Consider the following 72,089-nt stretch of genomic DNA (forward strand, 5'->3'; position numbering starts at 1 on the left):
CTGCATGAATAGGAATTTGGAACTCTAATATCTGGCACATTGACTGAATGCATTCATCCATGTCAGTGGCATGATGATTACAAGAGGCAAATTCATAGCTGTTCTCTTACAGCAAAGGCAGTTGAGAGCTATGAGGTTAGGAAGTTGGGGGATAGTGAATGAGGGAGTACCTGTACAAATGCAATGCGTGGGCTGCTGGTACTTATTACTACAGCAAAGTGATTGTTGGGTATCGCAGTAATCACTGAGCAATTCTGAGAAAGGCAGATTAGCTGATAATAATGTCTTTCCTCACTGCTGATAATGTGTCTCTGAATCACTGATTTCCAAGATTGTATTAAATGGTTCTTTCTGCTGCAGCTTTACCATTCAAGAGTGTTTGTTTCGGAATCCGACCCTTAGTGTAATGTTATGCTAATAAGCATTATTCTGAGAAACTCAATGGGATGTTTCATAAAGTAGTATGCAGAGGAACTATACTAAGAGGTACTGTACTAATATAAAACCGTGCACTAACGTTTCTTTTCTTCTGCTGTTTGTGCAATACCACTTGGTACGACACACAGCTGAAAGGAAACATACTTTCCTGAATGGAGCTGTAATATTTTGTTTTTCATTTTATCATGATGAGGAAGTAACAAGCACTATTTTAATTGATTCATAAAAATAGTATTTGGCATTTTATTATCAAATTTAAAGCAGGCCTGCATAATCATTATCAAAATGAAAAACAACAGCAAGTTTGACTTCAGGTTCATAGTGTAAAACAGATTTATTTGTTGATTGTTTAAGCTATTCATTCTGATTATCTTTTTAATCCAAAACAGGATTTTAGGGGAGACAAAGCCTGTTCTGGCACTCAGTGGGCACAGGTCGTAGAAGCTTCACCTGAAATGAGCACCAACTCATCAGAGCTTATTTATTTATTTTATTTATTTATTTTTCATTTGTTGATGGGGCTAGTCTAGCTGGATACATGTCCATTTTCAGTAGAGGCCCAGGGAGAAAAGCTCCACTACCAAGTTATACAATTTAGCAAATATGCAAAGCTTATACATATAAAAACAAGTCAAACAAATTGAATAAATCTGGGGAACCCCTTTACATCAGATTTTGCTGCAATATGTGAGAGTGACACGCATAGTTAAGATACACAAAGGACAGTATTTGTTAACTCATTTGATATGCACCCAAGTAAAAGGATAATCACAGATTACACATTTTTTTTTGTTTTGTTTTTATTAAGACAAGCTATCTTTATCAGTTAAAAAGTATAACTAGAGGAGAAGAAATGTATAAAAGTAAAAGTTATACTCCTATAACAGTGGTAAGGCAAGAGGCAAAAAAGTGTCAGTCAGGATTAGTACATGGGCATAGCCATTGGGAATTAAGAAAGGTTTTTAGTTGCTTGTTGAAAAGGGGTGTTGATACCAGTGATGTAAGTTCACTTGAAAGCTTGTTCCAGTTAAAACCAACAGTGTTAGTATCAGGCAGTCACCAGATTTATTGTGAGATTTAAGGGAGGCAAGTAGTAGCTTGTTAGCTGAGCGAAGGGTTGTGAGGTTTTTATAAGGGCTAATAAGGTTACAGAGTATGGGAGCATTCATGGGGTGATACAAGATCTTGTGGGTGATTGTAAGTTGTTGAAGCAACAGCTGGTTTTGTAATTCTAGCCAACCTAGTTGTTTAAGATTTATGCAACGGTGGGTACAAAATGGAACTCCTGTGGCAAATCTAGCAATGTTATTGTATGAGGTTGCCAGTTTATTAAAATTGGATTTTGATAGATTGGTAAAACTAGGAGAGGAATAGTGAAGGGTAGAGATCAGGTGTGTTAGTGCTATTGTAGTCCTAGCTGAAGGTATAAGGAATGGTTTGAGCCTATAGAGAGAACCAAGTTTTCTATTTACTGATTTAATGGTTAAGTTAATGTGTGAATCGAAGTTAAGATTATGATCAATTGTGACACCTAGACGTTTGGTGGTAGAATCAGGAGATATTATTGTGCCATTGTTTGATACAATTGTGAAGTTGATAGGAGAGGACTTCTGTGTAGGAGTGAACAGTAATAATTTAGTTTTTTGGGGGTTAAGAAGGAGACAGTATTGATGGAACCAGTTTTCAGCTGATGCAAATAATTTTTGTGTACTAGACTGCAGCTCAGCAGAAGAAACCACAGCACAGATAAGTGTCAAGTCATCTGCATATTGAATGCAGGTGGTTTGTGGAAGGGAAGTTTTCAGATCATTGATAAAATAGAAAAGAGGAGGGGTCCCAAAATAGAGCCTTGTGGGACTCCAATGGTGATGTGTAGCTGAGAGGACAAGTGATTGTACCAAAGAACTGCTTGCTGTCTATTTTCTAGGTAGGAATTAAACCACTGGGCTGCCTGAGTGTCTAAGGAAAGAGATTTGAGAATGTTTAACATGAGTTGATGATTAACCATGTCAAAGGCTTTGGAGAGGTCTAAGAAGAGAGCTGATTAAAGTAAGTTATTATTATGATTTTTATTAATACCACCTGAGAAGGATAAGAGTGCAATTGTAGTACTATGAAATGTTCTAAAACCAGGCTGGCAGTCAGCTAGTAGGTTATTTTGGAGAAGATGATCAAATAATTGCCGATGAATGCATCTTTCCATGATTTTTGCTAAGGAGAAAGTAGGGCTATGGAACGGAAGTTTGAGAGTTTGTCTGAGTTACCCCCCTTATGTAAAGGGATGATATGAGAGACTTACCAGAGAGATGGGATAATGCCTTCAGTTATGGTTCTATTTATTAAAATGGAAACAGGGTAGGCAAGTACTCCAGCTGCAATTTGCAGATACTCAGCTGGTAGGTGGTCAGCTGATGGTGTACAAGGTTTAAGTTTCAGAACTAGGGTATGGATGAGAGATGTTGAGAGTGGTTGCAGCTTTAAAGTGGGGGGTGTATTGATTAGAGAATGAAGTTCCAGGTTACTAGCAGCTAGTGAACTGACTGTTTCAGAAAATAATTTGTTAAAAGTGTTAGTAATTTGGTTGGGAGAACTCTGAGTCAGATTAGAAGGAGTAGGTGTTTTAGAATACCTGACCAGAATTTTTGTGGATTTTGATGTGCTTGTTGGAATTTCAGGTAGTAGTTTTTTTTGTTTATGTCTAGGAGTATTAGTTTCTTTGTAGCATTTCTAAGCTGCCTAAAGTTTTGGTGATCAATTGGGTTTTTAGTATTTCTCCATTTGGACCATATTTTATTTCTCTGTAGCATTTTTTGCCTGGTCTCTTTGATGAGCCAAGGAGCAGGTTTGTTTCTAGCGCTGATAGTATGTGAGGGGGCATGGTGATCTAAAATTTGCAAGAATTTATTATTGAAGTATGAGACTGCCTCATCAAGAGATAGGTATTTTAGGGGAGACCAATTGTAAGCTTTGAGCTCTGTTTGGTAGCTAGCTAGGTTTAGATTATTCTTGTTCCGGGTAGTTCTGAAAATTATTTCTTCGTTAATATTACCAATAAATGCATTGAAATTGTACTGTGCTATCACTGTGTGACTGCACATTTCACTAGCACTAATCTATGTATACTTAAACTTTACATTATAATGTAGCACTCTGTCATTGCTTAGTAACACTATCAGTTTTATCAGTGTATTAAGATCTATTTCATGTTTTATACATCTGCATACTGAGTGCCACATAAACTCCACTGGAGCAACATCTTACTCTCACTAATGTGTACAAATCAACACAAAAAAGTGGCAGTGCTGGTAAAGGAATGATCACATAACCCTTCCACTTGACAGTGTGCTCTAAGGTTACTCCTGTGTTTACTCACCCTCTTCTGCTGTGTGATTTTCATTTGTCTTTACTGTCTGGGACTACTCTGCATTACCTTATTACTTGCTTTGTCCTTATTTTATTGATGCTGCAGTCCTTGTGATATTTGTGCTTGTCCATGCCTTATTGCTGGCTAAACTACACTGATGGTTATGCCCTTGTTGGCAATAATCATTTTCCCCAGTGTGGCACACTGGTCTGTTTCTAACCAAAATGAGTTTCTTGACCTTTAGATACATATCAACATAGTTTTTCTATAGTGTATGTTCCTTGTGTATAGTTTACTGTTCTGTCATACTGAAATGTACCTCAGCTCTTTAAGAACTGGCCAAAATTCTGTGTGTGTGTGTGTGTGTGTGTGTGTGTGTGTGTGTGTGTGTGTGTGTGTGTGTGTGTGTGTGTGTGTGTGTGTGTGTGTGTGTGTGTGTGAGACATTTATACAGAGTCCGCCCAGTGCAATGCATATACTAGCCTTTGTGGAAAACCTAGAGGAATTCCAGCTTCACTTGCACAAGCAAGTACTAGAATTAGTAGATTAAAAATAAGTTAGTTTTCCATAGTGCCCTTATAGTATGACAAAAATTATTAAAAGCTACAAGAAACCTCTGGAATGGATTTCTAAAATGTGTCCTGGCTTGTACTGAAAAAATGAAATGCAAAAGAATGAAATTTTTCTTCTGTGACTATTCTTTTTCGCAGTTGATAAAATTAGGTAACAGATGGTTAGGGGCCTTCCTCACCACCACAATGACCAGGCATGTAGTTAGGGAAGGAAAGGGTGATTCTTTAAGGTCCCAGTCTTTTGTGATCATGGTATGTAACCTTGAATCACACCTTATGTCAACTGCATTAAAATATGCTGTGATCTATTAGTAATTCACAATTTTCTGCTAAATACTTCAGCTTTTCCCCCTAAATACTATTAAAGTATTTACCAATATTCCTAGTACAATGAGCTTTATAAATGTCTTAGAATTTGTTTAGTGCTAAGGCACAAAATAACTTTCACACAACACAATTCAGCAGAAAATAGTAATCCAATTTAATGCAAAGAGCGCATGTACCTGGAAGACTTGGAATTCAAGGTCCTGTCTCCTTGAACAATGAAAAGCTTGAATCATTTATACCATTTCTGATCAAATGCAAAACATTATTGTAACAGCTAAAATATAGCAATTGATCAATTGGAAAGAACACTACAACATTAATTTTGCTAAGATCTCCTAATTCCCTCTATGTAAGAGAGTTTCCATATTACGTGCAAGTTTTGAATTCCAAAAAGTAACTTTCTATACTTGCCATGTTGGCACTTTCATGTTGGCAGGAAATAAATCATCAGAAGCAAACCAAAAACAGAATCAGAAATCTATCCTGAAATGAAAATATATTTAAAATACAAACGTTAACATTTTCCCTAATTTTACACTTTTCCCTTCACATTCCCCATCTGATGTTAAGAGGCATCACCCAAGTCATGTATTTCCTTATGACTGAGCAATGGCCACAGGTTTTCAAATTGGTAGACACCCTTTCACATGCTATCATTCTTCACATGCAGTTTCCTTCTGTCCCTAGTGTGCAAAATGCTTATACAGTCATTTAAAAATTACAGGGTAGCATACTTCTCAACTGTCCAGATTTTTGCAGAATGTCCAGATTTATGGCTCATATTTTTGGTCTGTTCCTCATAAAATCTATGGTTTCCCAGCAAATCACTGTGAATATGTTGCATCTGGGTCTGTTTATAGTGGCTGTTGTATTCTGAGCAAATTTTCTGTCATCTTTGACTGGAAGGGGCCCTTCTGCACCCCTGTGAGAGAAGTGTGCTGATTGGAACCTGTCTGGTGAAGGGTGATTGGTCTAGGGTTTGGAGTAAGCACCCTCATTGGTTCTTTTGAGTTTTTTTTAATTTTTTTTCAAGTTTTTAGCTTCTGTTTTTTAAGCCCTGTGTTTGAGCAGGTTTCTGCTTGTTTGAACTTAGGTGAACTGAGATGGGCTACCAGCCACAACTCTGAGCTGAGATACCAGACAACTAAAGGCTTCTGAGCTTCCCAAAAAACATAAGCTGCCTGTCTTTTTTATTATACTATTTACTGCACGTTTATTGTGTTCTCCTTATTTAATACTGTATTTTAATACTGTAAACTAAACTGCACTGTTTGTACTGCATTTGTCGGCCTTACTGTCCCTGTTAAATCGTATTTTGCTGCTGTTTTCACTGTTGCAAAACTTTGTTTTGCTATTTTCACTGTTTGCAAAGTAATTGTTGCTACTTTTCAATGGTTGCGATGCATCTGTTCTGTTTGTTCTGTTTTCTCACCAAGCAATTTTTTAAATAACTGATTTGTTTGCTGTTTAAAGCATTCTTTACTATCTACTTGCTGTTTTTCTGATGTTTAAATATTTTTTAGTCTCACTGCTGTTTTTCTGTGGTTTAGAACATTTTTTAGTGTTTCCCACGAAAACTAGTGTAACTAGTAGGTGTAGTATAACCCAGATATAGGTTTGCCGCATCTGAATCTGTTTGTAGTGGCATTTGTATTCTGACCACATTTTCTAAGCCATTTCTGATTGAAAGAGGCCCTTATGCAGAAGTGTACTGCATGTAACCTATCTGATGATTGGTCTAGGGCTGAGAGAAAGCACCCTCAGTGGTTCTTTTGACTTTTTTAAAAGTTTTTTAAACTTTTAACTTCTGGTATTTAAGTGCTGCATTTGAGCCAGTTTCTGCTTGTTTCCTCACACTGCAGCATAATTGTGTGCCATAGCTGAACAGATAATTTCAACAATTTCTCCCTTTGATACAGCTGTAGTACATTAGTGTAGTCATCATCTTTAGTACATCTCCGGTCTAAGAAGTATTGCTAGTGAGCTGTGTCCTATTAAACCACCAGCCAAAAAAACCCATCAGAAATACCCATCTACAGATCAACTCCTAGATCAGCCCTGAAAGCACCCCCATTGGGATAACAGGTCTTCAAACCTAGCATTATGGATAGTAGGACTACCCTTGTTTCTCCTGCCAGCCTTGTGGACTTGGGTCTCCTGAGGCAGTGTAGCAACTGCCTCATGTAAACCAAGAGCCCTCTACTAATAACTCACTCTACTACAGAGTGCAAGAGATATATCTTGTGATATAGGGAAATATTGCCAGCCCAGCTATTTGGAATTTTATAAATAATTCTATGTCATTTGTGAATATTGATATGATTTATAGAGATCTGTAGGTTATATACTGAGCTAAAATGTAACCACAGCATGCCCTACTGACTTAGAACAGAAATGCATATATACTATATACCTGTGCAAATGTATGTTTTAACAGTAGAAACTAGAACATACGGAGTTAACTTACAAAACTGCAAGAAAATAAGTTGAAATTGTTTCTTTACAATTGTGCTATAAACGTTCTCTCTCAGTTTCAGTGTAGTTGACACAATGTCTAGAGCTGGAAGTTTTTGTATTGTCTTGAAAGAGAAGGAATTACTAGGTTTAAAATGAAAAGTGTTTTATTGTTTTATGACTTCCAGGATCTGCAAACATCTGAGAGATATCCATTTCTAACACAGAGATGTTAAATTCTGTTAGTTTCTGTTTTAGCTTGGGAAATGAAGTCAGGTGACAAAAAGTGATGTCATCCAAGCTAACCCAGCAGTAATATGTGATATTAATTAAAGAACTCTCTCAGAGAGAAACTGTGCATTCTGTATTTTGTCTTTGACCTGGAAACATCCACTCATCATTGTCACCATCTGCACTTGCCTTCCTGTAAGATTTAGGGCATAGTATCTCTTTTAGATATAGATAGGAATATAGTAAAGATTATAGAGATACCATGAAAAAGCCAGTGGAATCTGATGAAAACAATTCTTTTGAATAAAACGATGTACAAATACAAGCAACACTGTCTGCACCTCGGCAGGAATGCCTTTACAGAGTATACCATTTTACATGTGTTACACTCCTTTTATACATTCGCTGATCAATCAATTATACAATTTACCAATTAAAAAATGGGGAACTTCTATAACATACATTTACCAATTACATTCCTTATTCATTCACCCAGGATATAAAGTCCCATACTTTAAAATAAAAATTGATTCCTTTTTCCACAATCTAAGTTTAACATTGTTAACACAAACATTATCACTCATAACTTGTTCTAAAACTGTGGCTTTTAGATCCTTAGGACAACTATTATGTACTTCTTTAAAATGTACTGCTACTGGATTAGTATCTCTTCAACAGCATCTCTTACATGCTCCCTTATTCTTACTATAAAACTTCTCTTAGTTTCACCAATGTAAAATTTCTTACAAGGGCAACATATAGCATATATTACTCTTTCACTATGGCATCCATAAATTCCATTGACCTGAAACTTTCTTCCATTAATATATTTAAAACTGTTTATTACATGTGCACATTTACAATTGCCACAAGGTATAGTGCCTTTTTATTGTATTTCCGAGTACATAAACATGTTTGGAAGCTGACATTGTCCATGCACTAAGAAATCCTGTATACTTCTACCTTTAGGCACCTTGTAGCTGACTAATATTATATATGTGTACATTTGACTATCATATCCCAAAATATCTAACTATACTTATGCGTTTATCTGAAAAAAGAGTATACCTGGCAACAAAAAATTTACTTTACAATTCTTCTATTAAGTTTTTCATTTGTCTACTGTTATTGGCTATTATACCCTTCTTAGTAACAGGTTTTGCTACCTTTGTCAATGCTTCTTCTATCCATTTTTCTTTATACCCTCTCTGTAAAAAAGTTTTCTTAGATTGATTAATTTCTTGTTCTGCTACTTCTCTGTTGTTACAAAGCCTTTTTATCTGACTGAATTCTCGATATGGAATAGCCTTAAGCATATGAGGGGGGGGGTGACAGCTTTCCCCATGAAGTATATCATTTTCATTCTGAAATTTTCTATATATCCTAGTTTGTATTTCCTCTAGCTTTTCCTCTCAAAATTATATCCAGGTTGTGAACTTCTTCTCCTACCTGGAGACCATCAAATTTAATATTAAACCTATTTTGATGCAAGTCAGAAAAGAATTGTTCTACCTGTTGTCTTTTCGCCTTACATACAAACAACAAATCATCTATATATCTAAAATATTGCACTACACACTTCTTAAAAAAATTATTAATGTATACATATAGTTATTCATATAACCACATAAAAATATTCGCATACATGGGGGCAAATGCTGCCCCCATCGCGGTTCCCTGTCACTGTCTATGCAGCCTTCCATTAAATTCAAAAATATGTTCTAAACAGAATTTTACTAATTCCATGATATAATGTGTACTAGGGTAATCCTTAAAAAAGTGTAATATAGCTTCCAAACCAAATTCCTGCTGTCAATTTGTATAAAGGTTAACAACATACACTACTATCCCAGTGTGTACATCCCCTAGCTGTTGCCAGTCGTGAGGACTGAGGCTCATTGATTATTGGGCCAGTGCAGGGGCATCACATATCTACACCAAGAATCTTGAATCCTTGTTGCTCACCCTCAAAACAATAACACTGAAGAGGTCTTCAATTCACCCACCACTACTCATGCACATAGTACCACTATTCATACACATAGTACACATCCAACACATAAATCAACATTTGCAGAAGTTCTCTCAAAAAAATATACCGAAACACCAGAGACCTCCAAAATAAAAAACTGCTACAACTAACACAATTCCCACAGCACCTAAAACACATAGCAACACCAGTGTCTCGCTTGCCAACCCCTTAAGCCATAATATTCAAAAAACACATTTTCTTGTCATTGGAGACTCCATAGTGAGACACACAAATGTCTCACTTCGGATAAGGAGAATGTTATGGTCAGCTGTCTGTCCAGTGCCAGTATTAATCAGATCATGTATGCACTCAAGTCTCTTGGCAACAAGTACCATTATGACTCTGTCACAGCTGATGTTGGAGTGGACGACCTAAGATGTACCTCACTGGACTATATGAAGAAATTCATTACAGAGCTCTCTGTGTATGTGTTTCAGGCAGGTACGTCCCTACCTTTGTGCAGCATATTACCCTCACCTAGAATAATGCCATATTATAAACAAAAAATGAGTGATTTCAATAACTGGCTTAGTTTTTGTTATCATTTAAAGGGGATCCAGTTTCTGTCAGCCTGGGATGATGTGGTTGAAAGAACTTGCTGCTTTGCCAGAGATGGTTTGCACCTAGCACCACTAGGCTTTTGGCTGCCTACAATGGCTCTTGCCTCCCCCATAATGCCTTTTTTAGGCAAGGTCTCAAAAACAAAATTGCCAAGGTGAAAATTGCCTGCCATAACAAAATAAAGGTTATGCTGCTAAACTCTAGGAACTTAATCCAAAAACTGCACACCCTGGAAGCACTTCTATCACTGAAGGTTGTAGATGTCTGTGCAGTCACAGAAGCCTGGTTCAAGACCTCAAAGAGTACCCCAGCCTTGATACAATGCCTTCCCCACCTTCAGAGCAAAAAATGAATGTGTGAGAACCAAAGGAGGCAGTATTTCTATTTATATTAAAGATAAATTCACCTTCTGACTAGTTAGACTACACAACTCCATAGAGTTACTCCAAGTTCAGATACTGCGAGTAAGATTCTCATTCAAGTTATAGCTAGTTATAGATCCCCCTCCATGGATCATGATGCACATGAGACCAAATTGGAGTGAATCCAAATATTCACAAAAGTGAGTAGCAGCACGTCCAGGAATGCAGAACACAAATTAAGGTTAAAAACGCTTCTTTATTCACAAATATAAGTGCCAGCTTGTAAAGGCTGCCCATATGGTCACCACTTTTGAAGCATTCATGAGTGAATGAGAATTACTGAAAGAGATGTTTTTGAAGTGGGGTTACCCATTTTGTCTTGTAAATTAGGCATTCATTGAGGTTCTGAATAAACATGAAAGAGGTCATTTTAAGGCCATTCTGAACCAGGATTCCAGTGAACCCCTATTAACCACTGAAGATAATGACCTCAGTATAGACCACATGAACACAGGTTTGAGTGATCTGTGCATTGATAAAAGGGCCGTAGGAGTAACATTTTCTAAGTCAGCATTTGTTACGTCCTATAATAGGTCCAGTAAAGACATTGTAGGCATTCTGTATAAAAACTGGGTGATCATTGCATCTTGTATAATGGGTGGGGGATAAACCCAATGTCATATACAGAAAGGGTTGAACCCTTAAAAATGTTTTTGAATCCTAGAAGAAGGGACCTATGATAGGACATATGAGGAAATGTGGGAACTGTCCGGTTTGTAAATGTATCCTCAAAGGTCCATCTTGTGTGATTAATGGTGTCACTATAAAATTGAGAAGGAAGTGTTCATGTATAACTGAAAGAGCCATATATCGTGCCCTATGTATGGTTTGTCCCGTATTTTATACTGGGAAAATCAAAAGAAAGTTAAGGTGTAGGATTTATGAACACCTTAGAGAAATAAGATTGGGGAAAGACACCAATGCATTAGTTAAATGCTGTAAGGAATTTTAAGAACATAGTTTTAGATTTATTGTTATAGATGTGCTTGGGATGACCCAAGGGTTGGTCCTTGGACCTTACAGTTGGAAAGACAAGAAGCATTTTGGCAATTAAGAACTAACGCCACCAACTGGCCAGGTATAAATGATGCCCTGTCCCTGGCTTGTTTTCTGAAACTGAAAGCATTAAATAGATAAACTATTATTATGCCTAGACATATATAGTATATATTGTATGTTTTATAGAATTTTAACATGTATTGTTTGAGATGTTAATATATTTGGGGTTATTATAGGTTGTATGTGTGAAGAAGCTTTTTAATATGTATGTTATTTATAAGTAATGGTATATTTATTGTCTCTGTTGGTGTTAAGCTAATAAGGGGGTGGATCTTTGTGTTTAAAAATCAACTTCTGACAGAATTTGCACTCTTGAAAAAGTCTCTGAATAAGCAGAGATGAAAGCACTTGAGGAATTATTGTTGCCAGAAGTTTTTTTATTTTATATTTGTGAATAAAGAAGTGTTTTTAACCTTAATTTGTGTTCTGCAATCCTGGACTTGGTGCTACTGCCTTTTGTGGATTGGTTTGTACTTTTACTTCATTTTCAATCCAAATATTGCAAATCCCACCATCAACTGGGAAATCGTCTCTAGCCCTAACTCACTAACGCAAAAGTTCCTTAACTTTGTTAACTCAAATGCCTTGAAACAAATTTTTCAAACTCCAACAAGAGAAACAAACATATCTGGCCCTCACTAACATGACAAACAGATGCACCAATGCAACTGTTGGCTACTCAATTAAATCTGACCACAAATTAGTTGTCTTTGAATTAGCACTTGCACCAGAACTCACAAAGGACGAAATCAGACTAAAAATCTTCACCAAAGCAAACTATACCTTCCTAGGGGGAGGTATAAATGCATTCCAAGCCCCACCCCCAGCTGGAAGTGGTAACTATACCAAAGCTTAAACTAAAGCCCTGTACAATCACTTGTATATGTGTATAGACTCAGCTGTTCCAGAAAGAATCAAAGCCAGTGCCCCAAGTGAAAAAAAGCCACCCTGTTGGACATCCAGCATCAACAAACTTTACAACAAATGCAAAATGTTGCTGTCTAAGAAAACTAAGGCGAGGCCCCAACAATGGAAAAGCACCCTCCTCAGCCTCAACTGGCAAATAAGATAACATGTCAAATCCTCTAAGGGTAACTTTGAGAAAAACCTATCAATCACAGCCAAGGATAATCATAAGGCCATTTACAACTATGTATGTAGCTTAAAATGTAGGACCCAAGCATGTGCCAAACTAGTGACTAATGGTATCACACACTGATCCCACAGAGATAGCAAACCTGCTAGTGATATGGCAAAACTTTTATTCCCTTATCCCCTTCAAACTCATCACAAACATTGCCCCCAACTCCCTCCCCACCCTACATATCTGAATAGCAGGTCATTAAAGCCTTGTCTCAGGCAAACAACACAGCCTCTATGGGACTAGGCAGCATGCAGGCTGTCTTCTAAACAAACTAAAACATGAACTAGCATCACCATTAAGTAACCTATTCAATCACAGCCTAACCACTGGCTTTGCTCCTGCAAAATGGAGAACAGCAACAGTTATTCCCCTCCACAAAGGTGGCTTAGCAACAGACCCAAGGAATTCAAGACCCATAAGTCTGACCAGCCTCAACTGTAAAGCCATGGAACATATCATTATGGACCTCATAAATAAAGACACAGGTGACCTCCAAACCCTGGATCCGACCAAATTTGGCTTTGTCAATGACAGATCCTGCCTGTTAAACCTGGTGGATTTCTTCAAAAATATAACCAGGGCCATTGACGATGGCAAATCTGTGCACACAGCATACCTTGACTTGGCAAAGGCCTTTGACACAATCACACACTCAGGCATTACCGATAAACTTAGTAAACTGAATGTAACCCCTTTGTTGTAAGATAAGATGCCAACTGGCTTACAAACCTATGATACACTATCAAGGTGGGTGACTCCACATTAGCCAGCAGACCTGTCACCAGCGGAGTGCCATAAGGGCCAGTGCTGGGCCCCCTACTGTTTGGTATATACTTCTCAGAAGTTCAGGCCAAAACTAAGGGGCCGTGACTGACCAAGTTTGTGGATGACTGCAAACTGGGTGCAATTATTGAATCCCCAAATTATGTCAGTATACTGCAGGAGGGTCTTATGCAAACCAATGATTGTTGTCTTAGTCACAGTCTCAAAGTGAATGCAAAGAAATGCATCATCATTCCCTTCAGTAAAAACAATGTCACTTCACACTATCAAATTAACAACAATAACCTATGTACCTACAAAGTGGTAAAGGATCTAGGATCACAAGTAGACTGCGACTTTAACCTTGACCACCATGTGTCTACTGTAGTAAGGAAGGCATTTGACGTAGAACACTTGATTAGCAAAGGCATCGCCTCTAGAGGAAAGGAGGTTATAATCCCTCTACACTCATCATTAATCAGGCCCAAAATTGAGTATGACACCCCTTTCAGCATGTACTGTACAAAGCACCTGCCACAACTGGAGAAACTTCAGAGGTTCTAAGGAAATCCAGTACATGCATTACACAGACTGACGAAAGTTCCTGCCATTATGCTGAGTATCATGTAGACTTCTTAGGGGAAACGTATGCCTGACTTACAGAGCAATCTTCATCTCAAACCTAATGAATTTACTGTGCATCCATAAATCAAGCTGGACTACAGCTACCCATTCCAGGGACCTAAGTATGGATTGTGACTTGAATAGGATGTGTTGGAGGGATAGCTTTGTCTCCCAACAACTGCCACATCTTTGGAATTGGTTGCCAGTTCTTGTGAAGCAGAGTGGATGGCGCACCATCAATTCTTACCCTGGATAGTGCCCACAACCCTCCTGGACATGGGCAGTCATTAATAAATACAATCCTAGGTATTGACTAGAGTATCTATGGTATTACAGTGGGATGAAGTGGCTAAGTTTGAAATGACCTCCAGGTCAGTAGTCCAGTAACCTCCTATGACCCTATGATCCTATGAATATAGTCACTAAATAATGACACAAATTTTAGTTTCAGGGTTCATGTCTATCAGAAAATACATACTAATACAAATCTTGTTATTTTAGCAATTTCTAAGTTTACAAGAGCAATATTTAAAATATGTCCATATTTTTGGGCCTTTGTCCAATTATTATGTCAGATTTTGTACAGATTTCTTGTGCTAAGAGGTTGAGAGGTATGTAGGATCGTTCATGAACACCTACACTATGTGCTGCTATCATGCATGGGTCATGATGCCCCCTACACAAGATAGAAACAATTCATTAAATGGGTCTACTCAAAACAAGGGTAAATGGCAGAATATTCTACTGAAAACATAAGTGGATGAAATACATGCTAATTAACTAATCCAACATGGTGGAGCTATTCAGGAACCTATAAAGTAATTATGTACATTCAGTGTAGCCATGTGCCCTGAAATCCAAAACTCTTTGGAATGCAGCCATGATTACATTTAGAAAAAAATGTTAGGGGCTGCTAATGCCATCATTAACCTCTATGTGCAACAGACTTTAACTCAAGGTTCTGCTGCTGCTGCTGGCAGATGTTCGCCAAGAAGAAGAAGAGTATGTAGACCCCATTTTACTTTATATGAACTGCATGACAGAAACTGTAGAGCAATACAGGGTGGACAGAAAAATACTAGAGGAAATATGTAACCTCTGCCTCCCTCAATTGAGGCTGTAGGGAAATCGGAGAGAATCCATCCCAGTGGAAGCAAAAGTATGTGTAGCATTACATATACTAGTGGTCCTCAAATTCTAAATATTACATAAGTTTCTAAATGCAATGCTACAACATGCAAGCGTGCATATCTGCTTCTTATGCACCCCAGAGGGGAGAGCAAGAACCAGGAACTTTATTTAATAGCACACTTCCCTGATGTTTTGGGGGCCATAGTTTGCACACACATTGAAATAAAAGCTCCAACCAGTGAACAGGAAAGGATATAACTCTATAAACTGTCAGGTTGTCTCTAATGCTCAAGGTATCATCTGCGACATCTGTGCAGGTAACCCAGGCAATTTTCATAACTGACACATATGGCACACCTTTGAGCTGTACACAAGGTTTGCTAGGGGTGGCTTTCCACAAGGGTATCTAGTGGGGGATGCACGTTATGCACTGGAACCTTGGCTCATGACACCCATTTGAAACCCACACAGCCCACTGAGTAAGAATACAATAATGTCCACTCTAAAACTAGGAATATCATAGAATGCATATTCAACTTGCTCAAATCAAGGTTTCAGTGTCTAAACACATCAGGAGTTGCCCTGCAGTAAGACCCAGCAACCTCTGCCCAAATACCCACAGTCTGTTTCATGTTGCACAATATAATTCTCAGGAAACAGCTAAAACACGGGCAACAAAGGGCAGTACCACAAGCAGGGACAGCAGCTCCAACAGATGCAGTTGAGGAGTCTGAGGGAGAGCCACCAGCTGCAGATGTTGCAGGCATGTACAATATGCCATGGCTCTGGCTAAGAGGCAAAGAATAGCATACATACTGACTACCTATGTGGAAACCTAAGAGCCTAAACCCATGCAAATATTAAAACAGATGCCTGCAAAACTGCACAACCTTTACTTAACTATGTAATGGTTGTGTTCTGTAAGCATTAGACAGAGACAACCCCCAAGAACACATCTTACAGCTGCAGTATTAAAAGGTAACTCTGGGACCAGTGTAAAAAAAACAAGAGTTGTATAACTGATAACTCTCAGATGCAAATAATTTTCTGTCCCTAAGTTTGGACATGCCCTAGGTATACAGTAATGTCAGTAATAGCTTATGACTGAGGTTTACTATATACAGCTATGGACATCATTCAATACTGTTCATCAAGCATTTCAATTGACCACTGCATATAAACCAGTGAGCAGGTCAGTGGTAGGATTCATTTGCATAAATATACCGATAAGCAATACTTAAATATCTATGTTGACTGCATTGCTAAGAATATTAAAAAATATAATGATTGTCAACAATTACATAACAGATTATTCACAAATGAGTAGGAATGATAAATGAAACATTTATTCTGCAATACATTTACATTAAAGCAAGCTTCTGAGTAATCAAGCAATACCTATCCAGTCTGTGCTTCAGACATATATGCAAATGGAAGTCACAAAGAAATGTGCAAGAAATGTGCAAAGTGTAGGACACAGTCAACATCACTTGGACAGTGCAGGTGGAGATGGTAGAGGAGTGCAAGCATGACACCAAAGAAGTGACTGTGTGTCTTAGTAAAAAAAATGCATTCATTAAATATCCAATCGTCAGGGCAGTAGCAAGATATGTATATCAGTTAGCAGTACTATTTATATAACCTGTAAGTGTGTGTGTGTGTGGGGGGGTTAGTACAGGCAAGTTTTTGTTGAATGTGTGTGCGTGTGTGTGTGTGTGTGTGTGTGTGTGTGTGTGTGTGTGTGTGTGTGTGTGTGTGTGTGTGTGTGTGTGTGTGTGTGTCTGCATGAATACAATCAAGAACTGCACTAGCACTACACCCTGGCATCTCGGACAGTTGTGATCCGTGCATGGTAGACAAGTTAGTTCAGCACTGTCACCCCCAACCACAAAAACTACCTCTGCCAGGAGTTGCACTGCTAGTTCCATATCCTTGGCTTGAAGTTGGGGTGCTACGTAAATGTAAGTGATGTCTGCTGGCTGAGCTCTCATAACAACTACGTCCCAGACTATGACACATCTGGGTATAGACACCACAATCACTGATGGAGCAATAGTAGTAGTGCCACTAGAAGAGCAGTATCTTGCATGGCCATGTTAGCTAACACTGGATGATGTGGCAGGTTTTCTGGCCACATGGATGCCAACCCTCTTCCAGTAGATACTCCATTACAGACACTGCCCAATTCAATGTGTCATTCATCTTGACCAAGGAGTCTCCCACATGGTTCAGGCAGTCCTACAAGTCAGAATGCAGAAATTTAGTATTTGCATGAGCTCTTCTAAGGTCATGGTGGAATCTTTGTGATGGCCTTACACATACATTGTGTGGCAGCTACTGGCATACCAATGTCAGGAGGAGGGTAGACAGAATGCCTCCTCTGAGCACCTCTACCAACCCACCTGTATGAAATTTTGCCCTCATGATGGCTATGGGGAGAATCAACCAGATCTGCAACTGGTGTAACCACACTACCCTAATCAACTGTGTCACCCTCAAATTGTCCTATGTCTGAGGTCTCTGATTCATGGGTAAACATAGGCATGCTGACTGCGTTTGAAATAATGGCAGGAGATGTTGGATGCACAACCTCAGTATCAGACTGACCTTCTGCACCCCAAGACTGTGCCTCTTCATCACTGCCATCATCATCATCATCAGAGGCTACTGATACTCTGACATCAGCTAGTAGGAGTTCTACAAGTACCACTTGGAGGATCACTTATGATAACAAGTAATCAACACAACAAAGAGAGAGAGAAATAGAATAAACAATGATCAAACTTATGTTATGTGAAATTTATATCAAAAATAAGAGATGTGGATGCAATGAAAAAATTACTTTCAGGTAGACATATGTCTACCATATGTACATTAATAAGAATACCAAACATGTGTTTAGCATGCACAGGTAGTTGTGCACACTGAGAACCAGATGTGCCTACACATAAGAAAGGGAGATGAAACGCAGTTGATAAGCATTACAATGCAAATGACACAAGAAATGGAAAATAATCCCCTTGACTGCTACAGAATAAGACAAAAAGCTTACTGTCCAGTTGATTCCCACCCCTCATTCTCTTTCCCCTTCTCACTGGCTATATGTATGCATGCATGTCACATTTAACTAGAAATATTTAGAGGCATCTTTATTTAGCTGTAGTGCTTGCTTGACTTCCTGTTCTCTGCCTGATTATTGCTGATCTCCACCTGCATTTGATTTTTCCCAATCACCCATTCTACTGTTGTTGTATTCTTAAACTTGGTGGCTTTTGAGTTGCCTGCCCTACAATAAACCTGATTTTGGACACTCCTCCCAATCCCATCTCATCAGCTCATTCTACTGAGTACTGAGAGATCAGCTGGGTAGGCCCACCCCTTAGTCTCTTAAACTTGAATTATCTTATGTTTCCTCTCTTCCCACTTACTTAAAAAAAAAGAATCACAGTTTACTCAGCTGCCCGTTAAAACACCACCTGCAGCTACACATGTAATATTGTATCCATTGCTTCTAATGTTAAGCCCTTAAGGCAAGCAAGCACACAGCCAAATTTCCTAGTCATTGGTGATTCTGAAGTGTAGTAGACTGATGCCACCCTTTCCAGAATGCGTAAGGAAAGAGTCACAGTTAGCTTCCTTACCAGGGCTTGATCTGTCAAGACACACAGGCACTCAGGTCAATGAACCACAGGTACCAGTATGACTATGTCATAGTCCATGTGGGTGTTAATGACCTGCGATGTACCTCTCTTGACTATATAAAGTGAGACATGTTTGGGCTTGCTGAATAAGTGTCTCAGGCAGGTATGAGCCTAGCAATCAGCAGCATACTACTTACTCCAAGGATGATGCCACATTGCCAACAGAAATTATTGATTCTTTTTTTTTCAATAATTTTTATTTTCATTTTTTCATTTATATAAAACACAATCATTTCCATTCTTACAGCATGACCATTGGTGAGTGTTATACATTGTAGTCACTACAGTAACATGCAGGCCATAAAACATATCTATTTACATTATATGCAACGATGCTTTCTCATGCAATTTCATTGTTATAAAAACAGCACATACAATAAGGATTTCAAGTCCATAGTTTGACTGTGTGATCATATGTATATTTCTAGGTTCCTTTGTACCTTGTTACTATGTAGTATGTATGATGTTTTATGCTAATATGATGTTAAAGGTTTGTTCCCAAATTTCTCGGGCTTTCATATTTTTGTTTCTTTTATCCATTATTATTTTATGGGCTAAAAGATGTTTTATAGCTACTTTTTTGAATCCCTCCCAAGATATATTTGTAGGGTCTAACCATTTGAGAGCTATGTATAGCTTCATTAGTAATAAAATTATTATAAGTATATTCACATGTTTTCCTGATATGTTAGATGGGTGAATATGTAGAAGGGTAAATTCCCATGTTAGTGCTGATGTTTGATATCCCATTTTTGCAGTTATATCTTGAGGGAATTCCAGAGTTTGTACACACATGTGCAACTCCAAAATATATGCATTAGATCTGCTACCTGGTCCCTGCAGTGTGGGCAGTATGGTGATTTGGATGCATTGAATTTGTGGAGTATTGCAGGTGTGAAATATACATTATTATTTATCATGAGCTGCGTGTATGACAGTTTTTTTAAGGGGTATACTTTTCAGTGTTAGATTGATTGCATGAAATATTTGCTGGTCATCTATGGATGGTTTTAATTTTCTCCAATAATTAGAGAAAAGTAGGTCCTTCTGAAATTTGATTTCACCTATCATTTTATATGAGTTAGATATTGTTTTCCTTGTTGTAAAAATAGTCTTCCAAAGCAGAATACAGTTTTCCATGTCACTATTAAGTATAGTAAAGTTTTGGAGGTAGCTGGAACATAACTCTTTGATTTGTCTTAGAATTATTATATATGATTTGGGTAGATTTAGGTTACTTCTCATTTCTTGGATTGTACAGTTAAGATATGGGTAGATATCTTGGATTAGTTTGTCCTTTAATCAAGGAAAAGAGTCAAGGTCTAGCATCTTGTTTATTTTTAGATTTGTATTTTTATGGAGGGAATGTAGTGTTACCATAGCTTGCCCAAGGTTTAGGGAAGGAAAGCACTTTGGAATTGATGCCTAGTGCTTTAATGTACTTATAGAATATTGTCACCCAAGGAGGTGACCAAGTGTTCATTGTCGGGTTATGTTCTGCTATTCTCAATATTCTGTTAGTGTTGATAGAATCATAGGTTTTAAAATCTGGCAGGTTCAGACCCCCTTTGCTCTTGGGAAGTGTTAGTTTCTGATATGAGATTCTGTTTTTGGGGGGGATTCCCATATGAATTTTGCTAAGAATGTATTAATTTGTTTGAAAAATTTATAGTTATCTGTGATGTTGTGAATATATATGTTAGTCTAGGTAAAATGTTAATTTTGATTATTGATACTTTGGCCAGAAATGGTAGCCTAAGGTTATTCCACCTTTTACAGTCTTGCTTTGCCATTTAAGAGTTATGTTATGCTGGTAGAATTCCTTGTTGCTCTGGAAGAAATTAATTCCCAGATATTTAGTTTCCTCTTTAATTTTTACTGTATCTATTAGAGGTATTAATGAGATAAGTTTGGGTGGACTTAAGGGCTGGTGACTTCAAATCCTGGGGGCTGTGGGTGGCAAACCATCATTATGAAAATCAAGACAAAATAGATGGAAACAATCAAGTATAACCCATCCAAGGTAGATACAACTACTCCTTGCCTTGCTTGGACACATCACAATTTTAAATGCTCTAATAAACTTAGAAAGATAATAGAATAGGTCTTGCATTAGTATGAATTTTCTGAAGGGTATAAAATCCTCAAATGTTCTTTAGTGATTTCACAATTTTATGAAAAATGGACTGTGAAAATATAAATATAGACACAACACAGCTTCTCTACCTGTCAAAGACACACTTTAATATTAGTACTACTACCTTGAGCAATTTTATGAAGACCACTAATGTGCATACTGCTTTACTTCAATGATTGGACTTCATTTGAAAGTTTTATTTATTTTTTTTAACAAACAAACAGTAATCTGTTAATTAAACAAAGCAATGCATGCAGCAAAACTCACAATGAACTGCATTAAACTGCCCTTGAAACTCACATTCATTGAAACAGCATTGAAGCATTGAAACCCACATTCAAAGAAATACATGCATTTGGTGGATAATAGATATTAATTTTTTTTTGTTTTTTTCCACCCCTTTATTGCTGCATATGAAACATGCTCTTTTGATACACCTTCCCTTCCTCATTAAAAAAATATTATATCCTTGTACAATACAACACTTTTTGTTAGGGGTTTTTTTTATTTTTTTGAACATTTTTCCAGTAAGCAATGAAACAAAACATATGCACCCATAGTAAATTAGCTTTAAGTCCACAGTAGCACTACATCAGTCTTTCAGTGAATTCAGTTCTTGCCATCCCTGTCAACCTTAGCAACAACAAAAATGACAGAGCCAATCTAAATAAATACAGTTAAAAAAACCAAAACAAATTTAAATTAAAAATCTTATAAACTTTGAAATTTTGAAAAAAAGGTTTTAAAGCCATTCTGAAGGAACAGAACAAAAAAATTCAAATGCGGAAAAACAATGCGGAATATAACAAACAGGTTTTTGTAGAGGCATGAGATGTTTAGCAAAGACCGTGAAGAACAGGCAGCAGGAGCATCAAGGTACGGTCCACAAACACAAGCAAGATCAAAACTCAAACCAGCAGAACCCCAACCAACACCAAAAGACCATCAAGCACAAACAAATTAACGCTTCAATTAGCACGCACCATCAATGTTCGAAATTCAAAATTTTCAAAATTTTATCAGAACAGAATTCAAACAAAAATTTCATTACTAAATAAAACTGCAAAAACATTTTGGCATCAATTAAACAACTACTGAACAAATCAAGAAACCCATGGCAGGGAAACAGATGGAATCAACAACTAGAAACCCAACATCCAAATGCCAGAGACACAGCAGCCAAGAAACTGCACCACAAACACTGCAGCAAAATCAAAGGTGAGGCAACAAAACCACTGCAAAATCAAAAGTGCAAATTTTCCAGAACCACCAATTTCAGATCTGAACCAGAACTGCCTGTTTTAGTGCTGCAGAGGGAAAAAAAAACAATTTTCAGCAACTGTAGGGGATTAAAACTGCAGACACATCTTTAGCAAAATGACGGGACACCAGAGCAAATCCACACAAACACACCAGCAGGAGATGCAGAAACCGACAACACCCCAACCAGGGCACCAGAACAAAAAACAGACCAGCTGTTGCAGAACAAAATGACACCACCACAAATCCAAATGAAGAAGAAACAATTCATTCAAAACCTGTACAAAATTCAAATGCAAATCAATTTTCATTTTCACAAAACAATACAATTGACAAACAGATGCAGGGATGGCAGGGATTATGCTGCGGACAAAACATTTCACAAAATGGCAGGGTTCCACACAACCACAAATTGAACAGAAACACCAGACAGAAACCCAGAACACAACCGAAACAACCAGATCACTTATATACTCACTTAACAAGAATCAAAAACACAGGGAAACCTTCATCAACCAACAAAACTAAGGCAAAATGCCTGAAAATCAAGGAATTAAACAGAACAAAACAATTTCAGCAAGGATTAAAACCGCAGACACGTCTTTGTAAAAAGAACAGGCACAGAGACAATCCACAGGAACACATATGGGACATACAGAAAATCCACACAAGCCACCCCCAAACAAAATCAAACCAGAAAATCTATGGCTGTGAGGCAAAACAAATAAAATACTGATTAGCAACACACACAGAACTGTCATAAAATGAAATTAAAATCAATGAAACAAGAAATTAAAATTTTATTTATTTTAAAATTTGGAAATCCAAAATGGAATCATTTTATTTAACATTTTTAAGGCAGGAAGAAATAATGCCAGACTAAAACAATTAACTTTGTGGAAAGCACAAAATAATGCAGACATGTCTTACACACAGAGGAGAGCAAAACCCCAACCCACACAAACACAGGAGAAGAAGAAAGCCCAGAAGAGGAACCGTAGCCAGAATCAAACCCAAGGGCACACAGCTGTGAGGCAGCAATGCTACTACTACACCATCAAATAACAAGCATTGCAAGATCAGACAACCAATGAGGTAAAAATGAACATTTTTTATCGAATATGGGGGTAAAAATCTGAATTTTTTCTTTTACCTGCAGGGTAGGAACTAGAGTTCAACCTTGATACACCAGCACCACACCACCACTGCAGCACACATCCACACCACACACACACCATAACACACACACACACACACACACACACACACACACACACAAAGCACAAGCACCATACACACACAAACACAGACAAAGCACAAGCACAAACACACAACACCAAACAGCAGTAAAGCACACACAAAAAAAGCACAAGCACCACACACACAAACCACTCAAAAGCAAGCTTACACAACAACCTCCAGTAAAGCACAAGCACAATACACATACACAAAAAAGCACACACACCCATACACACAAATTAAAAAGCACAAATAAAATAAAAAAATAAAATAAAAACAATAAAAAAAATAAATACACAAACCTGAATAATGAATGAAATACATGGAACGTCATGTACATACTGAATACATACGAGAGTACATGGAAGAATCCAGCGATCCCAATGCTCCAGCTGACGAGATCCCAGAGATCCTTTCTGACTTCCCCGAGTCCTCATGAGCGAGGAGGGGCAGCGAGTTCTATACTCTAGTGGGGTCGTGTCTCTGCAAGTTGCTGTGCACTCACTGTCCTCTGTGTCCTCTATGGGGCCGGGAGCTCTGGCCGGAGCATGCGCAAGACCCCGATAAGTGGGACTCTCGCTATCGCATCTGTAATCCAAAAAATTAAAAATATTTTTTTTTTTTTTTTTTTTTTCTTTTTTTTTTTTTTTTTTATTTGGGGGCAGTCGCAGCCCTATGCCTGCTACCGCGCCCCTGCTTAAGGGGAAGATATTAGTTTTATTGAGGTTTAATTTGTAGTTAGACATGATTGAAAATTGATCAATTGCAGTTATTATTTTGGTTATGTCTGAGTTTGGTGTAGTGAAGTATATGTTCAGATCATCCGCAATGGTGGTAAGATATACTTTGAAATTGTGTGTGGAGGGAGGGTTATGGTATGTGTTTTGTTTAATATAAAGAAACAGGGGTTCTAGGTATAGGTTGAATAGAAAGGGCGATAACAGACATCCTTGTCTTGTTCAGTTTTTTATAATAATTCTGTTTAGACATGTTTTATTTATATATAGGGATGTGTAAGGATTGCAATAGAGAATTTGGTTGATCTGAATGAAATTGATAGGTATGTCAAAATAAGGTAATGTTTGAAGTAAAAATTCTAGGTTGACCCTGTCAAATGCCTTGTGTGCATCTACTATCATTGCATAGATATTAATATTCCTCTGATTTGAAAAAGATATTAATGCATCCAATGCTAGAGTATTGTCAATGGTCTGTCTTTGTGGTGTGAACCCAGATTGCTTTGGAGAAATGATTTTCTCTATCAGGTTTTTTAATCTATTTGTGAGTATTGAGGTCAGAATCTTTGTATCTATATTTAAAAGGGAGATGGGTCTATAACTATCTGGGTTTTTGTGGTCAGCATGTTCTTTTAGTATGAAAATAGTTTTGGAGGCATTGACGTGAATAACATTTATGTCGTTATTTATTATATAGTTCAGCACATAGTACAGTAGTTTAGCAATTAGGGGGTGAAAGTTTTATAAAATTCTGACGTAAGTCCATCCGGTCCTGGGGCCTTATGTGACTTTAAATGTTTAATTGTTGTGCTTATCTCATTGATATAAATAGGTTCTGATAGTTTCTTTTATTGAAATCTAGTTTAGGGAATTTTAGTTTTTGAAGAAAACGTTCTCTATCTTCCTTAGAGGTTTGTAATGTTTGTTCTCCATAGATTTGAGAGTATATTTGTTTGAATACTTTCATAATGTCTTCATTTCTTGTGTAGTTTTTGTCCTTGTCATTTATTTCTGATATATTTGAGGTGGTTTTGTTCCTCTGATTTGTGATTTGGATGCAGCCCATTCTATGTTTATGATAAACAATGTGACTTTGGAATGATCCGAGAAAAATCTAGTGTGTATAACTGTTGTTGGATCCATGTTAATGAGTATGTCTGAGATTAAAAAGATCTATTCCTGACCACATTTTGTGGCATTGCAAGTAGAATGTGAATTTCCTGGACTTATTCTCGTTATTCCCATATTTAAAAGGGTCATATAGTTTAAAGTCTTGTTTAAGTTCATTTAGAGCTATTGTGGCTTGTTTATTATGTGTTTTAATTGGGTTAGATTTGTCTTTTTCTGGGTTTTGATATGTGTTCCAGTCACCCACAGTTATTAGGTAGTGATCTTTAAGTTGGTTTAGAATTGGGTAAAGTGACATAAAAAAATTGATGTTGGTTACTACACAGTGCATATAGATTAAGTACCATTATGGGTTTTGGTAATCCTGGGTCGGTAAATGTTATGTAATACCATCTTCCCTCTTTGTCCGCCTTAGTCTCAAGTATCTTGTCATGGAATTGTTTTTTAATTATTATGGCAACCCCAGCACTGTTTTAGCCCCTGTTGCTATCATTTGTCTTATCCATTTTCCCCCAATTTCTGTCTATTGTTCTGTAGTTAAGTGTGTTTCTTGTATTAATATAAGACTGGCTTTGGTTTTCAGGGTAAGATGTAAAAATTGTTTTCTTTTTTCTTTATTTTGGAGTCCTTTAACATTCCATGTCTCTATTTCCCACATTTAAGTATGTTTGTTCTACATGACTTGTATGTTAGTTTGGTTTTATGGTCTTTGTATGTGATGTTGATATGTGTTTTTGGAAAGCATCTAACTATTCCTGCCCCTACCCTGTAGAAATGATTGATTCTTAACATTTGGCTTAGCTTCTGGTGTCAGTCGACTGACAGTCTGCAAGGACATGGTGTACAGACCATGCTGCTTTGCCTGGGATGGTCTGCATGTATCCCCTCTAGCCATTTGGATATTGGCAAATACCTCTTCCACCCTCCACAGTGCCTTTTTTAGGCAATGCCCAACTGATAAACTTACCAATTTAACTGAACCTATGAAGGAATATCTGAAGGTGGTATGGCTTAATGCTAGAAATCTTAACAATAAACTCAACTCCCTGCAAGCCTTCCTCTCCCTGGAGACTGTAGACATCTATGTAGTAATGGAGGCATGGTTTAAAATCACTGAGAGTACCCCAGCAATGCAAGGTTATAATGTATTTCATACCTTTAGACCAGCTACTGCATAGGAGGGAACGAAAGGTGGAGGAGATTCGGTCTATATGAAGACCAATCTCACATCCAAACTAGTTAAAGTGTATGACTCACTGGAACTCATACAAGTACAACTCACCATAAACAGGGTGTTGTACCATATCCTTGCAAAATATAGGTCCCTCTCCATGTCCCAGGAAACCCATAGTACCTATCTCAATGTACTAGAGTCCCTTATCATTCAACCCAATATAATATTCATGGGAGATCTCAACTACCCCTCTATAGATTGGGAATCTTACAACATTTCTAATGCAAAAGCACAGCAATTCCTCAATTTTGTTAATACCAACATCCTGGAACTGTTGGTCCATTCTCCTACCAGGGGTACAAACATCCTTAATCCTGTACTCATAAACATGGTTGGCTATCGTTCCTCACCCAATGTAATATCTTTGCTCATCAGATTTGACCAAAAGGCAGTATTACTTGAAAAAAAATTAAAAATGGGGATCCAGTGAAACAAAAAACCTTTAGGAACTATTCCAAGGCTAACCTCGCTCTACTAAGCAACTTCTTCTCCTCCTTTCGGCTTTTCCCGGTTAGGGGTCACCACAGCGGATCATCTGTCCGCACACAGGATTGGCAGTGAAGTTTTACAGTGTCGAGTTGCCAGCCCGGTGCCCAACCTTCCATAGAAGGCACACACACACTCACACCTAGGGCCAATTTAGAGTGTCCAATCCACCTACTGCACGTCTTTGGGATGTGGGAGGAAACCGGAGCACCCGGAGAAAACCCACGCGACCACAGGGAGGACATGCAAACTCCGCACAGAAGGCACCCCAGCCGAGGATTGAACCGGAGAACCTCTTGCTGTGAAGCGACAACGCTAACCGCTGCACCACCGTGGCCGCCCACACCTTGGCTAAATTCCAAGCACCACCAAACCCAGTAAACACCATAGAATACACTGTACATTTACAAAACCTCTGTATAGCCATATTGATAGCTGTAAAGAGTGAGCTGTTCCCACTCATATTAAGACTAAGAAAAAATTAAAAGACAAGCCACCCTGGCAGAATCACCATATCAATCGGTTATACAAAAAAAGAAAAAAATATTGGCTAAATGTAGGAGGAACAAAGCCATACATACTAAAAGTTCCCTACCCAATCTACTCAGGCAGCTAAGAGGGTTACTTAATACTTCAAAGGCTGAAGTTGAAGAAAAAAATACCTTCTTAGGCAAAGGATAATCCTCAAAGCTTTCTACAGCTATGTCCATAACCTCAGAGTCTGAAGCAGAAGCCATTGCCAGCCTTTTGGCTGACAGGTAAAGCTCAAATTTCTAACCCACCCTATCCCCAATAGTCCAAAGAAAATACTCCATAACACAATCACCCCAATCATTACTAGGGAACAGTCATCAATGCACTTTCCAAGGCCAAAAATACTGTATTGATGGGCCCAGATAACATCCCGGGATGTTTAATAAATAGCAGGAAACATGATCTCTCTGGTCCACTTGAATCACTTTTCAACTGGAGCCTTCAATTGGGTTTTCTGCCCAAGAAATGGAAGATGGCTACAGACATTGTCCTGAACAACAGAGGTCTAACCACTGATCCAAGTAACTAAAGGCCCAAAAGTCTTACCAGCCGGATATGCAAGACCATGGAAAGAATCATCATGGCAATGATAAATGAGGACATAGGTAACCTGCAAACACTGGACCCATTACAGTCCGGCTTTATTAAAGGAAGGTCATGCCTATTAAATCTGGTGGACTTTTTTGAGAGGGTCACCAAAGCATTGGATGAAGGTAAAACTGTGCATACAGCTTACCTCAACCTGGCCAAGGCTTTTGATACAATACCCCACTCAGGAATCATAGACAAGCTCAATAATTTAGGTATAAACCCTTTTATCACCCACTGGATAGCCATCTGGCTCACTGATAGGACCCAGGAAGTCAAAATAGATAAAGCCACCTCCACCAAGAGGCCAGTCACTAGCAGAGACCCCAAGGCTCGCTAATGGGCCCACTCCTTTTTGGAATCTATTTCTCTGAAATGGAAATAAATGCTGAAGGTTCATGGCTGACTAATTCTGTAGTTGATTGCAAGCTGGGGGTTATCATCGACTCCCCTGCAGACACTAGCATTCTTCAAGGAGGTCTTTCTCTGACTAGCAAATGATGCCAAAGCCATGGTCTTAAACTTAATGGTAAGAAATGCATAATTATACCTTTTGGGAAGTCAACCATCTGGCTAATTACCATGTTGATAATACTTCCCTAAGAGATGACCCAGTGGTCAGGCATCTGCACACGTATGTAGACAGTAGCCTTACCTTTGACTACCACGTGGCCACAGTGCTGAGGAAATCATTTTATGTTCAGCAAATTATAAGTAATGGCATGCATCTAGGTCCAAAGAGGTCATTATCCTACTGTACTCTGCCCTTATCAGACCAATCATAGAGTACACTGCTCCCTTGGGTATGTACCTGACCAGGCATATGCAGCAATTAGAGTGACCTCAAAGGTTCCTTACAAAACGAATACAAGATGTAACAAACCTGCCTTATGTAGAGCACCTTAAAGCCTTTTCCCCTCTATTCATTCTCTTATAGATTGCTGATGAGTGATCTATACCTGGCTTACAAGGCATCTGCAAACCCTACACATATTAATCTCCTGCATATTCATAAGTCAAACAGTACCAGAAATACTAGGTCTAGGGACCTGAATTTTGTCTGGGATTTAAATAGAACATGATGAAGAGACAGATATGTGTCTCAGAGATTGCCCCTCCTGTGAAACAGGCTTCCCACCCATGTGAAGCTGAATTTGTTTATTACCTAGTTTAACCACAACCTAGACCAGTGGATGGGTAGTAGGAAATTTGCACTGGGCCTGGCACCCATATCCCTTATGGGGAGAGGTAGCTTATACATGTCTGGCCCTCAATGTCTTGTTTATATACAAGATTAAAAAATATGCCCCAAATATAGTGTTAAAAGTTGTTTTTAAAATAAATTGTTTTAAATTAAATAAAAATAAAATAAAATATTGAAAAATAAATAAAAAAATAAAATTAAAAAAAATAAATAAATAAGAAATAAAATAAAGAAAAATAGAGTAATAATATATATTATAACTCTACCTCATTGGTCTGTCCATATACTATCAATAAGGGTTCAAAAATAGTTAGAAAATAGGTTGAAACTAATGCAAAAGTTCAGACAAGGAGGTTAAATTGAGTAATTCTAAAAGCCATCTATAATTGAAAAATAATAAAATCCATTCAATAAAGGATTTGGTTTAGTGTCTGCTTGTCTACCCTCTTTCTACTGGGTTTCCAATTCAATATTGGTCACCATAAATACTTTGGCTGTAATGTCTCTCTTCTATTCTAAAGAAACTATGCTCGCATACTTTAAATTCTAACACGACTTGTCGTCTGTGGTTTTGGTTTTCCCTCTCTATGTTTACATGTGGTTGTCGTTACATACTCCACCTGTTGGGTTTTTTTTTGTATTTCGGATTACATATATTTACATCGGTTGTATTCCACCTGTTTTTACTTATTGCAATTGTTTGCTTTGTATCGGTTTACCAATTGTAATTCCTTCTTTCTGTTTTGTTTGCTTTGATGTATTTACCTTATTTTTACCCACCATTTAGTTCTTTTTTTATGTTTATGTCCTTTACCCTAGTCTTGGTATATTTCTCCTGTTTCTCTTTAGATTAAGGCTTTACATTGTTACACACCTTGCCATTGCCCCCGTTATTCTTTCAAGTATGTCATTAGAGTACATGTGTACTTACATTTCCCTCTGTAATGGTATTGTTTTGGTGACCTGGGGAGTTTTGGAAGTAATCCTCCTGGTGTGTTCAGGGTACCCTCTTTAGTGATGGTTGTGCCATACCTTCCAGTATCTTCACCTATCTCTTTCCAGTATACTTGGATAATCCACCTACCATGGTATCATTTCATTTTCTTTTATACATACCTTAATCTTTTCCAGTTCATCTCCATGCTTTCCCATAATCGCTGTAATTTTTAATGATGGATGGATAGTGGACATGCTAATTCATTATCGATGGTAGTTGTGTTGGTTTCTAAGTTGGAAATAATAGGTTAGAAAGGACGTCTGGATGAAAAGTCATTATCTCAGATAGTTCAGTAACATACCATAAACATCAACAACTAAATTTGAAAAAATGTGAATTTTATAAAAAACATTTTCATTTCTTAGGTTCCGCCTTCCAACAACTTCCATTCCGATTCCTCCAACGCAAAGGCATTGCAGAGGTATCTGTGGTACACAGTAAATATTCTTGGATGATTTCATTTGTAACCCATGTTCAGATTCTTGTCTGTCAAATCCATTGCAAAGATGGGGGCTGTTCCTGTCTGATAACTTCCTCTGACTGATTCTCAAAGATTGAAGATTCAAGTGTGGTGATTAAGAACTTCAGCATCGCTTACAAGCATTGTCACTTGATCTTATCCCAGATCTCTGAACTCTTCCCTGACACTAAAAAAAAATTTCCATGAACTCATTTCTACATCTATTCTTCTTCCACTCCACTTAATTTATCCATGTTCTAGTTCTTCAGTATCCTACTTCATTTTCTGGATGGTCTGATGTGATTTGAATGAATATCCTATTGTGTGGGGATTCCATCATATTCCCTTTACTAAAATCCATCAATCATTTCGATCTTTTGTGGATTACAATTTGGGAGGAGAGTGTATTTTGGGAAGAAAGGGGATTGATTCATGGACTTATTTCAAAAAACATTGTTGACATTTTTGTGAAACTGGGTGGAAATTTACTCCAAATATTGTAGGTCTTTTGTGGCCAATGTCAATCAAATTTCCTCCTCCAATTTTCCTATTGTTGACCCTGGATTGGTGAAAAAGAATGATAGATATTTTTTTCATAATGTCAAAAATATCCAAAAATCTTTTGCAAATCACTTAGTAGAAAAAATTCTGGCACACCTTTGTCTGGTTCCTCTTTGAATGGTTTGATTCATCCAAATTTTATCATGGAGTTGTCCTTTTCCTGCTTCCGTATGCTATTGTCCTTCTTTTTCTTGTTGTTTTCTTTGTTAATAAATATCTTTACAGAATCCAAACTCAAAATAAAAGACTTTGGTCACATGTGGATTAGCTGTGGGGATGTATGCCCCTGGAGTACCTCCCCTGCTGTATATACTGGTGCACTTTACTGGTGTGATGGTGTGGTGGGGTAGGTTTCAACCACTGTATTTCTCCCAAACTATGACTCTTCAGTACTGTTCTTTCTGATCCAACCCTTGATAGGTACCTTGAAATTTGGATGCTGAGTAGATGGGCACAGAGTAGAGCAATGGTCCCTGGTCCAAGAATTGAATACCTTGAAACCAGTACCTTGAAACCAGCGCAGGATGATGATTTTCTCCTGGTGTTCAGAAAATGTCAAAGGAGTTGATGGGTGTCACTGGGCCATATCTCCAACACTGGTCTTCAGCTGGTGGATTCGTTTACCCTACTGATAGGCGTGGCTCCTTATTTCAGGTGTCTGGCCTTAGCATCCCTCCATGTGTCTGACCCCCTCCTTAGATAATTTTTTTCTCGTTCTGAGTTATCCTGCCATATCTCTTGTGTCAGCATCCCCTCCCCCATTCAGCCAAATGTCTACTCTCCCTCCTGTGATGTCTCCATTCTCTGTAACCCTCTCCATCCCTTTGGACTCTGTCTATTGACAAGATTCCCTATGCAGATTCGACTCTTCTGCATATCTTCCTTGCTTTCATCACTCTCATATATCATCAAAATGGTCATTATGTTGTCCAATGGTGTTCTTCATCGTTTCCAATGTTTCCCATACACAGTCTTTTTCATCCATATGTAATCCCTCTGCCTTCTAATTATCATCTATCAAATCACTTTCAAAACTTGCCAAATAACAGTACATAATTATACCATCCCTAATTGATCTTATCCCTTCTGATCAAATGGGCACTATATTGAATAATAAACATTTCAACTCTGTTTTTCAATCAATGTTGTTTTATATTTCAATGTTTTTATAATCTCATATATTCATACAAAATTGTGTTTTACATAGCTGCCTTTTGTTCTTCTACTTCTCCCTTTTATCTTTACATACATAGTCATTAAAATCAAAATAAAACAACATCCAACTTATTCCTTAATGGCACTAAAGTTGTTAGCACTTTTGTTTATTTAATTACAGCTAAACATACTATTGATAATTTTGAGTTTTATAAAAAAAGAAATCGATTTTTCCTTTTTAATTCTTTACTTTTTGTTTCATTTTTTTTTATTCCCTCCCTGTGTAAGACTTTAAGAAATGATATTTACTGGTTGTCCATCCTTTTCTTTCTTACTGAAGCTCGGATTTTAATCCTTCACAGGCTTCGTGTAAGTTCACTAGAATTGGTTAAAAATCAAGTGCACACAATCATGCAATTTAGTTCATCCGCCTGATTTCCAAAATCCAATATCCGTACTTAATTTCAGCTATTTTTATATGTATATGTCGGAATCCAATCTTGTTTTCCAAAGAAACTTAGCAATCCGGTAGTCTCTTGTTCTTGTTCCTTATTCCAAGCACTCCCCGCGCAACTCTTCGTGACTCCTTGCACTATGCAGAAACACTGGCATCCGCTCTGGCCGCTTCGCTACCATTACGTGCCACATCACCCTCCGAAGACCCATCTCTCACCATCTCTTCATCCTTCCTCTTCAACGACACCTACTAGCTGCATTCATACATTTGATTAAACAAGGATGTCGTCAAACTTTCCCTGTGCCCTTGTGAGATCCGATCCTGGCTCGACCGACCAGCCTGATGGATGGAGTCAGTGGGATGCTCAGCTCCTTCCACTTGACTCGACTCAGCCGAACGCATGAGCGTCCTCACACTAGAATAACAAGGAGGAGGTAAGAACTGACGAAACACCTACCAACCTGAGACCCACTGCTATAGCTCACCATCACCACCTGTTCATATAAATCCACCACTACTTGAATGTATTGTAAATCTAGGTTTATTTCTATCCACGTTAAGGCTTTTTTTTCAGTCCCCAGCCTTCATCAGAACAACTAGTCACAGTAAACACAGCAGGTTTAAATACACATCTAAATTACACTTAATACTAAAATTGTTAAAAACTACGTAAAAATAACCAAAAATTTTGAATCTTGTTTTGAGTCAAGTTACAGTGTAACTACTGTATGTAAATTGAATTTAACTGCTATTTACATATATATAATGAAAACATTCTCAAATGCATTGGAATATGAGTGTTAAAAATTGTTTTAAAAATATATTTAAAAAAAATATGTTATGAAAAAATCATTACCTAAAATAAATTAAATAAAATAAAATAAATAAAAAAAAAAAAAAATAAAAGAAAAAAACAATTATAAATTATAGAAAACATACCTTTTTTACTACCTTTGTCTACCTTTGTAAATCCTTAAATATATTATCAATAACTCCTACATAAATGTCATGCTAATAAAGTGCTAAACATGGTCTATTGCCAAAAAAGATTAAATTAAAGCCAAAAATTCAATAAAAAACTTTTAAGACAGAGATAAAATCAGTACCAAAAGTCAAATAAAAACCACCTTGGTTTTCCAATCACCTACCACTTGGTCTTCCAAATCTGTTTGGTGTGCTGTCCACCTGATCTATAATTGAAAAGCAGTTGTCCTCAAAAAAGATGTGTCAAATGTGGTGTCCTCTAATGTGGTCCTATTCTATATTGGTGGTCTTCATTCCTCTAAATAAATATTCTATTTTGGTTTCTTAATGTAATCACATCATGTACGATTTATGCCACATACACCACCTTACTTTTGCTTGCCTTTCTTTATATCCTATAATTGTTACAATTCATCATCTATTCTCGTCTAATGTTTGTATTGATATTGATATATTTGCATTGTTTACAGTTTTAGTGGTTAGTTGTCCCTTTTCCTTTGTCCTCTTTTACGCCATCTCTTCTTCATCTTCTCTTTTTTTTCCAATATTCTTTCTTTTTCTTTCCAATTTACATCACATATTTTTTTTTGTTTTTTTTTCTTTTTTGTGTTTTGTTGCAATCATCAAGGCCTGTCTCCTCTATGTCAAGTATGTTTTGGGAGAAATGTACTTGTAGGACCCTCCCTCTGAGTTATGTTTTGTAAGTACCTCTTTGGTAGTGCCCTTGAAAAATGTGACTTTACAGTGCCCTCTTAGGTTTACCTCATATATTAACATATTTTTTATTTTACATACATTTTTTTTAAAATTTAACAACAATTTTTAAAACATGTAGAATGTTATGTAATATGTATAGTTATAAATAGTTGATTATATTTCATTAGCAGTAGTATGATTTGACTGATTTACTAGTTTGGTAACAAAGATTCAATATTTTTTTTTTTGTTTTTTTTTTTTTTTTAGTAATTAAATTGTCATGTAGATGTGTATTTAATGTTTGTGTTGTTTTGACTGACTGTTCTGTCTGGCTAAGGCTGGCTGCGAAAGAAAGCGCTAACGTGATAGAAATAAACCTGTTTTTACAATTTATTCAAGTAGCAGTGGATTTTATATAACAGTAATCGCAGTGGATGAATTATAGATAAGGTCGGTCTTGGTTTTGTACTTTCAGTGGGGTTCTATACTCCTCCACCTTACAGTTCTTGTTTATATACAAGACATCATTATTCCTCTCAGAAAATGTGGCTAGGTTTAGAAAGGCCCCCTGAGTTATTAGAAAGGCCCCCTGGGTCATTAACCTAGTGACAGCCAATGAATCTATGAATCTGTGAATGACCTATCCTGTGGCACTGACTGTTGATACTGTGTAACTGGAAAAGGAGGTAGTTTGAATACAGCACTACTTGACTACTGTGAGTGTACCTTTGTCTGTTGTGCTGTGAAGAGAAGGGTTGTAATGCATATAGGATGTATACTGTGCATTGTTACTATGCTTTTTAACTTCCTTTTTAGAAGAACATGATAGTATTAAACCATGGTGATGCCACCCATTCAAATGTGCACTGCCACAATTGTAAACTAATATCTCTTATGGCATGTGTGATTCAGGCAATATTCTGTACCTTGCGATCTTAGGTACCCTGTTCAAATCCCGCCATAAATCCATAGACTTACTTGTGTCAATATAACTGTGAATGTACAGGTAGGTAACAATGCTGTCAGTCAGCTATCTGCTATGTACATCTATAGCTGGGGATTCCTATTACAAGAATTTCTGCTCATTTTTCATGCAGAAATGCTTTAATGGATAATAATGATGTCATTGGATGAAATCTGGCTTTCCTAATAGAACTGCTAAGGTTTTTCCTGTGGTATGTGGAAATGAGACAATCGCATGTATGCTTTTGCCTTAATAAGACATGTGTTCGATTCAGTGTTTATCCACACATTGATTGTGCATGATTCCAATTCTCTCGTCACAGTGATGACTGCATTATGCATCACGTGTTTGGGTTTACCCAGCATCAGGCAATGTTGTAAGACAAATAGCCATCTTGCAACAGTATTTTAAAGAAATTATAGGTATCCATATCCCTTGCAGCAATAAAATAATGTCATGACTTCAAAAATCCAAATATTCGCAATTTTAATAACTGCACCATGGCACATTCATTCTTTACAATATCATGTAGCTTCTATCATCACATGGACAGGTGTTCAAAACCCACATTGACTGATTGTAAGCATTGTGTGTCCTTATTCTGTTATACATGAATTACATCCACAACTGTTGTAAAGTGTATAATTCCAATGGGAGAGGCCTTTCTCATCCCTTTTATCATATATAAATTGTTTGCAACACAATCATATGATGCCATGACTTCACAAAGGTAGAGTCTCACAGTTGTAAGAATTCCACAACTGTGTTAAGACTTCCATAGTACTGCATGTAGTTTCAACACATGTTGTTAGTTGGTGGACTTGCATAGCTTGCTGTTTAATTTCAGGAAAGGGCAACATGACATGAATGTACTGCCATTATACAAACAACATTGCATCAAGTTATTACTAATTTTAACTTTGGACCAAGAACTATAAACTCATTTTGCAATTTCCTCTCAGTGAAACAGTTGTCATGTGAATGTCGTGGTGTGAGTGTCCTGTGGCACATGCATTCAGTAATGTCTTGTATAGGATATCTGCACAGATATATTGTGGTTCAGTTGTGGGACAGTGTGTGTAGAAAACAACAAATACAGCTTCCTTGCCTAAGAAAGATTGATATTGCAGTGCTCACTGTTGTGTAAACATTAACATAGTTTCCTGCCTGTCATCATTTTGACAAAATAATATTTTACAAATTATCACCAAATGTTCTTTCTTACTTCTCGTATATTAATTTCAGTTATTTGTGACAAGCTTCAGTGTTAAGTCTTGTGGTAGCCATAGTCAATTCATCATACTGTACAGTGTATATCATGGCAGTCAGAGGTTTGAATCTGGTAAAATCTGTTGGATAGAAACTGTATCAAACATGAGTGGCTCAGGAAAAGAATGTATTTATGGCACAGTCAGAGGGCGACATTTTGTGAAGCACCACCCTGCAACCTAAGGGATCTCTACCCATTACAATAGGGAAGTGCTGCAAGCCCTTCAAGTGTGTTCATCATGACACAAAAGGTATGCCTATTTCTGTGATGTCAAAGGTTGATACATAGCTTTCTGATATCTGCCCTGGTATGTGTTTGAGTCTGGCATGATGCAAATGTTGGGTATGTAGTTGATTGCTCACAAGTATTACTTAATTTCTGGATTATAATGTTTTGTATTATATGTCTTTATCCAAACATTTATGTATTACTGTAAAGCTTTTCTCCACATTGCAGAGCTTTATAGGACTTGATGATTTATATAACATTTCTTACAGTATGGCATTTTTTGTATACGATGAATTGGAGAATACAGCAGTACTGTCAGTTATCACTCATATATTCCCTGTATACAAGTCATATTCAATAACTGCAATCTATGCAAATAGCCCCTAATGTAGCCACTATCCTTGCTAATTGTTATCTCAACCCATCATGTTATTAACATTAATACCACATTCCCTCCCCTTTGTTACAATGTTGCTTTGTGTACCTCTCACATCCATTGTGAACATGTCCATTTTTATTGATGTGCATAGGTCAGGAATGGTGAACAGAAATAATTATTATTACATCATTACAAAAGCATTTATGTTTAAAATGTTTCTTTGTGACATTTAAGCATATTTGTCTGCATTATCTGAGTTCATCTTCTCTGCTTATCCCATCCCTTACTTATTTCTGCACTAATACCATTGTATTCTCTGTAAATTCTCCCATTCTTAATTCTATTAATTAACTTACCTTTACTTTGTGTAAGCTGTCCGCACATGCTCACATAATAGGTTTGCCTACTGGCACGTTGTTTTGTTTACATCATGAGCTTTAGCTTCCTGCACCTTTTCATGGCCACATGCACTTCTGCTGGTGATGAAAAGGTGCTTATGAACATATAAGCATGATGATCAGCATGCATATTCAATGAGCATTGCTAAATTGTGTAGGCTTCACATGAATTGTCTCATTGACAATAAAAACATGTCAATTACATGATGGAATAAAAGGACAGCTTAAATAATTTATGTCACACATCCCCTTAACAATTTTTTATAAAGTTTACTAACATCTTGTAATACTTCATTTTCATTGTTTTCTTCGCTATAACTTCTAACTAACTGTTGGTGGCAGTGGTTCATTTTTATTCATTTGCATGCTTTGTAATTTGATGCTTTTCCTGGATTCTCAATGTATAAGAATTAAAGCTTTACACCTGAACAAAATAAGCCCTAATAATAAAATGATAATGCTGATTAACGTAAAGAATTTCAAACTACCTAATCCCCAATCAAAAAATAAATAAAAGATTGGTTAGCCATAGCCACTGGGAGCAGTCCGCTTCTATAGGATTTCAGCAGCTTTTTTAATAATCTCCAAATGACTAAAAATGGCACCAGTGTTATCAGGAATAAATGAGCAACATTCTGTTTTGATGAGTAAGCATGTACCCCCGCCCCCTTAGAAGCAAGGGCAAAGTCAAGCGCCATTCTGTTCTGTAGTACCACACTGCCAATGGTAGTCAATTCTAGAGTGATCAGGTTTATTATTTCAAAAATAACATTACTTAATATTTCTAAAATCTTAGATAATTTGTGCAACTCCCAAATAGATTTTACTGCCCCATAAGCAGGTAAAATTCCTGCTCTGGAAACCATCCATACCTGTTAACTTCTTAGAGAGAGAAATCTGGACAAAGCCATAAATAATGGGGGGACAAAGACCAACAAAAGGGACACTTTTTAAGCATTGCTCTTACAAACTTAGAAAGTTGATAGAATAACAGGTTTTCCTATAACATGAATTTTCTGAAGGGTATGAATTCTGAAACTCAGATGTCTGTCAGTATTTTTCTGACATCAACCCTCAAAGTGTTGCTAATGATTTGCCTGAAAACCACAATTGTATGACAAACAGACCAAACATATGACACAAAAATGTAGACATTCTGCAAAAATCTTACAGTTGAGAGGTATGACTCCATCACCAAGATCCATGTGAGCTAGTCTTTTAAAATCAGTCATTTGAACAGGATGATGGAAAACCCAAGAATCATATTTCCCAACTGGGTTCAGAATGTCTTTTGTATCTCTCCTGCAATGAGCATTACAAATCTTCCCATCAGGTAAATTGTCTGTATGTTATATAGCTGGAATAACATGGCCTATATAACAAGACCAATCTGTTGGTAAATAGAAATATGCTTGGTCTTTGCAGATGTAATAATATTCATGCAGTGCCGCCATACCCAACCCTCCAGCCCCATCATAAAATTTCCAAGTGAAATTGCTAACATGTTTCCAACAAAAAGGTCCATTTTTGAGATAGCATATATGTCCTTTAATAGTCATTGATAGCTAAAGTGGTACTATGTTTAGCATTTGGATTGTAGTGAGAAAAATGGTGAGAAACATTGAGTGGAACTCTATATCAGTCACTGGTATTGGAATTAATGGAATACCTACCATCATGTGCAGCAGATATATGTGTAGACAAACCCAACAGTCACTAACTTTAAGAGTCTTGGCATGTGTGTATAAGGCAGCAGAAAAAAGTATTGAATTCAGTATGCCAATTAGATGTTCTTGATTTAATTCTGACCTAATGTCTGTCTCAATTTTTAGTGATGCACTTACTTCTAATAAGAAATTATTCAGTACTTGCACTTCTGATGGTTGCAGACAATGATGTATTCACGGTTCAGGATATCAGAAATAGGCAAAACAAAATAATGATGAAAATAACAGTGATTGTCCCAATAATAGGTCCATACACAGACTGAGCGTGTTGGGGCTGAGAGGGTTTTGAAGAAACTGCAATCATGGAAGTTGTCTTGTTCACTTATAGTTCATATAAAGTTGATTTCCAAATAAACTCCAACTGATCCCACAAACAATTTTTGATTACTTGATAAGTTGTCTATGCCATTGTCCAAAATGTATAATGAATTATCAATATTTGTTTTACAAGTGACAAAAACTAACATTGATGTTGAAGAAAAAGAAGAATCACTAAGTTTTATCTCCAACCAAGATGATGTTTTGGTGCCACTCAATTTCACCCCAGGATTTGTTTTAAATGGCAAATCCTGTGATTTCTCTTTCAGATTTGGTCTGGATAGCAAAAACTGAAAAAAAATCTTTAATCTTCATTTCCAGATGTGAAGGTGTCCCTGTTTTTTTCAGCAGGTACAATTTGAAACAGGTTCTGCAGTTTTACAAGGTATGAGATTGATAGCATCTTGGCTGTACTCATCATGAGACAGGGTCTTCATGATGTGTGAGACAGGGATCCAGGTGGGTAGTCCTTCATAATGGATGGTGGCAGCAACAGCTGTAAGCAAAACAAAGTAGCCCCTTTCCATCCGGGGCAAAAATAATGTTTTTGAGAGGGTTTGATGTAGACAAAATCTCTAGGATGTAGGTCATGGTGAGCATTCACTATAGGCTGCCTTAGAGCCTCAGAACCAGTCTTGAAGTAGTGCTGCAAAACACAGCACAGACTTGCAATACAGAAAAGCACATTCATCTATGTAACGACTAATTTTAGGTAGGAGAATAGCAGGCATTTGTATGGATCTGCTCATGAGAATTTCATGAGGGTATAACTTCCTAGTAGCACTAATTCCACTTTCGTATTGAATAAAATTAAAGGTAAAGCTTCTGACTATTTAAGATCAAGCTCCTCACACAACATAGCAAGCCAGATCTTTATGGTCTGCTTTGCCCTCTCCAGAATTCCTGAAGCTTGTGGTCTATATGGGCAATGGTATTGGATTCTGATATTTAATGTTTTACTAATCTGCTTAATTATCTGACTAGCAAAATGTGTACCCTGATCTGACTGAATACAGCAAGGAACATCAAACCTTGGTATAATTCCTAAAGGAGCTTTAAATCTACCATGTTTGCAATATTCTGTGCACAAGAATAAGCTTTTACCCATCCAGAAAAATGAACAACATTGACAAGCACATACTTAAACTTTTGTGTTTTTGGAATTTCAATAAAATCCCACTGAATTGTACAAAATGGTCTCCTTGGCTTTTTCAAAGTTTGTGTGGGTGCTGGCTCATTCTTTGATACTTTACATTCTAAACTACACAAGTACTTAGAAAATTACTTCTGAAAAGGTGAGGGATATACCAAACATTTGAAATCTGTCTTATTAAGGCATATTACCTAGGTGAGTGGCAAGATTTTACCAAGTGAGTCCAGAGAAAGGCTGTAGCCATCACAGATCCATATCACCCTTTCAGAGTCTGCAGTTTGGTTCTGGAAAGATAAAATTTTAATGGGATCATAGGATTATAGGAGGTTACTATGCTATCGACTTGGAGGTCATTTCATGCCTAGACATTTCATTCCAATGTAATACCATAGATACTCTAGTCAATACCCAGGATTGTATTTAGTAATGACTGCTCATGTCCAAGAGGGTTGTGGGTGTAATCCCTGGTATGAATTTATGGTGCCCTACCCATTCATCCAGGTTCCTTTTGAACATTATCCTAGAGGTGCTCTGATTCACATCAATTGGCAACCTATTCCAAATATGTGTCAGTCACTGGGAGACAAATCTGTCCCTCTAGCACGTCCTATTCAAGCTGCAGGCCATATTTAGGTCCCTGGAATGGGTAGCTCTAGTCCTGTTTTATTTATGGATGTGCAGTGAATTCATTAGATTTGGGTCAGAGATGTTCTGTAAGCCAGGCATAAGTCTCTCCAAAGAAGTCTATATGATACAAAGTGTAATGACACAAACTTTAGTCGGTCTGTGTAAGGCACGTGCTGGAGTCCCTTTATCTTCTTTATTAGAAACCTCTGAGGTCTCTTCAATTGCTGCAGGTGCTTTGTACGGTACATGCCAAAAGGGACATTATACTCAATTAGGGCCTCATTAGTGAAAGGTGTAGGGGGTTCTAACCTCCTTTGGTCTAGAGGCTATGCCTTTGCTAATCAAGTGTGCTATATAGAAAACCTTCCTTATTACAGTAGACACAAGATGGTTAAAGTTAAGGTCACTGTCTACTTGTGATCCTAGATCCCTTACCACTTCATGGATACTTAAGGTATTATTGTTAATTTGAAAGTGTGAAGGGGCATTGTTTTTACCAAAGGGAATAATAATGCATTTTTTTGCATTTAGTTTGAGACTGTGACTAAGATGCCAGTCATTGGTCTGTGTAAGACCCTCTTGAAGAATACTGACATAATTTGGGGATTTGATAATTGCACCCAGTTTGCAGTTGTTTGCAAACTTGGTCAGCCACAGCCCCTTAGTTCTGGCCTGAGATTCTGAGAAGTATATACCAAACAATTGGGGAGCCATCACTGACCTTTGTGGCACCCTGCTGGTTACAGGTTTGCTGATTGATGTGGACTCACCCACTTTGATAGTGTGTGACTGGTTTGTGAGGCAGTTGACAGCCCATCTTACAATAAAAGAGTTTACATTTAGTTTGCTAAGTTTATCAGTAAGACTGTGGGATTGTGTTGAAGGTTTTGGCTAAGTCGAGATATGCTGGGTGCACAGATTTGCCCTTGTCAATGGCCCTGGTCACATTTTCAAAGAAATACACCAGGTTTAACAGTCAGGATCTACCCTTGACAAAGCTGAATTGGGCCGGATCCAGAGTTTACAGGTTGCTTATGTCTTTATTTATGAGGTCCATAGTGATACATTCCATGGCCTTACACATGAGGCTGGTTGGATTTATATATTTCTAATTTCCCAGGTCTGTTGTTAAGCCACTTTTGTGGAGGGGAATAACTGTTGCTGTTCTGCATTCCACAGGAACATAGGTTGTGATTGAATAGGGTAGCATCACTTAATGGTAATGCTAGTTTCTTTAAAAAAATATTAGTTTTAGTTTCATAAAACTGATGCAAAGTAAAGAGTGAAAAGAATAAGACAGTGTAGATTATCTTGCAACCATACCTGCAAAGCTATTACCTTTGGAAATATGAGTCATATTTTTATATGCAGCACATGTAACCATAGCAAGTCCTGTTGGTAACAGTAGTGCATTCAACAGGTCATGAATGAAAGCAGCAATTTAATAACTCTCTGCTGAAGTGAAATATCCTCTTTCTCTCCAAACTGTCCCAAAATATGAATTACCTCATAAGCATATTGTGAGTCTGTGAAAATTGTATCTGCTTGTCCTTTTCGAGTTTGCAGTCTTTAGTAATAGCTATGAGTTCAGCTATTTGAGCAGACAGATTTCCATTTAATTATCCCATTAACAAAATTCTGTCCTGGGTACAAACAGAAAAAGCTACTACAATTATTCCATCTTCACTTCAAACACAGGAGCAGTAAAAAAAAAGCAATTCAGGATTTGGTAATGGAACATCTTTTAAATGTGATCCAAGAGGAAGCACAGCATTATCTACAAGAACACAGTTATGGGGTTCTCCTTCATGCAGTGTGGGAATTAAATAAACAAGGTTAAATGGTGGATATTGAACAATCTACAAAAAAAGGTTATTAAGTAAAAATAATTCATATTTAGACAGTCAAGCTTCAGATAAATATGACATCTTAGTCTATAGTAACAATGCCTCTAAAAAATGAGGAACTGCCAGATAGATGCCACGCCCAAGAGTCAGTGCAGCCACCATTTTTACCATGTTAGCCACTGCAGCCACCACCCTGAGGCAGTGGAGGAGAGTTCCTGCTACAAGATCAAGATTTATGCTAAAATAAGCAGCAGGTTAAAAACCATAATTTCTATATTGCTCTAATAATCCTATGCTACCTTATTTTTTTCACAACAAAACAATAAAAATATTTTTAGTCTGGTAATCCAAGTGCAAGAGGGATTGAAAGTAAAGTTTATAACTGAAGAAAAGTTTCTTCATGGTGGTCTTGACAAGGAAGAGGTTCAGAGACTATCTTTCTTTAGTAATTTTGATAATGGCTTTACTATTTTTGAAAATTTAGAAATCCATTGTTGACAATAACCTGCCAGTCCCAGAATAGCCAGTAACTGTTTTAATGTAGTAAGGCATTGTGCAACTTGTATTGCAGCAATGCATAAATGCAAAATTTGCCTAGAACCTAATGAAATAGGATGTCCTAAATATTGAATTTGAGATTTCCGTAACAGTAAGTTATGTAGTCACCATAACGTTAGATGTATGTAGTCCATCTCGCCTCACATTCTTCACCTGTGGGTTCGGAACCGAATATCGGCTCTGACTTGGCCTATTTACTAGCTAGAAAGTCTTTGATTGGCTGGGCTAAAATGGTATCCCACAATACACTGCTCCACATCCCCAGATCTAGTTTGCTGCCAACAGAAGTATAGTATCCATCGCCCAAACACACACACACCCAAAACAATGAGGTCCAACAAATTATCCAAAGGGACTCTGCGATACAAGAAGGACATGGTGATCCTCCAAATCCTCCAGGCCTGGGGGACGGTGGGGGGGTAATGAAGAATGTGAGGTGAGATGGACTACATACATCTAATGTTATGGTGAGTACATAACTTACTGATGTTATGTAGTCCTATCTCGCCTACATTCTTCACCTGTGGGACAGCGTCCCTAGCACCTACATCCTGGGTGGCTCAATGGAAAATACTCCTGAGCACTGTGGAGCCAAAAGACACCACATCCAATTTGTAATGGGAAACAAACGTGTGAGGAGAAGCCCACGTTGCAGCTGCACATATCTCATCCATCGATAAACTAACCTGAAAGGCTGTGGAAGTGGAAACAGCTCTAGTAGAATGTGCTCTGACTGGAAAGGGCAGACTCTTTCCCCCTGCCTGATAAATAAAGGAGATGCAACCAGCTATCCACCTAGAGATGGTGACCGCAGACCCCAAGTGATTCTCCAAAAACAAAACAAAGAGCTGGTCTGACTTCCGCCAATCTTTAGTCCTATCTAGATTAAAGCGTAGTTGCCTATGAACATCCAACAGATGAAACTGATACTCTGCCTTGTTGGAAAAGTTGGAGAAGAAGACTGGCAGTTCAATGGACTGATTAATATTAGATAAGGAAGCCACCTTGGGAAGAAAGGATGGATTTGGTCTCAGAGAGACTCTATCTTTATGGAATATCAAATATGGAGGCTTGACTGATAGGACCTGGATTTCTGAGACTCGTCTAGCCGAAGTGATAGCTATCAAAAAGGCAGATTTCCATGTAAGAAATTTTAAGTCGCAGGAGGCCGCAGGCTCAAAGGGTGGGAGAGTGAGAGCCTGCAGAACGAAATTGAGGTCCCAGGGCATAACAGGTTGAGATATCGAGGGACGAAGTAGAAGAGTGCCTTTCAGGAATGCTTTACACAGCCTGTGTGCCATTAAGCTAGGTTCATAAGCTACATGAAAATTTGAAATAGCCGCCAGCTGAACTTTGATGGTGGCTGAGACAGACCCTTGGTAGAATAAGGCAGACAGAAATTCCAAAACAGAATCAATGGGGGCTGTGTAGGGGTCAATACCTTTGGACTGGGCCAATATCGAGAACTTTTTCCACTTGCTAGAGTAGATCTTCCTAGTGGATGGTTTATGAGAGGACGAAAGAATATGGACCACATCTGGAGAAAAATTGTGACATCTGACTATAATGGAAGTGGAGTAGCCAGGCAGTCAGCCAGAGGGTCTCCAGGGAGGGGTGGGGCTGTCCCGACATATGTGTCAGCAAGTCCGAACGAGGGTCCAGAATCCAAGGAGTATCCACAATGTAAGGTTGAAGGAAGGGGAACCATACTTGTCGAGGCCAGTGTGGCATGATCAGAGTCAATCTGCTTCCCAAGAATAGCGCTTTCTGAATCACCCTTGAGATAAGGGGAAACGGAGGGAAAGCATACAGCAGACCCGAGGGCCAATTGTGCGCAAGAGCATCCCTGGGAGATTCCCCCAGTGGGGGGGATCAGCGAGAAGTAGCTGCTGCATTTCGCATTGGGGGGACTGGCAAACAGATTGCAGCAAGGCTGACCCCATTGGCTGAATATGCTGTCCACTACCCGGCGGTTCAGGGACCACTCGTAGGGCATGAGGATCGCTCTGCTTAGCCTGTCTGCAATCACATTGGTTTTCCCCAGGATGTGCATTGCCACCAAGGACCGTTGCGAAGCTATCTCCCAATTCCAAACTCTCATGGCCTCCCAGCACAGAGGGTAAGATCGGGTTCCTCCTTGCTTGTTGAGATACCACACTACTGACATGTTGTCTGAGTGTATCGCAATAGTCCCTAGAGGGAGGACATCCTGAAGTGCCTGCAATGCAAAAAGCACTGCCCTCATCTCCAGGACATTTATGTGCAAGTCTATCTCGTGCTCCTGCCACGTGCCTTGGACCATCCTGCCGAGATAATGACCCCCACCCTATCCGAGAGGCATCCGTGGTCTCTGTGGCTACCGGGTTGAGTGGTACAAATGGCTTCCCTACATTTAAGTTGTTGGTGCATAGCCACCAACTGAGGTCCTGCTTGCATTTGCCTGTGATTAAGACTGGATGGGATAGCGGTAGTCTTTGAAAGAACCATTGGGCGAATAGGAGCCATTGTAGGATTCTCATATGTAAACCCGCTAATGGGACCATCATGATAGTAGACGCCATTGTCCCCAGTAACTGAAGAATTAGCCTTGCCTTTACACGTGTCAGAGGCATCATCGCACGAACCTGTTGTTGCAACCCCATGATCCTCTCCAGTGGTAGGAATGCTCTCAATCGAATAGTGTCCAACTCTGCTCCTATAAATGAGACATGCTATGAGGGTAGCAAGGCAGATTTTTTCCAGTTTATTGTAATGCCTAATTGGTGACATACATGGGTGGTAGTATCTCTGTTTTGAAGGAGTAGATGCTTGGTGGGGGTGGAGAGGAGCCAGTTGTCCAGGTAAGGAAACACCTGGAATCCTTGACATCTCAAGTGAGCCGTCACCACTGCCATGCACTTGGTGAACACCCTGGGGGCTGTGGTGAGACCAAAGTGCAGGGCTTGAAACTGAAAATGCCTGGCTCACAGCCGGAAGCGTAGATGACATCTGGATGCTCTGTCCATTTTGATGTGGTAGTAAGCATCCTTCAGGTCAATGGAGCACATCCATACTTCTTTTCCCAACAATGGGAGAATCGATTGTAGCATGACCATCCAGAATTTGGACTTGTGTACATAATGATTGAGTTGGCTGAGATCCAAAATGGGTCTCAGGTCCCCCGTTCTTTTCGGCACCAAAAAGAATCTTGAGTAAGTCCCTAATCTGATCTGGTCTGGGGGGAACTGGTTGGATGACTCCTTTTTCAAGAACTGAGAAACCTCTGATGCTGCTTGATCCCTTTGACTGGGTGGAACATCTGGGATCCATTTGACGGGAGGGAGTGTGGAGTAAAATGGGATGGTGTAACCTCCGGTGATTATCCCTAATACCCATCGGTCCTGGGTGATGTTGACCCAGGCTTCTGGATACCGGGAAATTCGACCCCCGACTGGCTCCAGAAAAGCACAGTTGGGCACACCCTCAGGAATGAGAGTATGGGGAACCACGAATGGAATTGCAGTCCCCAGGATTGCAGGGGCCCCCTCTGCCTCTGGGAGATGTCTCCCTGAATACGACCCCCCTCCCCTGCCTCAGGAGGTGGTCTCACCCTGTGCAGCAGGGAAAGACCTTTGTGATTTCTTGAACCACATCTTTCCCCCTCACTGAGCCTTGGGATAAGGTCTCGATGGGAGGGAAAAACAGATTCCTATGGCAGACAAGGTCTTTCCCTCTTGCTCGCACCTGGTGAGGGTGTCTTTCACTTTGGTCCCAAACAAGGAGGAACCATCAAAGGGGGCATCAGTGAAGGAAGACTTAAAGGCCTCCGCAAAGTGACACAAGCATAGCCAGGCTTGCCTCCAGAGGGCCACCCCTGAGCTAGCCACCCTACTCACTCCCTCGGCTGCGTAAAAAATCAGTTGCATGGACGAGTTAGCGATGGAGTAGAGGGTAGAGAGCTGAGCGTTGACAGTCTGAGCCACCACCTCAGGTACGTTACCCGCTAGAGTATCTCCGAACTCCTTAAGAAGATCTCTCTGGAGCCGCATGAAATGAGACAAATAATTCAGTGACCGCAAGGTAAAGGTCGCTGAAGACAGGGTATGCTTCCCGTACCGATCCATAGTCCTAGACTCCTTGTTAGGAGTATGGACCAAAGAGGAAGACTCAGCAACTTCCTTCTGGGTGGCAGCCGCCACCACCATAGCATCTACCGGGACTCCCTTTGTTAAAAATTCTTTCCCTTGGGGAGCGGACAAAAATTTGTTGGGGCATCGAGGAACAGGCTCCATGGAGTCAGGAGTCCCCCACACCCTCCAACAAATAAGGTCAAGGAGATCGTCAAAGGGTGGAGACACCCAGGAGGTGGAGGGCTGAGCGCCAAAAGCCTTAAGGAATACTGACTTCTCCTCGGAGGGGGTTTTGGAGGGCCAGTCTCCTCTTTGTTTCAAGATCTCCAGGATATCAAAGAACAAAATGTCCTCAGAGGAAGACTTGGGGGACCCATCCGATTCCTCGAGGTCTGTATCGGAAGTGAGGGACTCATCCTGGGAGTCTACATGTTTCCTCTTGCACAATTTCTTTCTGGGGGGTTCCTCAGGCACAGGCTCTGAGGGCCCCTCAGAAAGAAGGGGACCACTCCTGGGGGTATACTTAGGCCCTGGTGCTCTGCTATCCAAGGATAGGTGGGTGTCAGAAGCTCTCACCGGTGTTGTGGGGGATGGAAGGACCGATCTGAGAGAAGTAGCTGACCTAGCCAGCGTGCTCCGCATAGCCTCGAAGGCGGGACCTTCCGAATCGGAGGACCGACTGCCTTCCAAGGCCATGACCGGGACCGGTGTCCCTGCAGCTGAGGCACCAAGAGGAAGGCTCGGAACTGAAGGGTGTTCCGAGGCATCCCCCTCAGGCCCGACCGAGGACACCCAAGTCTCGAACCCTGTGGATGGAACCGACAAGGTCGGAACTGATGCAGGCATGGATAAACCCCACTAGGGGATCGGAGCCAGTGCAGGAACGTCCATCAGAGTGGAGCTTACCGGCTCCGACTACAAGGATGTGCTCGGAGGAGGAATAGCAGAAACAACCTTAGGAGCCAGCTCCGGAGCTGACTGGGTAGGAGCCGAGAAAAGTTTGGCCAACACCGGTGACTGTAGGAGCCTCTGCACCACCCTATCTGCATCCAAATCGGAAAGCCTGGAGGACTTGGAGGAGATGGATGGAGACCTAGACCTCCTATCTGGAGAACACTGCCTCAAACTTGGCGACTGGCTCCAAATTGGTTCCAGTATGATCGGAGTGGATGCAGACTCAGTCAACACAGCTACCTCCTGCGGCCGCAATGACGGTGGAGCTGAGGAAGCAGACTCGACAATGGTAATTTTACAAGGTGGCACTGAAGCAATAGATGGAGCCGGAGACCTTTTCTTGGATTTGGAGGATTTAGACTTTGACTGGGAGCTGGGAGCCAAACCTAAATCCTCCTCAAAGGACGGTTTTAGCAGTCCCTTTAGGATTCATTTGTTTTTCCTCTCTTGGAGCACCCGAGGACTAAAGGTGTGGCAGAAACTACACGACTCCTGAAGGTGGACGGCTCCAAGACAGTAAACACAGACCGAGTGTCCCTCTGTGATGGACATCTTATAAGCACAGTTTGTACACTTTTTAAAGCCTGAGGGGTTATGCTCTTTCTGTTCCTTAGACATTCTAAGCCAACAACCGTAGCAGCCACTACTGAAAAAAGGCAGGAAAATACTAACACAGAGACCAGCACAAGTACAACAAACAACCAAGGCACAGGGGAGAACCTCTAATTAAAACGGTTCTCAACTTAAACTACAACGCACCTAAAAGACAACCAGACAAACACCACAATGGAGGACTAGGTCCTCTAACTCAAACAGGCCTAGCCCGAGGGAAGTAAGGGATACCACAACACACAGAAAACACTCACAACTCACAGGACTGTAACGCAGCAACAAAGCTATGAACAAACTCTATTTGGATAATAACAATTAGCAAAAATGTTCACAAGAAAATTGGTTTCAGCAATACTTAGCCGCAGCCAAGTCGAGACCACGTCCAAGCTCTACAAGCGGCAAATGAGATCTGGTGATGTGGAGCAATGTATTGTGGGATACCATCTTAGCCCAGCCAATCAAAGACTTTTGAGCGAGTAAATAGGCTGAGTCGGAGCCGATATTCGGCTCCAAACCCACAGGTGAAGAATGTAGGTGAGATAGGACTACATAACATCTGTAGTTTGTACTTACTGAGTTTAAAATATAATTCTGGTAGCTTGGTTGAAAGTATGATAGCATCTTGTTTGCAGTCATGGAAGCTAAAAGTAAATCATCCATGTATGTAATTAATGTAGAACTACACAAAAAAATATAGCTTGTCTACTTATTTCTTAATTTCCCATGAGAAAAAAGTAGATGATTCCACATATCCTTGTGGTAATTCAGTACAGGTGTACTATTGCCCTCCATATGTAGATGCAAACAGATATTGGCTACCTGGGGATACCGGAATAGAAAAGAAGGCATAAGTGTCTATCACTGACAAGTTTGTGACAGTTGACAGGATAGAATTTAGCACTGAAGCAGGGATAGGAACTACAGGAAAAGCTGGAGCTACTGCTGCAGTAACTGCTCATAAATCTTGTACAAATCTATACCCAGGATTTAATAAAATATGTATAAGCATAGTGTAGAGCTTACATGGAATAGTACCATGTCCATGTATATGGTTCCACCTTGGCAGTGTGCTATGAATATTAATCATGGCACATTGCTAAGAGACAGCCGAGGAACACAGTTATTGGATCAGTGTAGGAAGTGTAGTGTTAACTGTGTCTTCACATGGGTATGACACTCCCTACACTGTCCAATTGCAGTATATGAAAAGGAAAAGTGTAGGTCAGCCACCACGGTCACCACATCAACAAAAAAAAAGATGAAGTAAAACGATAATCTTGTTTATTAAATGGTTAGTTCTTTCACAGCATTACCACTTCTTCAGACCAAAATAAAGCCAGAGACACACTTCAACATATATAATAAGGCTTAACCAATCAAAACGCATGACAGTAAAAACAGCAAATAGAAAAAACCTACTAGTCAAAACTAACACCTCCCCTTCAAATGCAGTATATCAATGTATTTTTTTTTTTAATTTTAAAAAGCATGTTTGCGGTGCAGTGCAGAGTGCAGCAGTGCTAAACATTGCAAAGACACCTGCCAGACATCTAAAAATAGAAACCAGATGCATTTAATTTTGTCTTTAAATGTCAGGTTTAAGCGTAGCTGAGTGGGTTTCTGCAGGGTGGTGAAATGCTCAGCAGTGTTTATACATACCTCAGAGGTACATGTAAAGGTATAGAAGAATTTCACATATCCATGCACCCAAATGGGTAGAGTTACAGCTTCATGAGCAGTAGGTGCAGCATTTGAATACATTGAAAGGAAAATAACCATTTAGTTTTCAAAATAAAAATTATGCCAATTATTTTTAAATTCTGGCCTGCTTCACTCTGCTAAGCTCTGGTAAGACCTGCTAAACACCGCATAAACACAATAACAGCTGAAATGTTTATGCACTGCTCGACTCAGCTGGTTTGCACACCACTAAGCACTACTAAGCATACGCATCTTAGGATTTTCGCACTTCTTAGTTCAGCTACGCTAATTTGCGTGCTGCTAAGCAACAAGCTGCATTTTTAAATATTGCCCACTAGCATGTAAGGGTGAGAAAACAGGCTATATTAAGCCCAATAGGTGGGAATACATCATAATCCATTGGAGTTCTGTCTCTGAAGGATACTATGGCAGGAGTTGGTTAGGTTTCACACTTTCAGGTGCAGCGTTGGGGCATCCTGGAGTACATGGTCATGGTCGGACTCCTTGTAAAACAACATGAAGGCTGGGTTCTGCAAGGAGGTTACCAGGGCTCAGGATGCAAGGCAGAGGCCTGGGACCAGTTGGGAAGGGATCTCAAGAGTGCAACAGGCATCCCTGGACAGGTAAGCAGTGTCATCACTACTATGATGATCTGAAGAGACATAAGGAAGTTCTCTTGAATACTGGGGTCCAATCATTTTAAGCAGGAAATGTCCTACATATATGTAAGTACTTTTACCTGTTTACCACTAATATCTAATCTGAATGTCTGCTAAACTGGTATGCATAATGGTGTTCTTCTCTGCCAACAGCTGTAGAGGAGAGGGCTCACAACCTTGAGGCGCATTCCGGGCACTTGGCCAGGTTGTGCTGTGAGTCTGGTTAGTACAGATGTATTATGGTAACTACAGTCAAATAAGCAAGAAAAAATAAAGCATTAACTGTAGTTAGGTATATACAGTAAACACTGTATTGCAATGAATGTGGATGAAGAGCTGTACTGCAATAAGTGAATACTGCCAACTGTAGTTCAATAAGCAGGGAAGAGTAAAGCATTAACTGTAAGAAAGTATTTACAATAAAGTTTCTAGTGCAATAATTGTGGAATTACAGCTGTATTGCAACACCTGCATAATCACAACTGTTGTGCAATAAAAACTCAAAACTATTCCAGGAACTCCATGAAGTTATTTCCAGTAAAGTCTGTTATGCAATACTGTGTTAGTAGAACTGTTTTGCAAGAAATTAATTATGACAACTGTTGTGTAATAAAAACATGGAATACCAGCATCTACATGAAGGTATAGCCAATAAAGTTTGTTGTGCAGTAAGTGTGGATTCAGAGCTACATAATGTTCAGAACTTCTCTTTCCGGTCATGGGTGATTCTAGGCCACTATTGTTCACATAATGCTCTGTCATCCACAAACAGCAGGTAAGCAAGGTATATGGGTGAGGTAGCCCACTCCATGATTTGATATTGTTTGTTGACTCCACAGATATTTAAACCCAATAACAATATATTGTGTGCACCTGCAGTCTATATGGTAATGTATAGGTTACCTACTATCTCTGTCATGCTTGTACTTCATGCATGTGTGTTCTACTGCCACTGCAGACTAGTATAAAACTGTAGTGACACTGCCAGGTCATGTTTTGTTTCCATGTAAGCTGTAAGCAAATAGCTGTCAATTAATAACCAGCAGCGATTTAGTAGTTCAGCTTGTTAAATGCATTGTATAAAGTACATTTTGGCACACACAGACCAGGGTTCAAATCCAGTGCTAGGTTTCACTACATAATGCTCACAACTTCTCTTTCCACAGGAACTACAGGTAAATGGGTGAGGTAGCTCATTATTATCAATAAATAATTGTGTGTTTAGATATCACACACTGTTTAAATCATTAGCAAGAAAGTGAAAATAAAGCATAAAATAAAGGAAATAAATATTATAATAAAATAAAGTGAAATATGTAAAACATGTATTCTTGGTATGGCTGTATACCTGGGGTGTCTGTAAAAATGTTGCTGCAGCCAGCTCATTCATGCCATGCAGATGTCCTCTGCAGTCATTGCTATTGGGTTCTATCCCTATACCTGCCAAGCAAGGCATGATAGTTGTTTAGTTTCTGTACTGTACTGTACACATACATGTCTCTCAAGTGTCACACTGTCACAAAATGTAATTAGTAGTGTGTAATCCCTCTGTCATAGGTTTATCATTGACATGATTACCTAAATAGCAGAGTATCAATATATCAGCCCACAGTACACCTTGGTGGTTATATAGGGCCACCTGACGTGCACGTGTTCTGTGTAGTTGTGACCTGCAGTTGTTACTGCTTGGCCCATACTGTCCCATGGGGATAGCTTGAGAGGTATCTACATGCTACAGCAGCTATAGGGGACTTGTACACATAAAGAAAGGACAGACCTGTAGGGGACTTGTACACATAAAGAAAGGACAGACCTGTAGCATGGATAGTAGTACTGTTGTCAAGTATATAGCCAATAATTGTACTAATACCCTGTTTTTCTCTCTGTCTCCCCATGCCTATTCTTCATTTATTTATTATTGTTATTCATTGGTTATGGTTCACTATTAACATATCCTGTTACATTAAACTGTATTTTGGGGCATGTGTTTATTATTGTTATGTATTATAATGGTTGCATATTAACATATCTTGTTGAATTACCTATTTTGTTGGCCTTATGCTGTAACTGTTACTGGCATCCTGTTATTATACTGACTATTCTGTTATTTATTGTTGTGTTTCATATAATATGCATTGTTATGTACTTGGGTTATTTCCACTGTTCTGGTATGCTGTTATTATTAATATGTTTTGTTCATAACTAACCTATACTTATTGCTATACCTCCGTCACCCCAGCATGTCAGGGTAAGCCAGTTCCCAATGATCCGCCTATCCTACCTCAACTGGCAGTAGTACCACGTCCAAGCACATCTGGAACCCAGGCTGGTGGTGCACCCTCCACTGACCTTGCACCATAGGTTCATAGGGTCATAGGTATGTAGTAGGCTAATGGAACTTTACAAGCATAGCCCATAGGATTACCCTGACATCGTGCCACCTGACCTTCGTTCCCAGTGCCTCTGTCTAGTAGAGCCACTGGAGTGATCCCCAGAGTGAATTTTCTATTCCCCATCCACTCATCAAGATTCCTCTTGAAGAGGGCCAGTAAAGTGCTCTGTTTGACATGTAGGGGAAGTCTATTCCATAGCATGGGCAGTCTCTGAGTTATGAAACTGTCCCTCTAGGACATTCTGTTGATTGTGGTAATGAGGTTGAGGTCTCTAGAGTGTGTGGTGCAGAGGGATTTTGATTTCTTTAGATGTAGCATTTCTAACAGAGCTTGGTCAGACGTGGCTTTGCAAGTCAAGCAGAGATCACCTCTAAGTAGGCAATATGAGACAGAGAATAGTTGGACTTTTTTGAGTCTGTCCATATAGGACAAGTGTTTAAGGCCTAGAATCCTCTTTGTGAGGTACTTTTGTGGCCTTTCCAGTTGTTGCAGGTGTCTAGTGAGGTACATGCCAAATGAGGCATTTTAATCGATGACTGGCCTAATGAGGGAAGAGTAGAAAGAGACAATGACCTCTTTCTTCCTGGATGCAAAATCCTTAGTAATGAGATGCGCCACATGGAAGGCCTTTCTGACCACAGTGGCAGTGTGGTGGTTAAAAGAGAGGTTGCTGTCAACCTGTGTTCCCAGAGCTCTTATAATGCCTTCTGTGTTCAGTGGACTACCATCAATGTGGTAATTCATGGGAACTGTTTTTTTTCCCAAAGGGGATGATGACACATTTTTTGGCATTGAGCTTAAGGCCATGGTTCTGACACTAGTCATTGGTCTCAGTGAGGCCTTTCTGTAAGATGTCGACATCACTTTGGGAGCTAATAATAGCTCCCAATTTGCAATCGTCTAAGAACTTTGTCAGCCAGAGTCCCTTCGTGTTGGCCTGAATTTCTGAGAAGTAGATACCAAACAGGAGAGGACCCAGGACCAATCCCTGTGGGACTCAACTTGTGACTGATTGCAGTCTGACTTGGAGTCAGCTACTTTCACACTGTGGGTTCTATCTGTGAGCCAGTTTGCAACCCACCTAGTGATATAGGGGTTGATGCCTAGCTTAGTGAGTTTTCCTATGATTCCTGAGTGGGAATGGTATCAAAGGCCTTTAGCCAGATCAAGGTAGGCTGTATGAGCCACCTTGCCTTCATCCACAGCTCACAAAGCCTGAGGTAAGGCTGTGACTGAAGAGAGCACACAGGTGAGGTGCGAATTCACTCTGTAGTTCATGTAGAACACACCCAGGGATATTGTCAGGTCTCATAGAATCTGTATTCTTGGCCTTGGACAGTGTTTTTTTTAACTTGTGCAGCAGTAATACTGGGTGCCTGGCAATCTACTGGTATTGTTCTTTGCAGGGGGGAGAGGGGTAAAGTTGGCACTGAATATGTCAGCCAGTATATTGCTATATAATTGGCTCAGTATAGGAGGTACCATTGTGCAGTATCTCAGAGGAAATCTGGGTATTGCTGTGGAGATTCTTTACATAAGTATAGAAGGCCTTGTGGCTGTCTTTACTATCTGCTGCAGTTCTGTTTTTATAGCTAGCTTCTGAGGATTTGATGAGGGATCTCAACTTTTTGTTGAGGCTGATAAGGGAGTTTTTCCAGTCTTGGGACTTCACCTTATTCTACATCAGTTTTATCCTTCTGTTGTAGAGTTTGTTTATGGCAGGGGACCACCGGATTGGCTTCCTTTTTTTGGAGGAGAGCATATTGCTTTTATTGGGTATGGCAAGATCCATGCATTTGTGTACATGTTTGTGCAGGCATTGGTGTATGATTCGACGGTCATGCAACTATTCTTCATTTGCATGGGTGTCATGAGGTTAGCTACCTCTGTTTTTAGGAACCTAAACTTAGCTTTGGAGAAGTTTTTTATGTTTATTACCTTTGCTTGGGAGTGTGGGAGGGATGTGGATTTCCAAGGTGATTAGTTTGTGGTCATATCTAACCAGGGAGGAGTTGACTATTGGTGTAGAGCAACAGTCGCCCATGTTAGTAATGACCAGGTCAAGGATGTTGCTACCTCTAGTAGGGGTAAGAACGAGTTGGTCCAGGGCATTGGAATTAATGAATTCCAGGAAACGTTGGGCAAGTGTATTGGTACTTGAGTAGTTTTCCCAGTTAATGGAGGGTTAGTTGAAGTCGCCCAGTATGAGAGTGTTAGGTTGGACCCTAATATTCTCCAGGGTGCTTAGGAATGTGGAGTGTGAGTCTTGGGACATGGTTGGGGACCTATAACAGGCTACGACCTGAATCACTGTCTTACCCAATGTTAGCTGCATCTGAAGCATCTCTGATGCATTATGTTGGGCTACCAGTCTGGAGGTGTGCACATCCTTTATGAATATAGAAACACCACTGCATTTGAAGTTTCAGTCCAAGTTCTAGGGCTGAAAGGTGTGGAATGAGTTGTAACCTAGTAGTGCAGAGGTGCTTTCTGCTGCCTTGAACCAGGTCTCTGTTACAGCACAAATGTCGATGTTCTCCATTTTATGGAGTGCTTCAAGTGAGTGCATTTTGAGATTTAGATTTCTAGTGTTGAGCAGCATGACCCTCAGATTGCATTTGTTTGCATCTGTTATGGTGGTAATTTGGTCTTTGGAATGCCGCCTAAAAAGGCATTACAGGGGTGACAAGAGCCTTGACCAGTATCCAGAAGCCCAGGGGTGACAGATGCAGGCCATCTCTGGCAAAGCATTGAGGTCTGAAAATCATGTCATCCCAGGCAGACAGATACTGGATCCCCTTAGAATGACACCAGAAATTTAGCCAATTGTTGAAATCAATCATTTTCTGCTTGTACTGTGGTATCATTCTGGGTGATGGTAGGATGCTGCTCAGGACTAGGGTCATACTCGCCTGAACTACATAATCCACCTGCTGCATCAGGTGGAACCACCTCAGGGGATAAGGCCCAGCTTCCCTCTGGGAGTGTGGTACAGGATCATTCATAGGAGCTATGAATGTTGCCTGCACCAGATGGAGGGCACATTTGCCAACCTTATGGGACAGGCTGACCCTGGCACCCAGCCTCCAGCACATCCACCTTTAGGGCAGTGAAGGAGTAGTGTTGACTGCCCATGGGTGGGGACCTCAGTCACACTGCTGCTGTCTGGAGGAACATGCATCTCCGATTCCACAACACCCTCCTCATCCAAGGTGTTTACCCCCTCATGTGTCACACACTGACAATAACTAAGGGTGTATACTCTTGTAACATCAAATGATGTACTGTATGTCACCTCCTCTCATTCTGTGAATGTGTCACATATATAGTTCTAACATTGTAAATGTGTCCCTGAATGGCCCTGTTGTACTCTGGCTACATCCCTGTATCATTGACATGTGTCCCAGTTTGGTTGAGAGATATGCCTAACATACCTGTCAATCACCTACACAAGAAATCAGGACAAAGATATAATTCATGGTGGGCCAAAGGGCCAAACTCAGTGACAGAGTATATATATTGCCCGTACAATGTAAGAATGAGAGTAGACTAACACATATTACTGTAGCATAACTGTTTTCTGAGGGGTATGATGTGTGAAAATCAGAATCTGACTGTATATTCTGACATCAACCATCAATGATTGGCCAGCCACCTGTCAGACATCCACAGGTTTGTGTGAATAGGACCACATGTATGAGGCAAACATCTTGACTTTCTGCAAACATCTGTATAGTTGAGAGGTATGATGCCTACAGGGACATATAATACAGCAGGTGTGCATTACTTTCTGTCATTTTGGCACACTGGTGTTGCTGGACTGTCCCCATACAGTTGTTGTAATAGCACACTGCTATTTGTCTGACAGTGGCTATATGACATATTAGTGGGAATTTGCCTGTAGGGGACACACCACTGTAGACTGCAGTGATGGGAGTAGGGACATACAGGAGAATCAGTCTCTGCACACAGGGACATAACCCTGTGTTGCTACTATCATGGTGATATCCACACATATAGTGTATTTCAAGACTGTGAGGTATGATGTGTGAGGGAGCAGTGGATAGTGCAGGCCATTATGGGCGTGCAGGATCTGTACATAGTAGACGTCCATGTATCTGGTCCTGTAATGTGTCCCCCTCTTGTTATCTTTCAGGAACTGTGTACCAAAGGAGGCAGCCACCATTCACAACTGCAAGGAATGATGTAATACTGGATGGCCTCAGGCACCACCATCACATCCTGCTTGGCAGGGCTTGGCACAATCATGAACAGTGGGAATCAGTGTAGGCAGACCTTGTGTGGGCTGTTAATCAGATTGGCCAACAGGACAGGACCTATGAGCAGGTCCAACACTGGGCCACAGCTATGGTGAATGCTGCACATCATAGGGCATATGCTGTTGCCAGAGATTGTGCTGCCACCAGTAGAGGGCCTGCAATGGAGCAACCACTCACAGCCACAGAGGAATTCCTGGTGAATCTAGCATCAGCCAACAGCTCCCAAGCATCCATTACTCCATACATCCTAGAGAAGGGTGCCACAGCGTCCACAGAAGAAGAGCATCCAAGTAAACTTACTTTGTTCACCAGTGTAATACTGTATCAGTTATTGTGGCAAGCTGTACATACCAGTACATGGGTGTCAGGTCTATTAAATTGAGGGAGGTTTATAGACAGTTATGCACACATACTCAGAATGTCAGCAATATAACCATTAGCACAGTAGCTAATGTATATGTGGATATATGCACATATTACCTTGTAGTGCTACAGCATTTGGTGATGCTGACAATACCTCTCCCTTACCTTTTAATAAGTCTGTCAGGTGTGGCCAAGTCCCCTGGTCCTGTACCTAGTAAGCATGATACTGTTGTTTTATCGATCATGTATACCCTAAGAAAGTTCCATTTTGCCCTAAGTACAACTGTTGTGCTTAGCCACAGTAGACTATTTGTATGTTCCAGTCTGGAACAGTTAACTACAGTGCATAGACTGGGTAACCACAGGTATGTATTTGTACAAATGTTAATACAATTGCACTTATAGTTTTGAGACTACACAGCCTGCTATACATGAAGCAATTACTCCAAGATGCCTGTTCAAACACAATAGGGAGATGGTACATACCTGAGGCAGTGATACACTAACTGGCATATCATTCTCAAGATAGGTGTACTGGGTGTTATGTGTAGTTCTGTCATACACTGTACACTGTCATATCACATATCTCACAGGTGTATTGTACTGGCAACATTAACTGGATGCAGCTGAAGTGCATGTTTTATAGGGTCTGACTTGGTCTATGTATGTTGTGAGTTTGTCTGTTGTGCATGGGAACAGAGATGAGAAGATGTGGCACGTGTAATGCAGTTGTGGATGCTCATCTGTATGCATCTGTGTGGATTACCATACATAATAGTGCAAGTAGTAATGTACTGCTTTTGTCTTGCTTCACACAGGTAAAATGGGGGGCATTGGCATCTGTCACCCTCAAAGCCTGATGTCAGTGTCTCATTGGACTCTGATGATGATGGTGGCCATAGTGAGGCACAAGTGGTGTTGTCAGGGGCTGAATCTGTCACAGGGGTTGACATTCCTCTTCTGCCTCCATTGTACCTGCACGCAGCCAGTATGCCCACACATACCCAGTCTCCAGAGGCCACAGATATTGGACAGTCAGAGAGTGATGACATTACACAGGACAGTGTGACAATTAGAGAGTCAGTGAGGTCCCACACAGGCAGATTGACAGGGGTGCTCAAAGGAGAACTGCTGCCCATCCACCACCTGTTGCATGTGTCACATCATGGGTCACTCGCCACATGTTTCGGGCCATCATAGAAGCACAGACACAGACTGAATGCAACATCAGACAGATGCATAGGGTTATGGATGCAGCACAGTCTGACATCCGTGGCTACTTCCACCACATTGGTGACACTCTGGATTGGTTTACTGATGGAGTGGACAGATGGTGGGCTGAGACAATGTCTGTTTTTGACTGCATATTGTCTGTGCTGGAACATCTGGTTGGAGATAAGCGTCGGACATCTTGGCTTAGGCCTCAGCACCATCTGCTGAGAGTCCATGTGGCCATGCACATTCATGCTCCCATAGTGGCAGTATCTCCAGCATTACAGAGGGAAGTGTGCTGTCCACACCCTGACATGGGAGGCCATGGGTATGTGGTCCCGTGGGAGACATGGGCCCAGCAGACTGCAGTCACCATCAGGTACTAGCATCACATCTGATCTTGAGCATGGTGGTGCCAGTGCTACTCCTGGTGAAACCAGTTCCTCTGCTCATGGCAGGAGATGGTGAACTGTCCAATCTACTGTGTACATTCCACAGCTATCCACCATACACACATGTAGGGCTAGCACTGGACTTGACTGTGTGTACACACACACAAAAGCCAACACCATGTCACATGCAGGTTACCAACAGCCACATGCAGCACCTCTCTATGGCCCATCTAACCCGCACCCCTTCCTGACTCACACTCATGCTGTCAATTGTTTGGCACAGCCTAGACCTCTGGCATCCCACACCACACCCTGTGCATGTGATGATACCTGTGCCACATTACACACACACACACACACACACACACACACACACACACACACACACACACACACACACACACATGGATGCTGCTAGATTAGAATCCCTACCTATTTAGTAATACACACTATAGCTTACAGTACTTATCACATGCGCCATTGAGCTTATCGGATATCAGACTGTCAGACAGTGGTCTTACGATGGATGATATTAGCAGACTTTGTAAAGATGCCAGTGTTGAGGCCATCAGTCACAGGGCCTCAAAATGCATAACCAGTGCATAGAGATGAGCCATATGGGCATGTCTGTAGTGCCACAAGGGGATATATGTACATACACACATGCACACAAATTGGATAATATGAGATTAGAACCCTTACCTATCTACTGTTACACACTACAGTTTGCAGTACTTATTTCATACGCCACAGAGTTTATCTGTTATTAGATTGTCAACCATTGCTCTTAAGGTGGATGACATCAGCAGACCTTTTTGAGGAGGGAATTTAGAGGCCACCAGCTAGTCACAGAGCCATAAAATGCATACCATTGCAAATGTTGAGACCATCAGCTAGTTACAGGGCTTCAAAATGCAAAACCAGTGCATAGAGATGACTATGTATGTATTGCTACAAGGGGATATTTCCACATACACACACACACACACACACACACACACACACACACACATACACACACACACACACACGATAGATGATGTAAGATTAGAACCCCTACTTATCCACTGTTACACAGTATAGTTTATAGTACTTATTGCATGCACCATGTAGTTTATTTACTATTAGATTGCCAGACAGTGCTCTTAAGGTGGATATCATTAGCAGGCCTTGTAGAAGAGGGAATTTATAGGCCAGCAGCCAGTCACAGGGCCATGAAATGCATATCATTGTATGAAGATAGCTTATATGGGCATCTCCATAGTGCTGAGTGGTATATATTGAAACACATACACACACACACACACACACACACACACACACACACACACACACACACACACACACACACACACAGAGTTGAATGATATGATTAGAACCCCTACCTATCTAGTAATAATGCAGTACTTATCATATGTGCCACAGATTTTATCTGTCACTAGATTGTCAGCCAATGCTCTTAAAATGGATGACATCAGCAGGGCTTGTAGAGAAGGGAATTTAGAGGCCAACAGCCAGTCACAGGGCCATAAAATGCAAACCATTGCATGGAGATTGTCCATATGGGCATGCCTGTAGTGCTGTGGAGAATATATTGATGCACACACACACAGTTGGATCCAGGATTACACACTACAGCTCACAGTATTTATAACATGCACAACAGGTTATGTCTGCTGTATATATTGATGTAGGCACAGTACTTGTGGAGTACACAAAGTGGCCTTGTGTTAGGCAGCATGTGTGGCCTGTAGAGTGATACTGCTTCATACTATTATTGCATCTAGTGTCCTATGGGTAGGATACCTGATAATATCCCTGCTATGTGTGTACACTTGCCATTCTGGCCATATGTGGCTGTTTGCAGTTTGATAGGTAGACATGTGGCCAGGGACAATATGGCCTGTCCAAGGCATGCATTGCTGCCATTGTACATTACACCACCTGCGTACCTGTATCTGTCTACAGGGTGACAGTCCGCAGGCACAGGGGTCTGTAGGTGAGTGGTTTATGTACTGTTGCAGCCTTGGTGTGGTGCCATCGGACAGCTGTTGAGATGTGTAAGTGCAGATACCCCCAGCATTCTGGGGTATGTGGGGACATTCATACCTCCCCACCTATATATATATAAATGTGTATAACAGGGACATCTTCTTAAATGTTGTGTGTGTATGTTATGTAAATGTGTTATGTAGATATATGTAGAGGGTCTATGTATCATTGTACTTTATATAACTATATATACATCTTGTTAACATATATATATATATATATATATATATATATATATATATATATATATATATGTGTGTGTGTGTGTGTGTGCCACATATTGATAGATACACTCATCAAGGGTGAGGAGGATAGGGAGAAACAAATATGTAAATGTAGCTGTATGTATGTACAGACATATTTCCACATATCAGGTCTTTGGGTGCTAAAGGCAACAGACTTGGGCTCAAGTTAGTTAAGTGTAGGAGCATGCCCACTGTGACTGTCAGTACTTACAAGGTAACTCCTGGCCAGAGCTATCTGTACTCCAGTCCAGGATTATGTGTGCTGCATGTCATTGGCTGCTGCGCCTGTTACCACAGTACTGCACTTCCCTGATATTGTCCAAGACATTCTACAGCTGTTTGCTGACCTTAATATGTGACTCATACCTCAGAACTGTACAGGGCTTCACAGACTGTCCAGCATTTTGCTTCATACATTTGATCTGTTTTACATAACATTGAAGTTTTCTGGCAGATTAATGGCAAATCAGTGAAGACTGAGGTCAATAAATAATGACAGACATTTGAGTTGCAAACTCCATACACATCAGAAGATTCTTGCTAATGCAAGACCTGTTATTCTAACAATGTTCTACATTTGTAAGAGCAAATATTTAAAAGCTGCCTATTTGTGGGCCTTGGTCCCACTTTTATTCATGGCTTTGGACAGATTTCCTGCTCTAAGAGGTATGCTGTGACTGGGGTACATGTTGTAACACCACACACAGTGTGACATTCTGCATATCTCCCCCTGTACATGTTTTTGCAGAATGTTCAGCATTTTACCCCATATGTCTGCTCTGTTCCTCATACATTTGTGGTTTTCCAGTACTATACTGTAAACTGCAGTCACTGAATTGTTGTGACTACTGACATATTGCAGTGATGGTCTTTACATCCTGCAGCTAATCTGACCTGTTGCAACCTGCTGTTATACTAGCCACCTGTTAGGTTAACCAGAGCATGTATAATGTCTGTCTGTAGGTGTGGCCCTTTGTCCCCCTATTCACTCTGGCTTTGTCTGGTTTTGTTGCAGTAACAGATTGAGGGATTATGACAGTCCATTGGTATACCACAATATGAGTACCTCACAAGCAAAAGATTTTGGATGCTCCAGATGTGAACCATCAACACCATCACCCATGCTACTATCCCTGGCCCAGTGAGCCACACCAGCCACCAGACAGACAGGTTTCATTGTTCACACTACCAACAACATACAGGAATTGTCTGGTCTGCTGGTATATCATTGCAGACTTACTGTTACAGCAGTTGTATGGGAATACTGATGTAGTTGGAGTGAGGGATGACCAGTCCATGCTCTGCTGGCACAGACAGTCGTGCAACTGTCCTGTGACCCCAGTGTTTGGCATTTCCCTTGACTAATGTCATGGAATTTCCAGCCATGTAGCCTAGTGGATATCATGGGGCACATACTACTGAACAGAGTACCTGTTGTCCCAAGTGGCTGTTAGATCTGTACAAGAAGCCCAGTAGCCCACTATAGACCTCTGTAAGTAACCCAGTAGCACACTATATATAGCCCACTATATTCCCTTGCATACATGCAGTGGGTTCATACATATGCTACCATATTTTAGTACCGCTTACAAGTGATGTATAGGAGAGTGGCTTACCTTGCAAATGCAGCAGGTGATAGACCTGTAGTTCTGGGCTACCTTTGTCTGATGCATGCAGTCCACAGCCAATACATGGTAAGGTACAGGCTGTGCAGTCTGGCTGGCATAATATTTACTAATATGTATGCAAGTCTGAGTAAGGTGGCGGTTGCTAGGCCCCTAGGTTGTCAGCTCATATGCTATGCATTGTCTCTTAGACAAGGCCAGGGCATATTGGGCATGCCTACGTCTGTCTACAGGGACAGCCTCAGGGGTTCCTCCTCCAAGTCCCCCTATAGGTGCAGCTGTGGTGACCTAGCACTGGTGGGGGCTGTGTATCCCTTCCCTTTGCTGATCCTGCTGCAGTTGTATCTGCAGCATCATATCATGTAGCATGGCACATACTGTGAACATTTCTGCACATGTGGCTGGAGAGTAATGCTGGGCTCCACCAGATGTAGCAAGGCACCATAACTGTAACTTCAACAGCCCAAACACATGCTCTATGATGTTCCTAGTTTGTGTGTGTGTGGGCCTCATTATGGCATTCTTTAGTGGGTGTGTGTGCATTTCTGATGAGTGTCATCATCTACAGTTCCAGTGTGCAGCCAGCATCCCCCAGTAAATGGCTATGTGGGATGTCCCCCCTAGCAAACATCTGGTACAGATGTGATGTGTGCCAGATATGAGAGTTGTGATAACTGCCAGAGCTGCCAGCACACACATTTAAGATAATACCCTGGGCATTGCACATGACCTGGCAGTGATGGAGTGGTACCCTTTGCGGTTGATGTAGATTCTATCCTCCTCACTGGGTGGTGCCTTAATGTGTACAAGAGTGCAATCTATGGCACCCAGTACTTCAGGGTAGTGTGCTACATGACAGAAGAGGCACATACTGCTGGCCCTGTTCTCAGGGGTGTGGGGAAATAAATGTGCTCATTGGCATGTGGTAGCATGGCATCCAGGAACTGCTGGCATACCCTGGAAGCAGATGCCTGTGAGACCCCCATCATGTTCCCAGTTGGTCTTTGGAAAGTACCTGTAGCTAGTATCCTAAGGGCTACACTTACCTTAGTTTACACTGGGATGGGTTCCCCTCTGTTGGTTCTGGTTCTATGTTGAGGTTGGCAGGGCTCAGTGAGTTCTTGTAGTAGCTCCCTGTCTACCCTGTAGTGCTCTACAATCTCCAGCTCATGTAGCTCCTGGTAGGTTATCCTGGGCCAGAACACTCTTCTCCTTCTCAGTCTAAGCCTATGGTCAGCATAGCAGCAGCTACATTGACCTCACCATTTAGCACATATATCTGTAGCAGACCTGCAGCAGCCCCTAGCAGTCTCTCAGTTAAAATTCCCAAGTCTGTACTCCAATGGTACAGAGTATGGGGGAAAATCAGATTGTAGGGTGTATGCATATGTTATAGTCCTCTGCTTTAGGTGTAGCCTGTGTGATTGGCTAGCTATGATACATTCCACCTGCCAAGTACATCATTAAGGGGTTTTAGTGATGCTAGTTTAAGTGAAACAGGGCTCCTCAGTAATTAATATATCATTGACTTTCTCAGCCATTTTTTTTGACAGTTTTCCTTGCTGAGTACTGCGACATGCCATGCAAACCCCCGCTGTAAAGATAAACAAAGCTTAGCAGTCCATAGGCACACCTCATGGAAGACCCTGCTCAGCATGGCGGTGCTTCATGCAAAGATGATAAAAAATGGGACTCAGGGCTAAACACATCTTAGCAGCCAGTGTATACACTACTCTCCTCAGCTCAGTGGTGCCTGTGGTGCACTGCTGAGCTCCAATGAGCATACAAGCAATCAGACACACCCCCTTTGATATCAGCAACCTCTTCTGTGGACACCAAATGGTTCTGTGTCTACACAGATGGGATATGCAGACACAGACACCCATTTTTGCTATTCAGTAACCCCGGCTCATTTACATACAGATCCATGCACAGAACCTGGAAACGACACAGTTCCAAGCCCTGCCTCATTAGCAACCACAGCTGTGTAACATGGTACACAGGGTCCTATAATGCATTACTGTTACAAACTCATAAATTCTGTTTTTTACACTCTTTTTATATAAATTTTTTCCATTAAGTCATGTTTGTGCACAGCAGCACACTGTGCAAACATACCCAGGGTATTAAAAAAATATATATTTTACATTATTTTCCATATGGTTTTGGACACACAGTGGATAGTTTTGCACATATCTGTGTCCACTATGGTATTTCTGACACTAAGTACACTTTTACAGCCCCTGGTGTCATTTTAACATCCTGTGCATGGAATTTTTCCATGTACATTATGGACACCAACATGGAGTCTGCAGCACTGCCTATCCACTTGCTGGATCACTCCACCACCCTCATTTACATGCATTTCACCTGCCTATGAGGTGATTTTCTTGCCACAGACACTTCCGTGTTCCCACACTCTTGCATGCCCCTCAGTGCCATTTACTGGATCTCACATATGCTTATTTTCTTGTAAGCAGTGTGCCACTATGCCTGCATGGAAAAGTAAGTCTGTGTAGGCTTTATTAAATTCCCCCATAACTATTTTGTCTTGGTTTCTCAACTGGTAAGATAGATGTGTTACATGGACTTAAGTTGAGACTATAATACCATTTTGAAGTAATGCAGAAATGACAAGTGCAATTCCTTTTTCTACTACAGCTGACAAAGAAGGTTGAGCAGCCATAGGCAGGTGCTCACAAGGTTTCAAGATTATTTACACTGGTTTTCCATCCTTTTTGAACACTATCTCATTTTCATGGGTGGTCTAGAGATGCAGCGGGATTACTTCTAATCATTACAAATCAGCAGTATCTGAAGTCTGTTTCAATGTTAAAACAGCAAAAAGGGTGTCCTCATCTGCAAAAATATTAGTTAAATACATTCCTAAAAGTTCATTTGGAATGTCAAGAAAAACACCACCTGGGGTACAATAAACAGTATATCTTAATTTATACAATAAATTTCTACCTAAAAGAAAATAAAGGGTTTGCATTTGTTACAATAAAAGCATGTTCTTTTAACAGACGGGTTTTGTAAGGATACGTTTAGTTCTGGATAATCTAAATGAATTCTGGATAATCCCACTCTATGATGAACTGTTTTGGTGGAAAGTGCGAGATTTTCAGCATTTGCTGAAGTAACCTGTGTTGACAAGAAGAGGGACAGATGAGTTATGCACTGTAATATTCACCTTGGGGCATGTTGGTAAACTGGCACCAAGGGAAAGAGCTAGGGTTTCTATTCATGGCTGTCCTAATGAGTTTGCAGACATGCTGGTGGCTGTCAAGAAGTATTCCAAATGGGATGATGTCTTTCTGCTTGCTATGATGTTTAGACATTTGGCAAGTTTCCCTGATGTGGAGAAAGTGAGCATTCATTTTGTCAATATCCAGGCTGACTACAAATAAAACAATGAGATATGTATGGTTGAACTTGCGATGTTTGTAGTAACATGGGTGAATAGAAATTTTTCAGATATTGTACCATGGCTTATGGTTGAAATAACCAAATTATACCTCTTCCTCTGCAATTCCTTCTTCCCCTACCTCATCACTGTGAGTCAGTATCAAACTGTTGAAGCTGAATGACCACAAACTTTTTCTTTTGTCCTTATTCTTCTGTAGGTATATTATCTGCTACATATTCTCTTTGGTTAACTATTTTATGAATGCCTAAACATTGTCAATTTAAACAAAGCTTTTTAATCTGTTTTTGAGGGAATAATCCCCACTGGCTCCTGCTCCCTCCATAGGGTCCGGATGTCCAGAAAAGGCTTCAGACGCATCTGTCATGCATTGCAGATATGCAGTTTAATTTTCTTTCAGTATAATGACCTTAATTCTTGCCCAATCAGGTGTTAGGGGGCATGCTGTAGTATTAGCTTTTAATAAGTTATTTCTAGGAGAAAGAAATCAATTCTATGTGTGTTTTAGAATGTTATCACCTATACTGGCTTTTCCTCATATGTTTCTGAAAATGTCTAGCAGTGTTAAAGCTTTGAAAAATGTTCTCAGGTCCTTGATAGCTGAGTTTTGTAATTGTACTTCTCTCTAGTATTTTGGCATATTTTGCAGAATGTGATTGGAGGGAGAGAATATACAGTAGTTTGGAAACCCACTGCAGTCCACCAGCATAGTACTATTATGGTTCACTCAGCCTCACTACCTTGAGTGCTGCAGGATTAGGTACCTTTCTTAAAGGGTGCATTTGTGTATTTTGTGTGTGAATATCAGTGGAAGAATCAAAGTCCATTTCTCCCTTTGTATTTGGTTTGTGGGCAGGGGCATCAATATTCTTCTCCATCAATAGTTATTGGAAACTGTGAGATGAATTGCTTATTCTTTAGGGTATTGATTTTTTGGTGGAACATTCTTATTAATTGTTTTAATATTTCTACATACTGTGTGCTAGCTCTATGTTTGTGTTTGTGATATAACTGTTTCCCTTTATTGGCTACTAGTTTGATCTGAAGATATCACATTAGGTGGTGGTTGTCACTGTTGTCCAAGTTTTATATTATAAACTGACCACAGGGAATGTGCAGAAGTACTAGAAGTAACTTGTACTGTGTCTTTGGGAAGTAGTAGGTATTTTGGCCAGGTGTGCCTACACCTGCCTCTTGGAGAGGGAGACAGATAAGCTTCATAAGATGCAGGATGATCATAGATGGAGGAGGGGCAGAAGTCATCAAAGGCCAGTCATATTGCATAACTGCTAAGTTTTCTAATTGTCTTAAAGGATACATATCCCAGGAATTAGTTTTTTTTTCTTGTCTGCACATTTTTGCATTGTTTACTGTTCTGCTTGCTCCCTGCAGCTGTGACTTCAGTCTAGCTGTATTGTATTGTATTCTTAACTTCTAACAACAGATTCCTTTTCCTTATTTTTAGTTTCTTTTTGCCAGTCATCAAAAGCCAACCAACAAGAGGGTGGTACTTCATTCCCTTTCTTCTTTCAGCAAAGAAGAGCCCACCCCCAGACACACACACACACACACACACACACACACACACACACACACACACACACACACACACACACACACACACTTTGAATACTTTATTATAATATATCCTACTGGCACACCAACTAGGTGGCCAAATGCATGATATGCCCCCTCCCCTTCCCCCAGCCATTCAGCTCTGTTTCTGTGCCCTCACCGGCCCTCCTTCCATCATCACCATCATCTTCTTCTGACTGTTCCCGTTAGGGGTCGCCACAGCAGATCACTTGTTTCCATTTCTTCCTGTCCTCTGCATCTTGCTCTGTCACACCAACCTCCTGCATGTCCTCTCTCACCACATCCATAAACCTTATCTTAGGCCTTCCTCTTTTCCTGTTACATGGTAGCTTCATCCTTAGCATCTTTTTCCCAGTATACTCAGCATCCCACCTCAGCACATGTCCAAACCAATGTTATTGTGCCTTTCTGGCTTTGTCTCCAAACCTTCCAACCTGGGCTGACCCTCTAATATACTTATTCCTAATACTGTCCACCCTCGTCACACCCAGTGCAAATCTTAACATCTTTAAGTCTGCCACATCCAGCTCAAACTCCTGCCTTTTTGTCAATGCCACTGTCTCCAACCCATATAACATAGCTGGTCTCACTACCCTCTTGTAGACCTTCCCTTTCACTCTTACAGGTACTCATCTGTCACAAATCACTCCTGACACTCTTCTCCACTCACTCCATCCTGCCTGTACTCTCTTCTTCACCTCTCTTCCACACTCACCGTTACTCTGAACTATTGACCCCAAGTATTTAAACTCATCCACCTTTGCCACCTCTACTCCTTGCATCCTCATCATTCCTCTATCCTCCCTCTCATTCACACACATATATTCTGTCTTAGTCCTGCTGACCTTCCATACATTGAAAAAATAAAATCATGTTTTCCTTTAAACTGTAGCAAACAGCTTGCTATAAATGTTGCAAATAGGTGTGACAGTTTAAACTTTTCTTGCAAATACTGCTATAGTGCTCATGTTTAAGTTTAAAAAAAATCTATAAACTGTAGCAAACTTCTTGCTACAAGTGTAGCAAACAGTTGATACAGTTTAGAACACACATGGAAGAGTGCTGCAATGCTCAGGTTTGATGCCTTTTAAAACCAGTATTGCAGTAAAGAATGATTGGTATGATGGATGGCTAATCTCGAAAACTAAACACTTTGTGCCTAAGCCCATTGCTCCTCTCACCCCATCCCAGCTACACTTCTGCCTTTTTCAATTTATTTTTAAGATTTTATAAAATTTTCTTATCATAAGTCCATTTTTCTGGAAATTGTAAAGCATTATAATTTTAGTAAGCTAAGACCATTTTATTAAATAATTACAGCTGTCTGTCATGCTTATTAAACATATGCCTGGATGGAGTCCCATACTCTGGCTCTTTTAAAACACATGCATTGGCACCCATGATAAACAAAAACACACTCGTACCAGAGGGATAGATATGTGACCATAATTATAAACCCACTCCCATACTAATAAGGAATCCTCTCTGTTTCTTTATTCTGTTTTAAGTCCTGCTCACATACATGAGAAGGATAATTTGCCATTCTGACAAGAATGGGGGAAAATCAGATTGTAGGGTGTATGCATATGTGAATAAAACCCAGTCACGTGCAATCAAAACAAGCCTGCACTGTTATTTTAACTGATTAGTTATTTATTACATACAATTTCACACCTGTCATACAGTTTATCCTCTCATACACAATTGTATCTAATGTAGAGGCTGTTAGTAGAGCTTATCTTTTGAGAATGCAAACTCTGCTAAACGTGAGAGAAATAAAATTATGTAGACACAATAGAAAGTTGCCTGACAGAAAACCTGTCACAGTGGGCCCAGTGGCAATTTCTGGTGCAAAAGCACACAAATAGCTCAAAAGATACAAGATCTCATGGCATCAAACAGTTAAAGTACAAGATAACTTCCACATAACACAGTTCAGCAGAGAACAATAATCTCATTTACTGCAAGGAATATGCATATATGAGAGACTAGGAAATTATGGTTCTGTCTCCTCAAACAATGAAAATCTTAAATCATTTATTCAATTTTTGATCTAATGCAACATTATTGTAGCAACTATCAGATGTATGGTGCAGTGGTAGTGTTGTCGTCTCACAGCAAGAGGTTCTCCAGTTCAATTCTCAGCTGTGGTGCCTTCAATGTGGAGTCTGCATGTCCTCCCTGTGTTTGTGTGGGTTTCCTCTGGGTGCTCTGGTTTCCTTCCACATTACAAAGACATGAGTGATTCTCCCTGGGTTTCTGCTGAAAATTGGCTTTGCTCAAAGCTGGACTTTCCTGGTAAATAAACTGAGATATAGACA

Source organism: Protopterus annectens, chromosome 1.part0 (genome assembly GCF_019279795.1).
Source record: "Protopterus annectens isolate FY-2018-M chromosome 1.part0, PAN1.0, whole genome shotgun sequence".
Classification (NCBI taxonomy): Eukaryota; Metazoa; Chordata; order Ceratodontiformes; family Protopteridae; genus Protopterus; species Protopterus annectens.